Source organism: Sorex araneus, chromosome 3 (assembly GCF_027595985.1).
Source record: "Sorex araneus isolate mSorAra2 chromosome 3, mSorAra2.pri, whole genome shotgun sequence".
NCBI lineage: Eukaryota > Metazoa > Chordata > Mammalia > Eulipotyphla > Soricidae > Sorex > Sorex araneus.
Genome location: NC_073304.1, coordinates 120,202,033 through 120,270,483, shown reverse-complemented (window position 1 = coordinate 120,270,483; position 68,451 = coordinate 120,202,033). Strand labels below are relative to the sequence as shown.

General features: G+C 59.5%; 1 protein-coding gene across 7 annotated transcripts; it reads left to right on the top strand.

Moving 5' to 3' along the window:
- Nucleotides 1-9,007: 9,007 nt before the first annotated feature.
- Nucleotides 9,008-57,327, top strand: PALD1 (phosphatase domain containing paladin 1). Of its 7 annotated transcripts, none has more exons than XM_055132342.1 (20): nucleotides 9,008-9,145; nucleotides 35,490-35,703; nucleotides 38,462-38,564; nucleotides 39,905-40,084; nucleotides 41,006-41,173; nucleotides 42,046-42,206; nucleotides 42,313-42,388; nucleotides 43,356-43,507; nucleotides 43,717-43,816; nucleotides 43,900-44,004; nucleotides 45,181-45,276; nucleotides 45,618-45,746; nucleotides 45,914-46,030; nucleotides 46,103-46,258; nucleotides 46,433-46,615; nucleotides 48,070-48,210; nucleotides 48,287-48,358; nucleotides 50,237-50,377; nucleotides 54,864-55,019; nucleotides 56,073-57,327. In XM_055132342.1, exons 2-20 carry the CDS (start codon nucleotides 35,519-35,521, stop codon nucleotides 56,223-56,225), a joined length of 2,574 nt encoding a protein of 857 aa, XP_054988317.1. In that variant the 5' UTR covers nucleotides 9,008-9,145; nucleotides 35,490-35,518; the 3' UTR covers nucleotides 56,226-57,327. The 7 variants fall into 7 exon arrangements, 6 of the variants coding, with proteins under 6 accessions (XP_054988317.1, XP_004615483.2, XP_054988316.1 ...); XM_004615426.2 differs by lacking the exon at nucleotides 9,008-9,145 and adding an exon at nucleotides 9,240-9,395 and having other exon boundaries at nucleotides 41,009-41,173; XM_055132341.1 differs by lacking the exon at nucleotides 9,008-9,145 and adding an exon at nucleotides 9,240-9,395.
- The last annotated feature ends 11,124 nt before the right edge of the window (nucleotides 57,328-68,451 follow it).

The following is a 68,451-nucleotide window of genomic DNA, read 5'->3' as shown; positions in this document are numbered from 1 at the left end:
AGGTCCCGTCTCAGTGCTGGATGACCATCACCCCTCAGTCTTTCCTCCTTTGCCAGTGGAGTTCATTCAAGATTGTTCTGCTTTCCCTGCCTGAAGAAGTGGAGAGAGGAGGCAAGAGAATGGAATCTGTGTGAGAGACGGGTTCTCTGGACAGGACGAGGAGGGGAAGAGAGGGGATGGCCTCCTCCCTCCCCAGGCCTGCCTCTGCCACCTCTCTGAACAGCCCCCATTCCCGGCCCCACCTTCTGCCCTCTCCTCTCACCCACTTCAGGACAGTGGGCCCCTCTCAGAGTCCTGCCAGCTCAGGGCTGCACCCCCCTCAGAGATAAGAAAGCAGGCAGCAGCGGGGGGCCTCACAAACATGCTTGTCCACAGGTGTCAAGCTGGGTGTGAAGTCAGGCCAAGACCCACATCCTGGGGAGACAGAGCCCACCGAATGGGGAAGGAAGGAGGGTTTGCTCTCTTCTCCAGCACCCCCGAGGTGTGGGGCCAGAGACCCCCACCCCTCAGTCTTGGAGGTTCCCACCAGCCTGTCCCACTGGGGCCCTGAGGAGGCGGCAAGGTGGCATTTCCCATGTGTGGGAAGGTGCAGACACCCCAAGCCAGGAGGAGAGGGGAGGGACAGTACCCTGGTGGTCTCGGGATGTGGGGGAGGGGAGTGAGTCTGAGATCCGAGAGCCCCTCACCCAGAGCACAAGGCGAGGGAGGCAACTGCAGCTGTGAACTCTGGCCTGCCTCAGCCTCAGTCCGCACCCAGGAGAGGAGGGTCCTGAGGGTTCTCCCCACCGAGAGCCGTCCCATGCTGATCTTCTGGGGTCTCAATTCTGATGGCACCCGGGGGCCGACTGATCCCATTCTGCAGACCAGGAGGTGGGTCGGAGGGACAGCACACCTTGTCTCGTACACGGCTGAACCGGGTTCGATCTCCAGCACCACAAGATCCCCAGAGCATGCCTGGAGTGATCCCTGAGGGAGTCCTGAGCACTGCCAGGTGAGGCCTCCAAAATGAACAAAACAAACAAAACACTCAAAAAGCACGAGGGCTGAAGCTCAGGGCGGTGTCCTGCCAGGCGCTGTGTAGACAGGATGAGGCAGGAAGTGGATCAGGACTTGGGTCTCTGGGCGTCAATTTGCTTTTTTTTTTCTTTTTGGGTCACACCCGGCGATGCTCAGGGGTTACTCCTGGCTCTGCACTCAGGAATTCCTCCTGGTGGTGCTTGGGGGACCATATGAGATGCCGGGGATCGAACCCGGGTTGGCCGCATGGAAGGCAAATGCCCTACCCACTGTGCTATCGCTCCAGCCCCCAGTTTGCTTTTTCTTGCCTGGCGTTTCCCCTCTAAATGTCTTACATGCTCACTTGGCTCGGGCCCTGCCTCCCGGAGGGTTGGAGTGGGATGTGGCTGAAAGGGATGTGAGAAGTGTATGGGGCACCCAGTTACCCCAGGCAGAGACTGCTGGCCACATGGGGGGCAGCGCAGGGGGCAGCGTGTGGATGCTTCGCTCTTGCCCGTGCCTGGGGCAGCTAAGCCCGGTGCGGGGGAAGCTGAGCTCGGAAGTCAGGCTCCGGGCAGGGACTGGAATCCTCCCGCCCTGCTGCTTACACTTCACCCCACCTGCTAACGGAGCATGGAAGAAACGCTCCTTAGTTGAGCTGGCCACCGGGGGTGGTCCTGGTCAGTCCCAGACCTGGCAGGGTGGCCCCTACAAAAATCATGGAAAAGGGATTGGAGCGGTAACACAGCGGGGAGGATGTTTACCCTTGCTTATGGCCAGCTCGGGTTCGATCCCCGGCACCCCATATAGTCCCCCAAATCCTGCCAGGAGTAATTCCTGAGTGCAGAGCCAGTAGTAAGCCCAGACCTCTCCTCGGTATGGCCCCAAAACCAACCCCCTCCTCCCAAAAAAGAACAAAAAAGGAAGTTTATGGTGGAACAAGGAGACTCCGAGCAAGTAAATGAACTAAGACTCCACCCCATGTGAGTGCTCAGTGCTTAGTCCCTGGGGAACAGCCAAGTGAGCGTCCAAGTGTGTCTCTGGGATTGTTCCTCCCTCTTGGCCTCTCCCTTCACTGTAGGGTGGATGCCCCAGCAGTGTCAAGGCCAGATGCCCTCTCTCCACCCCAGGCTCTGCACCAGACAGGACCCTGGGTGGCTGGGCGTCCTCAGGGCCTGGCAAGCACCCTCTTCTTGGTGGGGCCCCCACATCCAGCACCCGTGCCTGCTGCACTGGGAGCCTGTGCTCTGTGGGTGTCCGTGCCCGCCCATCTCTCCCTGTTGTTGTTTTTGTGATGAGAGGCATTGCCTGTACTTGGTTTTGTTATGTACTAGGGGGCAAATCTCTTACTTTGGCACTGGTGCCCGCGAGCACTTTGTGTGATGTGTCCCAAGTGGCAGTGCCGCCAGGACTGCACTTGGTGTGGGGCGCGGTGCCAGGGATCAAGCTAGGGCCCAGCTCTCCCCCACAGTGCCATCCCAGGACACCCCCAGCCCACCCTCCAGCACTCTTTTTGTGTTTTGTGTTTGCTTGTTTTTATTTTGTCTTGAGGTCACATCAGTGGTGTTCAGGGTTTACTCCTGGCTCTGTGCTCGGGGATCGTTTCTGGGGGTGCCCGGGGGGAGCCCTGTGCAAGTGCTGGGGGTAGAACCCAGCTCAGCTGAGAGCAAGACAAGTGCCTGATCGGCTATACTATCTGAGTCCTTCTTTGTTCACCTAATAACAATTTTTTGCCTAATAAAAAAAATGGTCATCTTGAGCTACAAAGTAGCATGTAGATTACCCTGCAAAGATCATATCACATGCCTGATGGAATTTTTGAGCCACACCTGGAAGTGCTTTGGGGACCAAGCAGAGCTGGAAACTGAACCTGTCTTGCATGCGGGGCATGCACACGAGCCCTCTGCATCCTCTGTCCCAGCTCTGGGTACACTCTGACGAGGGATTGGGGGCCTGAGAGGGAGCACTGGAGGGGGGCAGTGTACAAGGGTGAGGTGCTGGCGGCAGACTGACCCGTGCCTGCAGAAGGGGCCTTGAGTCTGGAGGGGAGGGGGCACTCGTGAGCTTCCCAAACACAGACCCTCCATGACCTGCCTGAGAAGCACCCACGGGCTGCCCCAGGCTCCCGCCCTGGACATTCTCCTTCAGAGGCTTGGAGGGAAGCCAGGGAAGCTGTCTGGAGCCCGTCCCCCTGGCAATACCAACACATGTGGGCAGGGGGAGGGCTGGGGGGCAGGAACAAATGCCCAGACTTGGCCGGTCCTTTACCCCAATACCAGGACAGTGAATGCCTGTGTGAGGTGGCTGGGGGCGGGGGTCCCTGGACGGGCTGTCCAAGCAAACAGAGCTTCGCGGCTCTCTTTGTGTGACTGTGTTTTCCTGCTAGGGAGTTTGCTTTGCAGAGGGACAGTGCTGGTGAGCCGCCCCCACCCCAGCCTCATCCACTGCTGGGACACAGACGGCCTCGAAAGGGGCCTGTGTGTCTCCCGTGGCAGCTGCTGGGGAGAAAGCGCAGGGGTCAAGACACTTGCCTTGCACTCTGGTTGTGCAAAGGCCCCCAGCACGGCAAGGAAGGATCCCTAAGCACCACCAGGTGTGGCCCCAAAGCCCTTCCAAAGCAGAGGATAATAAAGCGGCTGCACAGTGCTCCCTAGTTTAAGCAGCCAGTGCTCTCTCTCTCACTCTCTCACGTCTGCCAACCTCATGAGCCCGGCAGGATCTGTGCTTGGTACAACTGCTCCAGGCCACAGTGCTATAAGTGGGCCGAAAGTGTCTGTCTGTCTGTCTGCTTCTCGTGTGGCTGGAGACTGCGCCAAGAGTGGGCAGTCTTTCCAGCCCTCATCAAAGCCTTCCTCTATCACTCTCCAGGCTGCAGAGGGTGGGTGGGGGGAGGGTGACCTGGCAGGGAATCACAGGGCCTGTGAGTGCTGACACCGAGACTAGGACTCAGGAGGCTGGGCCTGGACCCAGTGACCTTTCCCAGGCACTGACCGATTCCCACTTTCTCACGCTGCAGGGCCCCTGCTGGAATGTTCCAGGGCAGCACGTGCGCACCGTGCGCGGCTGCCTGGAGAGGGCGCTCTGCTCCCGGGGACCCCGAGCTCCCTATGGACCGCTCCAGAGCTGGGGTCGGAAGAAGGCGCCCGGACCTTCCCGCCCCCTGCCCTCTGCCCGCTGCCCCCTGCCCTGCCCCCAGCTCCCAGCCGCATCTTCAACCGCGCGGCGGCGCGGGGCGCAGAGAGACAGCCTCGCGCGCCAGAGTGGGGTTGCTTGGAGACTGAGGGGCGACAGATCCGGGCGATTTAAAAGCGAGAAAGGGAAAGAGGGGAGGGACGACAGCTGCCTGTTCAGGGATCAGGGACGGCTTGGGTGGGGGGCGCCGACACCCCCGCCCCTCCCCCACTCGCTGGTTCCCAGGAAGGGGGAAGGGCGGAGATTCTGCAGTGAGAGGACAGAGGGTGGCTGTGTGGTGACAGCAGGACAGTGGGTAGAGGGGCTCTGGGAGCACTGTGAGGGCCCTGAGAAAGGGAGCTCAGAGAAGGGGCCCTTGGAGGGTGCCCAGAAGGCTCCGGGTTAAGGTGCTCTGCTTCCTGCAGACCCAGGTTCCATCCCTGGTACCACGGGTGACTCCCTGAGCCAGGAATAGCCCCTGAGCAGGCTAGTGGCCCACCCTCCCCTGCAAGCACACACACAACACACCACACACAACACACACACATACACATACACATGCACACACACAACACACCACACACATACATATACACACCACACAAACACCACCCACACCCGCACACATATACATATACACACACACACACCACACATACACACACACGCACAACACACACCACACCAGACACATACACAACAAAAATACATACACACACAAACACACCACACACACATACCACACACACAAAAGCTCATACACACACAGAGGACATCTTTGATTATTCTTTGTTGTTTTGGGGCCTGGGACGGATTCCTCCGAGCCACACCTCTACACACATGTGGCCCACCATGGACCATGGAGCCAGCCCCGTGGAGGGGACCTGATGGGACGCATCTCCACACTGGATGACCTGCTCAGTGTCCCCACCCTCCCCTCATGCCCTTCCCCCAACACCTGCCTGTCAAGAGCTTGACATTCCTTTATTCCTTTATCTCAGAGGACAGGCTCTCACAAGGGTGAGACGGCCAGGCGGAGAGGAGGCACAAACAGTGAGTGCTCACTCTGTCTGCTGCCCGAGCAGGAAGCAGACATCAGGCTTGTCACAGAGCTGCACACCCCTCCCCACTCCCAGGCCTGGATCCTCTCTCTGCAGTGCTCAGTCTGTGAGCACCAAGGGCCACTGGCTCGGGTCTTGCTCACCTCCACACCCTCCTTGCACCCAGGGTCAGGCGGTGCCCCTTGAAGTGTTTTCTTTTCTTTTGGTTTTGGGGTCACACCCAGAGATGCTCAGAGGTTACCCCTGGGTCTGCACTCGGAAATTACTCCTGGCGGTGCTTGGGGGCCCCATGCGGTGCTGGGATTCAAACCTGGGTCAGCATCGTGCAAGACAAGAGCCCTACCCTTTGCCTATCTCTGCAGCCCCTGATTGATAGATCAAGGTTTTTTGTTTTGTTTTGTTTTGGGGACACACCTGGTAATACTCGGGAGCAACACCCAACACAGTGCTTAGGAGAGGGTTTTTTGGGGGCTGTGCAGTTCCGGGTATTAAACCCAGGGTTCCTGCATGCAAAGCCTGAGCTCAGCCTTCTGAGTCATCTCCCCACCCAGCCCTTCGTCTTTTCCCTGGGACAGATGTTGCATCACCTGCTGGCTGGGAGTCAGTGCCTGGACCCCTGCGCAGGGATGTCCTACCAGCTGAGAGTCCACCGAGGGGCACTGAGTGGGTGGGCCGGGAAGGGCCGCAAGGTGAGGAGGCTGGAGGTTTCTGACCTCATGGAGTCTGGGATGCCCCTAGGAGGAAGGTGAATCTTGGGTACTTTGTTTTGTTTTGTTTGGGGGTCACATCTGGCAGTGCTCGGGACTTACTCTTGGCTCTGTGCACAGGGATCACTCCTGCACACAGAGCAAGTGCTGTGCCTGCTGTACTAGGTCTCGGGCCAGTGTCTTTAAGCCCTGCATTGAACTCCAGGCACCTCACTGAGAGGGGACTGGATCATGGGGGTGGGGTGGGGGGAAGGGCAGCAGGACCTACGCGGCAGGTCAGAGGTCGTGTGGCTTGGGAGAGACGACCTCTGACTGACTCCCAGAGACCCTCTCAGGAGGGGCCATGTCCACGGCAGCTCTACGGCCATCAGAGAAAGGCCAGGCTGCGCTCCTGTCCTGATGTCCATTGCTTAGACCTAGGGTCCCTGGCCTGTGGGTGGCACAGAGCAAGGAGCAGAGAAGAACGTGAGGCCTGTTTTTTGGCTTTTTTCTCAAGAATTTTTTTTCTTGGTTTTTGTTTTTGGGCCACACCTAGCAATGTTGAGTTTACTCCTGGCTCAGAAGTTATTCCTAGTGGTTCAGGGGACCATAGGGAATGCCAGGGATTGAACCTAGGTCGACTGTATGCAAGGCAAATGCCCTACCCACTGAACCACCTCTCCGGCCCCTCAAATGATCTGAACCCGCATTTCTGCCTCATGTATGCCTGCTGGGAACTGATTCTTGGCCTGAGCATCCCAGGAGGGCTTGGGGCTTCCCTCTGCTCCTGAACTTGGAGTTCTTGCCCAAGAGCACCAGCATTGCTGCTCTGGCAGAGGGGGCAAGGGACAGTCTCGGGTCATTATTTCGGAAGTGCACAGTGGGGCTTTTAGGAGCGCTGGTGGTAGCTGCTTGTCTGGCATGGTGCCGTGGCTGGTTGTGTGTGTGCCACATAGATACACACCGTCCCCCGTGCTGACTCACACACACGCTCTGGTGTTCTCAGCAAACACGAGCTCACACACACTGCACACATGTGGGCATCAGGCCCTGGCATTCTCTTTTTTTTTCTTTTTGGGTCACACCCAGTGATGCTCAGGGGTTACTCCTGGCTTTGCACTCAGGAATCACCCCTGGCAGTGCTCAGGGGACTGTGTAGGATGCTGGGATTTGAACCCGGGTCCGCCACGTGCAAGGCAAACGTCCTACCTGCTGTGCTATCACTCCAGCCCAGCCCTGGCATTCTTGAGAAGAGAAGGTGGTGTCTTGGGTGCTTGTGTGTCGGGGATATGGAGCGGCAGTGGTGGTGCTGGTGTGGGTATGGGGGAAAAGGGCTGGTCTGAACCCTCTAGATTCTGTGGTTCTGGATCATGGGTCCTGTCTTCGGCGGCTTCTGTAAGGCATTCTTTCATCCTTTTAAATGTATTCCCCCTACAGGGATGCTGGGATTGGTGTTGAACTATTGAATGCCTGTAACAAATTATCACGAACAACTTTGTAAACCACAGATTTTAAGTAAAGAAGGGGGAAAGAAAATATATTCCCCTTCCCTTTTTTTTTTTTTGAAGGGGAGGGTCTGGGCCCATTTGGCAGTGCTCAGAGCTTACTCCTGGCACTTTGCCCAGGGGTCACTCCAGGCAGTGCTCGGGGAACCATTTGTGGTGCTGAAGACCGACCTATGTGGAAGGCAAGCATCCTACCTGCTGTACTATCTCTCGGCTGTTTTCTCCCTTGCTATTGTTTTTGGATCACACCTGTCGGCACTTGGGAGCCATCTCCAGCTCCCTGCTTGGGGATTGCTCGAAGACGTCTGGTGGTATCTGGGGGACCGTGCAGGGTGGGATGGAACACGGACCTCTCTTGTATGCAGCCCCAAACTCTCCAGCCCCAAACTCTCTCTCTCTCTCTCTCTGTCTCTCTACCTTTTGTCATTGCTGTCACTGGCACAGTGCTGCTGGTGGTTATGGAGCCGCCTTGGAGCAGTGCTGGGTACTGAACCTGAGGTGGCACACTTGGAAAGCCAGGGCTGTGCCCCTGAAGAAGTCCCTGGAAGGTATTTTGTGTTTGGCGGGGAACCCAAGCCCTGGGCCTGCAGACAGCCGGAAATGCAGGCCTTGCTGTGAGTTAGATGGCCCCCACGGTGCTGGTGGTGGACGGGTGATGTTCAGGACAGGTGGGCTGCTGGGGATGGACAGGTGAGGTGCTGGGCAGGTGGGGCTTGGTCTGGATGTCGTCAGTGGCCTGTCCCGAGACATCATCAAGCCCAGATGACACGGCTGGTGGCTAGAGCCTCTGTCCAGTGCCACCCAAGACCTGGTGGGCCTTGTCCTTCCTCAAAAGGGTTGGGTGCAGGGGGGAGCCTGCTGTTCTGGGCCAGTTCCTCATCCAGGAACCGGGATGTGTCAAATCATCCAGGGACACCCTGGAGGCCTCTTGTCGTTGTTCTTGGGGATCAGGAGGGGTGTGTGGGGAGGGTGCCGGCTCACTCTGGACAGAGGAGGCTGCTCACTCCCGCTGAAGCCTGGCCTGCCGGTTGGTGGTAACAGGTGAGGGAGAAGGATTTCCCCAGGGTGGAAGGAAGTGACTCACTAGACTCAGCAAAGCGAGGAAGCCGTCCGTGGCGGGGGCCCCTGGATATACGCACGTGTGTGCTGGGGTGCGAGCCATGTGGTTCAGGGGCCACCTCTCGGGGGCCAGCGCAGCTCAGCGACTGGACAGGAGCGGGGCAGAGGGATCCCTCCCCTTTCGAACTTTCTACTGTTCGCTTCCCGGGCTGAGAAGCGCGTTTCGGGGCGTGTGGGGCCCAGTGTGCGCACGCATGCACGCACGCATGCACGCAGCCCTGCTGGGGGCCCCTCGTGCGAGAAGACCCTTGCCCAGGCCAGGTGGCTCAGCAGCTTTTTGCAACCTGAGCCCGATTCTGGTTCGGGTCCCGCCGAGCCCAGGCCAGGCTTTAAAAAGCAGAAGGGCCAGGGAGTTGGGACTGGGGGGCGGGCATGGGCGGCGCTGGACTCACTTCTCCCGTGTTGGAGGCCGGCTGTAGGGTTTGGGTGGCTTCCAGGAGGCGCCGGGCTCCAGACCAGGGAAGAGGAACTGGCTTCCCAGGCGGTCTCTCCCGCCCCAGAGTTTTCCTCCTCGCGGAGGGCGGAAACAAGCCGGGGAAGGTGGGGCCAGCCCGTCCCTCCCGCTCCGCAACTCCGGTTCGGGGGTGCCCATCGGGGCGCGGCTGGGGTGAGTGCGTGTGCCTTTAAATCCGAGCCCCCCGCCCCCCAGTGCGGCCCGGGCCGGGGCTCGGGCGGGCCGGGCGGGGCCTGGCGCGGTGATTGGCGGCTCGGTGGGGTCCGCCCCTCGGGTGGGGTACGCGGGGCGCGGCGGGCGCGGGCTCCTGCTGCCGTGGCCTCGCTGCGCCGTCTGCCCGGCCCCCGGATGGGCCGCGGAGTGGGGAGGAGCGCGGATGCCCCTCGGAGCCGCGGGCTGCCAGGTACCGGGGCTGGCGAGGGGAGGGCGGAGCCGGGGTCCCCGCAGCTCCCACCAGCCACTCTCCTCGGCTCCCGGAGTGGGCCGTGGCGGTGGTACCCGGGAGAGGAGCGGGGCCTCACGCCTGCAGCCGGGGGAGGTCACCCGTGGCTCCGTGTCCCCTCGGGCTGCAGGACGCCGCACTGGCCACAGACCCTTCTTCGTGGCGGGGCCTGGGGCGCGGCTTCCTGCGAAGCTGGAGGGGGGTGAAAGGCGCAGCTTCAGCGCACAGGGGCCACCTCCGAGCTCATCTTTCAGGGATTTGAGGCCCCTTGATCGATCCGTCGGTGGCGGAAGAGCGCAAAGATCCCAGCGTGCGCAAACTTTGTGCGCGCGCCGGGTTCCCTCCCGCGCTAGGTTGGGGGCCCCCAGGAGAAACTCCTTTCCAGCTTCTGAGGGTCGGTGACCCATCAGAAAGCAAACTGGTGGGAGACAGGATGCTCCCCCATCCCCTCCGCGCGCTTATTTGGGGTGTTTATTTGGGCTGCATGAAGTGTGCCACTCCTGGTGCGTGGCTAGCTAGGGGTGTCGTTCCCCGCCTGCCTGGGATCTAAGAGGCAGGCCGCTGGATGCAAAGCATGTCTACTAGCTGGGCCACCTCCCACGCCCGCAGCTCAGTCTTTAAAATGGCCAGGGCGGTCGAACCATTTTCTTTCTTTTTTGTTCTGTGGGCTACAGCCAGCCGTTACTCCTGGCTCTGTGCTCAGGAATCACTCCTGGGGGGGCTGGCTCGAAGGATTGATGAGATGCAGGGATCAAACCCAGGTCAGCCACATGCAAGACAAGCATCTTAACCCCTGTACTCTATCTCTGCCACCCATGATGAACCATTTTCTTATCTTTGGGGGGAGTCAGAGGTGGAAGCAAAGCTTCCTGCCTTCACATAGCTTCCAGGCTTCTTTGTGCTTGCTTCCACCCAGCTTCCAGCCCCGGGGCAAACACCTCTTCAAAGCCAGGCACTGGACCTTGGTGGGAGGGTTCTCTCCTAAGGTAGCTGTCCTGGGGGTAAAGACAAGACATAAGCACCTAGAAAGTTTGCAGGTGAGTCCTGAACTAGTTGGTAGTAGTGACAGAGATGCTCGGAGGAGACACATTGCCAGAGGCTTCCCTTGCTGGGATTTCAGACCCAGTTCTTCAGTGACTGTGTTTAAAACATCTCCTCCCAGGGCCTAAGGATCACTCCTACCTCTGCCAAAAGCAAGCATCAGGGGCTGAGTCAGACGTGTGTGTGTGTGTGTGTGTGTGTGTGTGTGTGTGTGTGTGTGTGTGTGTGTGTGTGTGTGTGTGTGGGCTCTTGAAGAGGTGTTTGCCCCGGGGCTGGAAGCACTCCTACCTCTGCCAAAAGCAAGCATCAGGGGCTGAGTCAGACGTGTGTGTGTGTGTGTGTGTGTGTGTGTGTGTGTGTGTGTGTGTGTGTGTGTGGGCTCTTGAAGAGGTGTTTGCCCCGGGGCTGGAAGTCAAGGCACGGCTGGACGCTGGGTGGAAGCAAGCGCACACACACACACACACACACCAGTCCCAGTGCAGTGGCTTGTTCCAGCTGCTGTATTTCAGGAGGAACCCTTCTGTCTGGGTCAGGCAGATCACAGACCTCTCCCAGCAGCCCCAGGACTCCTGAGGTTTGGGGGCTCCTTTCAGCCTTTCAGAGGAAGCTGCTACTTCCTTTCCGGAGAGCCTGTCACTGAGGGTGGGGGGAATTGGGGAGGCTGGAGGCCGCAGGCCTGGCAGTTTCCTGTCTGCCCAGTGCTGTCCCCTTTGCTGGACCCGGGTGTTGATGGTGCATGTGCAGGGCAGAACAGGGTGGTCAGAGGTGGGTGGTACCTGGGGCAGAACAGGGTGGTCAGAGGTGGGTGGTACCTGGGCAGGCCTGACCTCTGCTCTGTGGTTCTGAGGTGCTGGGGACTCTGCCTGTCCCCTGCCACCTCCACCAGCTTTACTTATCTGGCACACTTTGTGGAGGTAGCCCAGTGCTTGGAGCCACCCTGGGAGGGGTGGACAGTGCTGAGCTCAGTCCTCAGCCCTTGACCAGCTCTGTGAGTGGTGGACACCCCCACCCGCTGGCCAGGTGTCTCGCACTGGGCCACCCAGGTGCAGAGGGGGAGGTGGTGTGGACAGACACGCCCACTGGTGGGTACCCCCCCACTGCCAGCCAAGAGGAAGCGGGTATAGCCGTGGGAGGACAGACAGAGGAACCCGCAGCCACATAGGAACCTGCCCATGGGGATTCCAGCTCGGGTCACCCCCGAGACAGCCACACCGCCCCGGGGTCTGACACTCACACAGATAGGGCACACGTGGCAGTGGTCAGACATGGGCCCCGCAGTCTAAACACAGATGGGGAATGGTTCTCATGGCCCCGAGACCTGGAGCCCCTCGGATGTGGCTTGTGTACCCAAGAGGCCACAAAGTGGATGGAGTGGGGAGGGGAGGGGGTCCTGGGGACACAGGCCACATCATGCCCCCAAGTGTGCTGGGTGCTGTGTGCTGTGTGAGTGAGGGGGCCACCGCTCGCTCTCCCTGCTCCTCGGGCCTCCCAGTGGCTCTCCTGCTTGCGAGGAGGGTGCAGTCCTTCATTTCTCCTACTCTGGAGGTGAAGACCCCAGGGCCCAGGGTCCTGTTACTTACTCAGAGATGAACCCTCTGACCACCCGCTACCTGGAATCTTGGGGTCTCCGGAGCTGCCTCAGTGAGGGGGTCAGGGGAAGGGAGTTACTGGGGTGCATTCTCACAGGCAGGGCCCAGCCCAGGGGTAGAGAAGGAGTTGTTGCACAGCGGGGTCTTTTTTTTTTTTTTCAGTGTTACAACTCTTATTTGCAGCTTGCAAGAGCTCCACAGCAGTGTATGTTTAGAACAGGAACCCAGCAGTAACTTTCCAGCAATCTCCTCCTGCAGATTTCTTTTTTTAATCGAACCACCGTGAGATAGAACCTTACAAGGCTGTTTGTGATTGGATTCCAGTCATGCAGTGTTCCAACACCCATCCCTCCACCAGTGCACATTTCCCAGCACCAGTGTCCCCAGTTTCCCTCCCCCATCTCCTCCCCCCAGCTTGCCTCTATGGCAGGTATGCTTCTCGCTCTCTCTCTCTCTCTCTCCCCCCCCCCCTTTTGGGCATTGTGGTTTGCAGTACAGATACTGAGCACTTATCATGTATTTGCCTTTACCTTCTTTCAACACTCTGGACAGTGTGGGTTTTTTTTTTCTTTTTGGGTCACACCCAACAATGCACAGGGGTTACTCCAGGCTCTGCACTCAGGAGTTACCCCTGGCAGTGCTCGGGACCATATGGAATGCTGGGAATCAAACCTGGGTCGGCCGAGTGCAAGACAAACTCCCTACCTGCTGTGCTATCACTCCAGCCCCCAGTGTGGGATCTTGACATGACTGTTATTCCTCACCCCAAATCCTGGGCCTTAGAACAAGAAGAACTTCTGGTTGTTATTGATTTGGCGTGACACACAGTGATGCTCAGGGATTTCTTCTGGCCTGCGCTCAAGAATCACTCCGGGTGGTGCACAGGGGACCTTATGGGGTACAGGGGATTGAACCCGGGTCAGCTTCTTGTTTTATTTATTTATTTATTTTTTGGTTTTTGGGTCACACTCGGCGATGCACATGGGTTACTACTGGCTCTTCACTCAGGAATTACCCCTGGTGGTGCTCAGGGGACCATATGGGATGCTGGGATTAGAGCCTGGGTCGGCTGCGTGCAAGGCAAATGCCCTACCTTGCAAATGCCCTACCACTGTGCTATCCCTCCAGCCCCAGCCCCCCCCCCGCCCCTCCCCCTCAGCTTCTTGCAAGACAAACAACCTCCCTGCTGTGCCATGACTCCGGCCACTGGTCCATTCTCTTTTTTTCTCTTTTTCCCTGGTGCCCGGGGCCTTTTCCTGACTCTGCTCAGAAGTGACCCCTGGCCGTGCTTTGGGCCCTATGGGGTGCTGGGGATCAATCTGAGTAGCCAGGTGCGAGTCCGGTGCCTTGAGCCTTGCCCTCACTCTCTGACTCCTGAGCAATCTGCCTGCTCCCAAAACTCATCTTTAAAACAGGGCTAGTAATGTTGAGCCCGTTGGGGTGTCATGGGGGGTAAGGGTGAGGCCTGCAGGGCCAGCTGCCTTGGCTCCGAGGGGGACTGTCCCACGTCCAGCCCTCCAGCTCTCTGTAGCTGCCTTCATAGCCAGGCAGGCTCCTCTAGTTTGAGAGCTGGGGGGCTCTTTGTCCTCACCCCCGACTCACCAGTCACCCCTTAGTCTCCGGGGGCCTCCACACACAGGGCCGGGAGTGGCGGGCAGGCGGTGGAGGCCAGGCCGGCTGTCCGGAGGGCCTCTGGGAGGGGAGCCAGTGATTTGCTAAGAATAACCCCAAATCATGGCTCTGCTTCCCCCCTGGACCGCGTCTCTTCCCCGCCAAGCCCAGGCACTTGCTGAGGGGCCTTTTATGTGTCCCGCAACTGGCACTCCGCAGGGCTGGGCCCGGGCGCTGCAGGCTGGGCTGGGATGGGAGGTCGCCCCGCCTCCTGGCCTCTGGTCCTGGCAGAGCCCTGGGGAGCCAGCAGGCCCGGAAGCCTGGCCCTGGGGTCTTTGAGTTCCTCTTTTGCTTAGAGCAGCTTTTGACAGCTGCCCCCTTGCCCACCTCTCCCCCATGGACCTGCAGATTGGGAAACCAGAGAGGGAGGACAGAGGGCAGAACGTAGGCCTGGCACGCAGCGGTTCTGGTTAGATCCCTGGCACTGTATATGGTTCTCTGAGCCTTGCCAGGAGTAAGATTTGAGCACTGCCGGGTATGGACCCAAACCCCAAACAAACAAAATAAACCAACCCCTCCAAGCCACCTCACCCCACCCCAACCAAAGTCGCTCGGCTAGGGTCTGCAGAGCTCATTCTTGGCTGAGCACATGTTTTATGTGCAGGTGGCCCAGGTTCTGTTCTGGCACCGTCTGGTTCCTTGAGCATCACCAGGAGGCTACCTAGTGCCGTGGCCACCAAACCACCACACTGCAACACCCCCCCCCCCCCAACTAGAAACTGAATCGCAGCTCTGGCTTCACTAGCTCCGTGCCTCTGTGAGTCCCCTGGCTTCCTGTCCCCAGAGTCATGTGGTCGATCAGTCTCTCCTTAGAGGGCTGTGGCGAGGATGGAAGGTGGGGAGTGTGAGTGCCTGTGTGTTTGGGAGGCAGTTGGCACCCTGCTTGGCACTCCCTGGCAGAGAGGTAGTGTGGGCACAGGATCTCGTGATCTGAAGGCACCCGAGGCATGTGGATTTTGTCCTGGGCCTTCCGTGGCCCAGGGTTCAGTAGGAGGTGCAGGCACCACAGACTCACTCGGGTCCCAGACCCACGTGTACAGTCCACATGAGCCCCGGTACCCTCTGAAGTCTGTGCCTGCAGGGGCTGGAGTTGCAGGGGTGGACTTGGAGGGAGACCAGGAGTTTGCAAGGATGGGCTTCCCGGGCAGAAGGACCCCACGTGGAGGTCTGGCTGAATCCACAAGATCTGGCGGGGGGTCGGGGCATGCATGGCATTCCCGGCTTATGGAGAAAGTCTCAGACCTCCTGTCCATCCCAGCTGGGGTCCTGAGAGCCCTGGCTGCACACACGTGAAGCTTCAAGAAATCAGGGCCCCTCACTCTGCTTTTTAGAGACTCATTCTCTGTGCCCCATTGCCTGTGCTGCCTGGATTTTCCTGTTTTTCTCTTTTTCAGTTTGGAGGCCCCGCCCAGTGATGCTCTGGGCTTGCTCCTGGCCCTGTGTTTAGGAATCACTCCTAGGGAGACTCAGGGTGCTGGGGGATTGAACCTGGGCTGACCGTGTGCAAGGCCAACTCCTTAGCCCTTGTACTATCTCTCTGTCTCTCTACTCACATTTCTTTGTGTGTGTGTGTGTGTGTGTGTGTGTGTGTGTGTGTGTGTGTGTGTGTGTGTGTGTGTGTGTGTGTGTAGCGCCTGGGACTCCAGACTGCTTTTTTGTTTGTTTGTTTTTGGTTTTCTGGGTCACACCCAGGGATGCTCACTAGTTACTCCTGGCTCTGCACTCAGGAATTAACTCCTGCGGTGCTCGGGGGACCATGTGGGATTCTCGGGAATCGAACCTGGGTCAGCCAGGTGCAAGGCAAGTGGGGACACTGCTGTCGCTCCAGCCCCTCCAACCTGCTCTGTCCAGGCTGTTCCTGGTGCTTCCAGATGCTCTTTGAGTTCTTGCCTGTCCTTGTTCTCAGGGTTCCCCTCAGGAGAAACCTTTCCTAAGGAGTGGGGAAGGGGTCGCCCTGGGCTGGAAGGTGTCTTCTTTAGCCCCTGTAATGGAGGGTCGACTGGCTTCAGCTCCCAGGGGAGACCCCGCTGGAGGGTGCTGGGGACTTTGCCTGGTGAGGTTGGGGCACCCGTTCACCTGCATGCCTGGGGCCTGCATGTGTCAGCCAGCCCTAAGGCTCTCATCGGAAATGCCAGAAGGGGGTGTGGTGCCAGTGGGCTGAGTGTTTATGGGGCCGCTTCCTGGCCCAGGCCCGCTCGGGGGTATGGGAGAGAGGTGGGCGTCCTTAGGTGACCTTGAACCTTGCCAGCCTGCAGGCTTCCTGGTTCTGTCCGGGTTTTGGGGCTTTCTGTTCAGAAAACAGAGGGGGAAATCCCCCTTCCCTTTTACTTTTCCTGGATCCCTGGGCCCCCTGGAGGAGTTAACTCCTTTCCTGCTGGTCAGAGTCGCCAGTGGACGTGTCCCCTTTGACTGCGACCCGTAGTCACTAAGTGCTTCCTCCTGGGTTCCCAAGGTTGGTGCTGTCCCCCCTGCCCCCCCAGGGTCCTGCTCGGGAGGGACCTTATCCCACCTGGCTCTGACCCTTCCCGTCTGCCTCCCTGTCCAGTGGGACATTGGCTTTTGGCTGACCCCTTTTCCTGGGTGCCCAGTCTCTGACCCCCAAGACTGCCCATCCTGACAGAGCTTGTGGCGGGCTCCCTGGAGACTTATTGGGAAGCTCTGGTTTTCTGATGGCTGAGAGAAGGGTCCAGTGCCCTGCCTGGCCCTGGCCTGCCTGCTGCTCTCCTCCACCGGCCCCAGTCAGGCTGGAGCTGTGCAGCCTGGCCAAAGCAGCATTTTTTTTTTTCTTTTTGGGTCACAACAGGCGATGATGCACAGGGGTTATTCCTGGCTCTGCACTCAGGAATTACTCCTGGCGGTGCTTGGGGGACCATATGGGATGCTGAGGATCGAACCCGGGCCGGCCGCATGCAAGGCAAACGCCCTACCCGCTGTGCTATTGCTCCAGCCCCCCACAGCAGCATTATTTTTTGGGGGGAGGGGGCGCATGTTACACCTGGCGGTGCTCAGGGATCACTTGTAATGATGTGCCAGGGACCATGTGTAATGCTGGGGATCAAACTGGGGTCAGCTGCGTGTAAGGCCAGTGCCTTACCCCCTGTGCTATCTCTCTGGCCCTTTGGTAGGTGTCTTTGGGTTGAGTTTCCTCATCTGCAAAATGGGTGCGATGATTTTCCAAACATTCTTTAACAAAATTAAAAAAAAATTGGGAATCTGGGGGTTAGAGTCATAGCACAGTGGGTAGGATGTTTGTTTTCCTTGCACACGGCCAACTGGGTTTGATTCCTGCTATGGTCCCCAGCATTGCCAGGAGTAATTCCTGAGCGCAGAGCCAGGAGTATCACTGGGTGTGACCCAAACCAAAAACTGGGTGTCCAGAGCTCTAGCTGAAAGCGCAGAGCATGGGCTTTTGCAGGCAGGAGGCTCAGGTTTGCTCCCCAGCACTGCATGGTCCCCTGAGCACTGCCAGGAGCAACCCCAGGCTCAGAGCCAAAAGTAGACTTGAGCACTGCTGGGCGTGCCCTGGTGGTGCCGAGCACTGCAGGGCTGAGCATTACTGCCTTGCCCATATTGCAGGCCCAAATGTGCTTTCCAGGCCTGTACCCCTGGGTCCAGAGTCACGGGGACGCACTGGAGCTCCTGAGCACTGCTGAGGATGCCCAAAGGAGAAATAAAAACTGTTTTCTTTTTCTTCTATTTTTGGGCCACCCCTTGTGAGGCTTGAGGCTACTCCTGGTTCTGAGGACTCAGGGGATCATGTGGGGTGTCAGGGATCGAACCTGGGTCGGCCACATGCAAGGAAAGCGCCCTCCCTGCTGTACTATCTCTCTGGCCCACAGAAAGTGCTTTTTTTTTTCCCTTTTATTCCCCTTCCCTAACTTTTGTTATTGTAGGGCTGGTGGTCACTTGGCCAGAGTGCTGGCGTGTGCTCACAAGGACACCTGCATTAGCTGTGGTGCTGTGTGCCCGCTGGGGCCCGAGTGTGACTCGACGGTTGTGGCTTGGGGATTCCCAGGTGGCAGGACTGCCAGATCAGACTCGAGGGAGGTGATGCCGGAACTGAACTCAGGGCCTCAAACTTTGCAAGGCAGGCGCTTTACCACTGAGCTAGCTTGTTCCCTGCCGCCTCCAATTCTTTACCAAAAAATTGTATATATACACGTATATATTTGTATAGGTTTTGTGGGTCACACCCAGTATCCATATTCGTACATATATATTTGGGTGCTATGGGTCACACCCAGTGCCACTCAGGGCTTACTCCTGGCTCTGTGCTGTGACATCACTCCTGACAAAGTTTGGGAGACCATATGGGGTCAGCTGCATGCCAGGCGAGATCCTCCCCCACTATCCTATCTCTCCAGTCCCCCCCCACTCCCCATCCATTTGTTTTTCTTTTTGGGTCACATCCGGCGATGCACAGAGGTTACTCCTGGCTCTGCACTCAGGAATTACTCCTGGCGGTGCTCGGGGGACCATATGGGATGCTGGGAATCAAACCCAGGCTGGATGCTTGCAAGGCAAATGCCCTACCCTCTGTGCTATTGCTCCAGCCCCTCCCCATTTAAATATTCTTCCATGCCAAGTGTCCAGCTGCTCTCTCCCAGGCATGTTGGCAGACTCGTCCTCGGGCTCTGGCTCTGGCACTCAGTGCCCTCCCACGCCTGGCCCCGCCTGGTCCTGGCCCTTTCGCTGCTGCTCGCTATCAGCGTGGCTTTTGTCTTCCTCCATTTCCCCAGGGGTGGACACGCAGAGGGCTGAGGCTGGCGGCTCTCCTGGGTAGCTGCAGTGCTCGGCCCAGTGATGTGGAAGCGTGTGGAAAGCCTTCAGCTCACTCTGAGTTCCCACACGGTTCCACAGTGTGGCTCTGGGAAATGCTTCTAATGTAACAGCAACAATAAAAGTACGGGTCCAGAGACATGACAGCGGATAATGTGCTTGCCTTGCACGTGGCTGACCCAGGCTCAGTCCCCAGAACCCCTGTGGGCCCCTAAAAACCAGCAAAAAAAAAAACGTACCCAACTTTTAGGAAAGAATGGCATTGAAGCGTCATTGCTGGCCCCTCCCTTTCATGTCTGTCCTTCTCTCCTTCCCAGAGCTGGTGCTGCCCGCAGGCCCACTGACCTTGTGTGACTGTGATGCGGGGATGCCCAGGGGCTCAGGCATGCCTGGTGACTCAGGGACCAGCTTTCCCCTTCGCCTTGGTTCTGGGGCGCTGTCTCCCGAGAGGTGGGGGGGAAGCCTGGGCTCGGGCTGGGGCTCAGGGAGGCTTCAGGAGAGACTGGGGGTGTTCCGTTCAGAGCAGGTGTCAGGAGGAGAGGCACAGAGGGGCCTGTCTCTCTGAGGGGTGGTGCACACTTAAGTTCGGGGGTCTGGGTGCACCCCACTTGCCTGTCTCCCCAGCCTGGGCTTCCTCCTGTCTGCAGAGGGACGCGTGAGCCAACCCTCCCTGTGATGGTGCCACTGCCCCGTCCAGGCTGTGGGGCCGGGCGCTCGGGGTGGTTTTGTCTCTGAGGTGGGGGTGGGGGGGCCCGCCACGTCCTGAGGAAGGGTCTGTCCTGCTCTGAGTTTCCTGCGTCCACCTCCGATGGCTGTGGTCAGCGTCTTTCCCGGCCAGTGAGTCACTTCCCCACAGGCGTGCTGACGTGCTCTCGGTCGAGCGGTTCAGCCTCTTTTCTCTTCCTGCGGCCCAGAGGGCCTTTGCGGCGCTCCGCATCTTGGACACACACCTGTCCCCCCCCATGGGGTAGGCTGGAGACAGATGGGTTCATTTCTCGTTTGCTGTGGGTCACGTCTGTGGTCCTTGGAGGCTAATCATGGTACTGTACTTGGACGTTCTGACGACCATGGGGATCAGACCCAGACTTCTTGCATACTAAATAGGTGCTCCAGCATTCAGCGGGCAAGTAGCCCCCTGAGCACTGTGGGAATGACCCCCAGATAGACCCACCCACACCACAGATAAGCACCACAGTCCTTTGAGTTGGCTCTTCGGGCTCCTCTCAGCTGCTCTCTGATCCCTTGACGGACAGCTCAGGGGAGACCGAGGACAGAGGTCTGGCGGGGAGCTTCCTGCAGCCGGCCTGGGTCATCAGAGGCCTCTGGTTATAGTCCGTTGAGCTGGAATTCATATGAGTGCACACGGACCACCCGTTTAAAGCCAGCGACTCGGAAGTGTTTCCATGCTCGCCGCCATGCAGACTAACGTATGTTTCCATCAGCCTAAAGCGGGGTGTGGGCAGTGCCGGCCACCACCCACTCCAGCCCTTCATCTGCTTCTGTCCCTGAAGCTCTGCTTGTGTGCGCTGGTGGATGGAACCGTGCTGTGTCTTTTTAAAGGGGCCACATTCCACATTCAGGGGGATGGGACTAGTGTTGGCAGAGCTCTGTCCACACGCCCAGCGGTGGTCAGGATGCCGGTCTTTGGAGTCCAGTAGGGCCATGCCCTTCGATACTTTGGGATACACTTACGGATCCCCAGGGCTACCTCTGTAGGTGCTTAGAGGACCACTCGGGGCCAGGGATCGAAGTTGGATTCTTGCACGTGGTAGGCATGTGTTCTGCACTCGGCTATCTTCCTGCCCCCGGAACTTCCTCTTTATTTATTTAGTCTTTACTGTCCAGCCGAATCTCAGACTCTGAACTTCCTTCTAGCACAGTGACACTGGCACTACCACCTGTGGCTCACCTTTGACTATGGTTTAATTAACACATGTTGCAGTGCCAGTGTCAGTGTGTCAAAGGAAAACAGAACCCACTGTCAGTGCTCATGGAATGTGAGGGACCCTGAGTTTGGTCCCCAGCACCCTCCCAGGACCCCAGAGGAACCCCATCTCCACCATGTAAAATGGTTTGCATTTTCTCAGTGGAAGTTTACCTTCATTTTATTTATGGTTTTGGTTTTGGGGCCACACCTGGCTGTGCTCACAGCTTACTCCTGGCTCTGTGCTCAGGAATTACTTCTGGCCAGTTCAGGGGACCATAGCAGGTTCTGGGCATCAAACCCAGATCAGTTGCATGTGGGTCAAGTGCTTTCCCCATTGTACTAGCTCTCTCAGAAGATTTTTTTTTTTTTTTGGGTTTTTGGGTCACACCTGGCGATGCACAGGGGTTATTCCTGGCTCTGCACTCAGGAACCACTCCTGGCGGTGCTCAGGGGACCATATGGGATGCTGGGATTTGAACCCGGGTCGGCCGCGTGCAAGGCAAACGCCCTACCCGCTATGCTATCATTTCAGCCCCTCTCAGAAGATTTAATTCTAAATTCTTTCATGGTTCTGGGGAATTGGACTCAGGTCCTCCACCTGTCAGGCCAGTGCTCTGCCACTGAGCCCACATCCTGGGTCCCTGAAGGAAATTTAAAGGTGCATAAACGTGAACTGGGTCAGCATGCGTCAGTGTGCGTCATGCATGCATCATTGTGCATGGCAGTGAAGCACCCATGGAAAGCCACAAAAGCAGAACAACGACCCCTGCCCAGTGACAGTGACATCTTGTTTGCAGCAGGGGGTGGGGGAGGCTGCAGGGAAATTGCCCATGGTGGGTGTATTGTGCCCTGTCGCAGACCCTGGACCTCCCAAAATGATGCTGGGATGGGTGGATGATTTGGGGGTAAGGCCAATGACTCACATTAGGGTCCTGAATGCCAAACATCTGTTTTAGTAGAGCGTCTTTATCTTTTTGTTTGTTTGGGGTGGGGGGGCGGGCACACTGGGCAGTGCTCAGGACTGCTGCTGGCTCTGCACTCAGCAATCACTCCTGGCGGTGTCAGGGTACCAGGGATGGCATCCAGATGTGCAGCATTAAAGGCAAGAGCCGTGCCTGCTGGACAATGGCTCTGACCCCTAGGGAGAACTTGGGGGAAACCAGGCCACTTCAAGAGTTCTGGTTGTACAAAGTGTTGCGACTTTTTGGAAAAGTAACATGGCAGCATTTGGTATATGTTGCCACATGGTTGTAGTTTTTATGACTATGCCTTTTCTCCTTTGAAAAATGAGCTGGTAGGAGGGATGATACAGGGGTTAAGGCACTTGGCTTTCACACAGCTGATCTAGCTTTGATCCACAGCACTGCATACGGTCCCTAGAGCAGCGCCCGGAGTGATCCCTGGACACATAACCAGGTGTGGCCCCCTAAAAAATAGGGCCTTCCATGGTGTGACCTGGGTTGCTCCCAGCAGTGCTCAGGGGACCATGTGGTGCTGGCTCGCAGAGGTGTAAGGAACGCGCTCCCGCTCCTGAGCTCTCTCTCCTTGGCCCCCACACACTCGTCAGTGGCGGCTTACTGGGGTCGCACCCGCTTAGTGGCACTTGTTTGTAGACACTGAGCTGAGCACAGCCAGAAATGGCTGCAGTGCTGAGAGCTGCAGACAGCACAGCTGCTAGGGTCAAGCTGGGGGCAGGTGGAGCACTGGAGTTTGAGCAGCTGCTCCCAGCCAATGCACACTTCCCCCTGCACCCCAAAGAAACTTGGACTTGGGGCTACATTCAGCAGTGCTGCGGGCTACTCTGGTTTTTGGGGTCAAGAGTCACTCCTGGTGATTCTTGGGGGACCATGTGGTGCGAGGGATTGAACTCAGAGCTGCTTTTTTGAAAGACATGCACTGCAGTCGACTGAGCCACTTCCTGGCCCCTGAGCATTTTTAAAATTATTTTTTTAATGTAGGAGGACTGCTATTTATTCAGCCACTGATTAAGCTGATTGAAGCAGGCATGAACTCCGCATTACTTTTCTTTTGAATTTTTAAATTTTCATAAAGTTGTTCACAATAATTGTTTACATTCAGTATTTCAACACCAGTCACCACCATTGCACCTTCCCACCGCCACTATTTGGAATCTTTCCACCACCACCCAGCCTGCCCCTTAGGCAGATGCTAAATCGTTTATTTTGTATTGCTTGCCATGACTAGTATAGGTGTCACGCAGCTGTGAAAGTGGCTGCATGTTCCTGGAATTCTAAAATATTTAAATATTTGGGATCTGGAAGCATCTCTGTGGCGTGCTGCTCTGCCCTGAGATTCATTTGTGAGTCTCGGAATCATGGCCAGTGATGCGCTTAAGTGGCGCCCAGAGGCCCCTGAGCATCTTTCAGTGGTACTGAGCAGTGGCAGTTAAGTGCGTTCACATTGTTACATTGTTACCTACCGGTGACCACTTACATCTCCAGACACTGTTCATCCTCCCAGATGGAAACACTGTCCATTAAGTGCTAACTCGCCCCAGGCAGCAGACACTTTCCCTTTCTCCCCCCTTTCTTTCTCTTTTCCTTTCTTTTTCTCATTTTTTCTTCTTTCTGTTTTTTTTCTTTTACTTGCTCTCACCTCTATTTTTCTCTTTCTCCTTTTTTGGGGGGCCACACCCAACAGTGCTCAGTAATGCCTGGCTCTTGACTCGGAAATTACTCTTGATGGTGTGTGGGGGACTATATGGTGTGTCGGAGATTGAACCTAGGTTGGCTTCATGTAAGGCAAGAGCCATCCACTGTTCCATCACTCCCGCCCCTCTCTTTCTCCTCCCTTTCGCTCCAGTCCTCCCTTCCTTCCTTCTTTCCTTCCTTCCTTCCTTCCTTCCTTCCTTCCTTCCTTCCTTCCTTCCTTCCTTCCTTCCTTCCTTCCTTCCTTCCTTCCTTCCTTCCTTCCCTCCCTCCCTCCCTCTCTTCCTCCTTCCTTCCTTCCCTCCCTCCTTCCTTCCTTTCCTTCCTTCCTTCTTCCCTTCCTCATTCCTTACCTCCTTCTCTCCCTCCCTCCCTTCCCCTCCTCCTTCCTCGAAGGATCATAGCCTGTGTGGGAAAGCAAACAGGGTCTCCGGGATGCAGTGCAGGCACTCAGTGTCTGCTCTCTCTGCCCCCACCCTTCTGCCTCATCTCCCTGAGTCTGACTATTCTGGGGACCTCACATAGGGCAGTCACATAGCATCTGTCATCTGGCTGACTTCAACACTGAGCATTGCTCCAGGCTCTGTGCTCAGGGATCACTCCTGGCAGGACCCGGGGACCACGTGTGATGCCAGGGATGGAACCCCGGTCGGCCGTGTGGATACACAGTGCTCCGAGTTCACTCAGCCCCTGTGCTGTCTCAGCTAACCCCACCACACCCTGCCCCTCTTACGACGACAGCAGCAGCAGCTCAGAGACGCCCCATCACCAGGTCCAAGCCACACAGCAGCTCTGACCCACTGAGCAGCCCGAGCACCCAGTCCCGCCCCCAGCGCAGCTTGGCCCAGGCTTTGAGCCATTTCCTCGAATCCTCATTCCTCCTGCGGTCGGGCAGAGCCGAGTGGGGTGTTGGCCGGTGCCAGCTGGTGTGGTCGAGGAGCTGGCAGCAGCCCCTCCGGCCTGCCTGGGGCCACCCTTCCTGACCTCCTGTGGAGAGCCTGGGTGAGCAGGAGCCTGCCCAGGCAGAGCCTGCAGTGACAGGGGCCTCAGTGCCCAGCCCAGGGCTGGCAGCGGTGACGGGGTTCATGTGGCCAGAGGCATGATGTCACACTTGGCAGAACTTCCCCTGAATAAACAGCTAGCAGGAGCTTCGGGATCAAGAGGATAGATAAACAGGAAGAGAGGAACTTAAAAATATTTTTCTTCCCCTACTGTGCCCTGATGTTTATGCCCTGCCCTTCCCTTTGCCACCGGAGGCTCGGGAAGATGGAGCCTTTGGTCTGCTGGAAGCCGCCCTGAAGGCTGGAATGCCCAGCCTGGCGGGTTCAGGCCCCGAGGGTTAGATTTTGTTTTGCCTGCTGGACGGGGAGAAGCCTGCACCTTGCCTGGGTCATCTAAGGCTATGCGTGTGCGTGCGTGCTTGTGTGTGTGTGTGTGTGTGTGTGTGTGTGTAGGCACAGCCATGGTATGTGGCCCACAGGACTGTTTGGAGAAAGGACACAACAGGGAATGGTTGTTTGGTTGTTGCACTTTGTCGTGGGTGCCGGGTGTGGGTGTAGGAACATGGCTTCAGAGAAGGGGTGTAGAGACACAGCGGGCGAGGTGCTGGCCCTGTGTGCAGTGGCCGACCCTGGTTCTGTCCCCAGCATCCCGGAGGGTCCCCTGAGCACTTGGAGGAGTGATTACTGAGTGCAGAGGCAGGAGTTAAGCACTGAGTATCGCCAGGTGTGGTCCCCAAACTAGAAACAAAAAAAGCAGCTGCTGGGGCCGAGCCCCAGGGGGGTGGGGGCAGCCCTAGTCCTTGTCATGCCCTGTGATTTGTGGGTCTGCGGTCATTCCTTGCACCTGGCACCCTCACCCCTAAGTTTCTTTTTCTTCTCTGCCATGAAGAAACCAGGTTCAGTGGGCTTGGCGGGGAGAGACTGTGGACTCCCTGGCCTGGAGGCCCCTGAGTGATAGATAGTTGGCGCGTGGCGCCTACACAGCAGCACCCTGCTCTCCGGGGGAGTCGCCAGGGGAGCCCACCCCATGCTGTGTCCTGGCCCCAGAGCTCTGCCTCTGCCTCCCGGAGCTGTTCACTCCTGTTCCTCCCTTCTGTGGCTCCTACTTGCTGTGCCTCAGGGGCTGCTCCTGCTGGATCGAAACTGGGCCTCAGGCTAGAGAGACAGTACGATACTGAGGCTTGCCCTGCTCAGGGCTGGCCGTGGCTCCATCCCTGCCGCCCCATATGGTGCTCCCAGCCCCTCCAGGATCTCTGAGCACAGGGCCAGGAGTAAGCCCTGAGCACCACTGGGTGTGGACCACCTCCCCCACCCTAAGGGGGAAAAAAAAAAGCACAACAAAACAAAACTGGGCCACTTGCATGCCCAGCATATGCTGAGCCCTTTGAGCAGTCTGTGCCTTTCTTGTCTGTCAGACGTGGCTCATCTTTCAAGGCTCCGTGTCCTCCTCTTCCAGGAAGTCATCCTTGGTTTCCTAGCCTTGATTTCATATCGCCTTCGTCTGTACAGCTCATGGTAGGAGGGAAGGGTCTTGCCTGTTGTCAGCCTCTCGGAGCCGTTTCCTGCGGCCTGGGGGTAACAGGCGGGGGATGCCAGCAAAAAACCAGAGTCTGGCCCCTCTGTGTGCAGTTCCTGTGAAGTCTGGGCCTCCTGGGGTTAAGGCCTGGCTTTGCCAGGGCCGGAAGCACGGAGGACACAGTGTGAAATGAAGTCATTTCCCTGCATGGGGCTGCCATGAGCCTGCCTTCCCCGGTCTCTCGGTTTCCTCCTTGGCCCCTGCGTGCACCGCTCCCATGACCCCAGGGGTGCCCAGCAGGGGGGCCCGTGTGGAATGTCGGCCTGCGCGTCATCTGGCCCAGCTCACGTCCTGTCCGGAGAGCTGGGCTGGATGGGGCTCCCCCAGGTGAGGTCTGTGTGGCCGCCTCCGTGCTGGGGGTGCCCAGAGGCCCAGGAAGGACCCGTGTCCCCACAGCAAGGCCTCCGACCACAGTGCACTGGTGGGGACTCTGGGTGGGTCACTGGCTTGCAGTGTGGGATGGGGCGAGGACTTCCCTGGACCCCACTTCCCTGTCATTCTTGTTTGTCCTGAGTCCTGAACAGGTCAGATGGGACTTGTTTGCTTGTTTTGGGGTCACACCTGCTGGCCCTCTATGCTTGCCCCTAGCTCTCCACTCACTGCCTCTAGATCATGCTCACGAGAACCTGTGTGATATGGGAAATCAGACTCAGGTCAACCAGTTGCAAGGCAGGCGCCCTGCCCACTGTACTATCTCTTTGGCTCTCATTTTCTTCATTTTGGGCCACACCTGGTGATGTTCAGGGCTTATTCCTGGCTCTGCACTCAGGAATTACTCCTGGCAGTGCTCAGGGAACCATATGGGTGATCAAACCCAGGATGTCCATATGCAAGGCAAACGCCCTACCCAGTGTACTATCACTCTGGCCCCACATTTTCTTTTTCTTAATATGCGGTAGACACTTCCCTTTGTCGGTCAACAAACATGGTTTCTTCCAGCGCTGCAAGGGCTTGGCACGCATAGGCAGTGTAAGGGGACGTGATCGCAGCCTCCAAGGTCACTCGGGTCCGAGGGACTCTGGACCCCGTCTCTCCTTCCTGCTCCCTCGTGTGTGCTCAGCCCCAGTGACCAGCACGGCCCACGTTTGGAGTTTCACCTGAAGAATCCTGCAGTGTTGTTGCCTTTTGCACTCTATGCCCTTCGTGACGTTCTTAAGCTCTGCTGCAGGATGCGTCCTGGACTCGGTCCCTGAGGATTGGTGGCACCTACCTCTGACGCGTCAGGAGAAGCAGTGCTGGGCTCCACGCCTTTCTGGCTGTGGGGTACGGTCCCCCTAGCACGTGCTGCTTGCCACACGCTTGGTGATGGCGTGTCCTGTTGCCCGAGAGAGACTGTCGAGGCCGGACCGCGTGGCAGGTGCTCTGGCCCTCGTGGCCACACAGGATTTTCAAAGCCACGGTGATGACTGTTGGAATAGCCGCACCTGCCCAGCCCCACCCCCGCCCCCCGGGCCCCCAGATGTCCCTCCACTTTCTTGTTGCTGCCGCTGTGGTGTTCATTGCTTCTTTGCAAAGGGCTATGAGTCGACGTCTGCTCCGGACACAGCACTGGCTGGGACTGAGTGCAGAGGTTGGGAGCACAAGGGAGCACAAGGAAGATGGGGACCCAAGGGGCCACTGGTGCCAGGTGGCTCGTGCGCCCAGGAACCACATCTTTTAGGCTAGAATTCATTCTCTGGGGCAGGCAAGAGCGTCCTGCCTGGGCCCCCTCTTGTGCAGGGGGGTGGGGGGTGCCTCCAGGCTGCTTGGCCTGGCCACTGCCTCTGTAGCCTTGCGCACATGCTCGTCTTTCCTCTTCGCACGGTGAGAGGGGGCTCAGTTCTCTGGCTCTAGCTTGGACATACCTGCTGGTGACCAGAGAGGGCTCAGGCTCTGTCGTGTGTGTGTGTGTGTGTGTGTGTGTGTGTGTGTGTGTGTGTGCGTGCGTGAGTGTTTGTGTGAGCGTATGAGAGTGTGAGAATGTGTATGTGACTGAGAGTGTGCAAATGTGAGAGTGTGTTGTGTGAGTGAAAGAGGGTGTGAGAGTGTGCTTGAGGGCTGGAGTGATACTACAGCAGGTAGCGCATTTGCACACAGCTGATCGGGGTTAGATTGTCGGCATCCCATACGGTCCCCCAACCGTCACCAGGAGTGATTCCTGAGTGCAGAGCCAGGAGTAACCCCTGAAACATCGCTTTTGGGTGTGACCCAAAGTGCAAAAAAAAAAAAAAAGAGTGACAGTGTGTGTGTGTGTGTCTGTGTGTGTGACTGTGAGAGTGTGAATGTGTATGTGTGTGTGTGACTGTGTGCCTGAGTGTGTATGAGTGTGAGTGTGTGACTATGACTTTGTGAATGTGTGTATGAGTGTGTGAGTGTGTAGGTGTGTGACAGTGCATGTGTGAGTGTGAGTGGTGTGGAGCGTTGGGGGGATGAGACTGAGGGCAGGTCTGGGTGGGCCTGGGCCCAGCAGGGGTCTGCTGTAGCCGGGACTTCCTCGCTGTTTGTTCCGAGCCAGGCAGATGCTTCCTGCAGCTGGTCACTCATCCCTCTGCTATTTTTAGCTCCATTGTTGCGCTCTGCAGGCATCTGGCGGCCAGGCCCTGGTGTGAGGCTGTGGGCCTGGAGAGCGCCCTTCCCTCCCTCCCTCCCTCCCTCCCTCCCCCACCCGCGTGCCCCTGGCTCTCTGCAGTGCATCCTTCCCTCCCTCCCTGCCGGTCTCCCGGTGTCCGTCTCGGGAAGGTGGTGCTGACCGGACACCCAGCAGGAACTGGGGTCACCTCCGTAGTCCTTTGAAGTGCTGATGTACCGGCAGCCCCCCCTCGTCTGAGGGAGTTCCAAGGTCACTTAGCAGAGCCCCATTTGGAGCAATTTCGGGGGCCCTGCAGTGGAGCGTCATTTTCAGAGGGGGCTCCAGACACAGGCAGGGCACGGTGGGTTGGGTGGCGGGAGTCAGCCCACAGGATGCTGGAGGATGCGATGAGGCTGGGCGGTTCCCTGGGGCATTCCTGATCCTGGGCCCTGAGGGGGAGAGGGAGTGGAGCTGCAGTGTCGAGGGGAGGAAGTGGAACAAGGGGCTGCCCCTCCTCCCCAGGAGGGATGGTGGGGGGCAGGGTAGGGGCCCTGAGCCCTTCCCCCACGCCTCTGCTTCTGGCTGTTTCCCACATTGGACAAGGATGGAAGGTTGACTGGGCACGAGGGCCAACCTGGAGGGTCCTGGAGGACAGGCTGAGGTCGGGGGGCTGCCGGGGTCTCAGCTCAGGGCGCCCCCACTTCTGCCCATCACTGCCACCTCCCGTGCTACTCAGCGTGACAGCGGAGACATCTGCCAGGAATCAGACCCTCCGAGGACAAATGGACACCAGACCTGAGCCACAGTGGCAGCTGCCCACCAAATGCCCCCAGAAACCCCCCTCCACCTGGTTCCCCAGCTGAACTCTTTCTCTGCTCAGAATCCGTAAAAACTGGTTCAAAAGTAGATGATTTCGGTTTGTTTGGGGGCCACACCCCGTGGTGCTCAGAGCTCACTCCTGGCTCTGCGCTCAGGGGAGCTCAGGGATCACTCCTGTTAGGGCTGGGGGGACCCTGTGGGGTGCTGGGGATGGAACCTGGGTCAGCCGTGTGCCAGCAAGTGCCCTGCTCGCTGTGCTGTGCATCCATACCAGAAACAGCAGGTTCAGTGGAGGAAGGGCTTCTGCGGGCCTGGACCCCGCTGGCTTTGCTTTATTCAAGATGTTGATCTCACCCCAGGTTTACGTTTTGCTTTAGGGGCCACTCCCAGTGGTGCTTGGAAAAGCAGATGTGGTGCCGGGAGCCACCACAGCTGCTGCCCGTGAGTGCGTGCTCTCTCTTCAGCCCACAGCGCATCCTAATGTTGAGGGGGGGGGTGCAGGGGGACCAAGTATACACCTGGCGATGCTCAGGCGTTACGCTCTGCACACAGGAATTACTCCTGACGGTGCTCGGGAACTGTATGGGGTGCCGGGGATCGAACCCGGGTCAACGGAGTGTAAAGCAAGCGCCCTCCCTGCTGTCTGTCCCCCACAGTGTAATATTAATCTCCCCCTCCCCTTTTGCTTTTCAATAGAGGCAGCTCTCACTCCTGGTGCCCTCCGCATATGTCTGGGATTTGCCTCTGACACCTGGTCATGCGGTGCTTGGGGACCTCTGGGGCTGTGTCGGGCGTGTCTGGGCCAGGGGACCTTTATTCCTGGGATGGAACTCAGGGCCTCAGACACCCAGATGTGTGCCTTGCTCAGCCAGCTTCCCTCAGTTCACAGTGGAAGCATTTTCCTTTCACTCTAGATGGAGTGATTCCGAGTGCAGAGCCAGGAGTAACCCCTGAGCGTCACCAGGTGTGGCCCTCCAAAAAACCAAAGCAGTGTCCTGACTGGTTGATTGATTGACTGATTGAGCCTGGAGCTCACACCAGGAGACACCCTCTCACAGGGCCACATCTAGGGCCTTTTAGCCTAATTTTATTCATCTTACATTTAAAAATTATTATTTTCGGGGCTGGAGTGGTAGCACAGCGGGTAGGGCGTTTGCCTTGCACACCGTCAACATGGGTTCGATTCCCAGCATCCCATATGGTCCCCTGAGCACCGCAGGGGTAATTCCTGAGTGCAGAGCCAGGAGTAACCCCTGTGCATCGCTTGGTGTGACCCAAAAAGCAAAAAAAAAAAAAATATTATTTTCTTGTGGCTTCCCGAGCCATCCCGGGTGTGCAGGGCCCCTGCAGTGCTGAGTCTCACCCCCAGGGTTCCTGCAGGCCACGTGTGCACCCGGCCTCTTGAGCCACACCCACAGTCTTAAACAGGAAGGAAATGGAGGGACACAGCTGTGAGGGGTGGGCCTGGCAGCCCTTGGGAGACACGAAGCTTCAGGGCAGGAGCCCGAGGACCTGCTGAGCTGTGGGAGATGAACATATCGGCCCTGCTTAGCAGTTCTGTCTAGTGGAAAGTGGGTCGGAAACCCACGTCCCCTCCCTGAAGGACAATGGTCAATAGCACAGGCTGAAAACCCACAAAGCCACGCCCCCTCCCGCCCCCTCGCACTCGCCTGCTGAGCCCCGGGAATGAAGGTCATAGGGACTGGGGGAGGGGCATGGGTGGGGCAGAGGCATGCCCGCTGGAGGGTCCTGCCGGCAGGCCCCCCCCCCGCCCCCCCCCCCCCCCCGCGAGGAAGTCTGGCCTTCACTGTGGAAGGGATGCGTTAGCCAGAAAGAGGGAAGTGCATCCCCGGGGGCGCCCCGCTCTAACGGGGGCTCTAACGGGGCTCGAGGTCCTTCCTGCCTTCCCCACCTGATTGTGGCCGGGGGGCTGACCGTGGGTGGGTGGGCAGAGAAAGTGACCGTGTCAGCCTGTTCCCTCTGCAGACGTGTGCCCAGCTTTCCCCCCCAGCCAGGCAGGGTGCGGGCTGGCCCAAGCCGGGAGCAGCCTGCGATGATGACGGAAGAGAGTGGAATGTCCCATCCGAGATGCCTTACCACGGGCTCTGGGAGTGGAGGTGGGGTGTAAGCAGGGAGGGCCTCCTGTCCGAGCTGGGCTTTAACCTGCGAGGGCGGGTAGAATGTGGGAGGATCGGGGGCTGAGGGCAGCAGTCTGGGTGGGAGCTGAGGGAGGGGAGGCAGCTTTCCACCTGCCTGTGACGCCTGCACCATGGAGAGAGACTCAGGTTGGTCTTCGGTGTTTATTTTTATTTATTTTTTACGGATATTTTTGGTTTTGGGGTCACACCCTGTGATGCTCAGGGGTTACTCCCGACTCTGCTCTCGGAAACCACTCCTGGTGGTGCTGGGGGATGGAACCTGGGCTGGTCACGTGCAGGCCAGCGCCCTCCCCCTGGAGACAGAGTTCTAACCCCATGTCTTTGGGGGTTTAAAGTGTCTCGGGCCGGGGGCTGTCATCCTGCCGGGACCACAGGGCGTGGGGAGAGCTGAACACTGCGCCTGACCCTGTGTGAGGGGCAAGGAGGCTTTAGGAGCCCCCACAAAGCTGAGGGTCTTGGGGCCCCAGCACTGCCAGTGGCTCCAGTGGACTCTGTGAAGGGTGGTGGAACCAGGGGGCAGAAGGGGCAGCTACACTCTGTCCCCGGGGCAGGAAGCAGGGCTGGGGCGCTGGAAAGGTTCTTCCTTCCACCCACCGTGGGCAGAGGTGCTCCTGGACATCCTGGGTGACACTGCCCGGCTGCTGTGATCTCTGAGGGCGGGGCTGGGCAGGAGGGAAGAAGCCTCACATCCAGACCCCAAGGGGGTGTGGCTGGGGAAGGGTCTGAAGGGGCAGCTGAGTAGGGGTTCCGGGACACGGCTGCTGGGGAGGGAGGCCTGGGGAGTGCTGCCTCGGCCCTCGAGCTCACCCAGGCCGGGGGAGCCAGTCCACAGTGGACACATGTTATGTCCAGGCCCCGGCTACTTGCTGGAGGGCCCGCTGTAGCACTGCCACCGGGGGTGGCCGGGGTTGGGGCGCGTGAGGACCAGCCCAGCCCTCTCACCCGTGCCCTTTGAAGGCGGCGAGGGAGGGTGCACTGTCGGGACTGTTGTCCCTTCTCTTGGATGCGCCCTTGGCGCGTGCGTGCAGGCTGCCCACTGCCGCCGGTCGTCGCTCCCAGGACCTCTGGGTACAGGTGGGGTTGCAGGGGGCCGGGCGCTGCCCCCTCTCCCACCTGAACCCAAGAGTCAGGGCTCTCTGGGGCTGGTGGCTGCTAAGCTCTCCGGAAGTTCTGGTGCCCTTGGCATGTGGTCCCACCCCTTCCCTTCCCAGCAGCCCTATACTTGGAGGCCTGGTTCCGTCCTCCCTGCTGCCAGCTCCGGGCGGCCCCAAGATGGTCCGTTACTTGTTTAAGTAGGTTTTATTTATTTATTTTAAAATAATTTTTTGCTTTTTGGATCACACCTGGCTCTGCACTCAGGAATTACTCCTGGTGGTGCTCAAAGGACCATATGGGATGCTGGGAATTGAACTTGGGTCGGCTGCGTGCAAGGCAAATGCCCTACCCGCTGTGCTATCGCTCCAGCCCCTGTTTAAGGTTTTACTTTTGGGGATTCTCCCAAGCAGGCTCAGGTAGTCCTAGCCCGGTCCTGGTGATATTCTGCCAGCTGGGCTCAGAGTCCAGTGCTCAGGCAGGGGAGAAGATGCTCAGATCCTTCCATCCTGTCTGTGCTCAGGGCTTTTAACTTTATATTTTAATTTTGTTTTTAGTTTTCTTCGGGGCCACGGCTGGTGGATACTAAGGGCTTACTCCTGGCTCTGTGCTCAGGGGACCATATAGGGTGCTGGGAGTCACACTTGGGTCGGCCACGTGCAAAGCAAGTGCTACCCACTCTACTGCCCTCCGGCCCAAGACTTTCGACTTAGATATTCTGAGTTCTGAGAAGAGCGTCATCACAGGAGACATGGAAGTGAGCAGCAGGGAGTGTGGTTTGTGACCTTGTTGCTCGAGCTGACACATGGGAACACTTAGGAGTTTCGAGGACTGTAGGACAGGTCAAGGTGTCTGTGCACAAACCCGTGGTTTCTTTGGTGCCGTGGCCAGGATGTGCTGTGCCTTGGATGCCTTCTCTTTCTCTTTCTAGTTTTTCTTTTTTGGCTTTTTGGGTCATACCCGGCGATGCTCAGGGGTTACTCCTGGCTCTGCACTCAGGAATTACTCCTGGCAGTGCTTGGGGGACCATATGGGATGCTGGGAATAAAACCCAGGTCGGCTGCGTGAAAGGCAAACACCCTCCCTGCTCCAGCCCTCTTCCCCTTTCTGGAGGCTGTTCCATGCCATCCAGACATTCTGAGTCTTTAGCATCCCGCCTTGGAGGTGACCGGTGACTCAGTCGACAGTTCTTCCTGTTTCCAGTGCTTGGTTGTTATAGATCATGCTGAAGTCAGCAGAAGATCCTTCACTTTGGGGGCCCAGCTGGTTGAGTGAAGGCTTTGCGTGCAGGAGCCTGGGTTCAATCCGTGACTCTGCAGGGTCCCCTAAGCACTGCCCTGGGAGTAGCAGGTGTTGCCCGCCCCCCCCACCCAGGAAAAAGGATTCAGCCCTTCCCCCCCTTTTTTTATTTTTGGGACATACATGTTAGTACTCAGATTGACTCCTGACTCTGTGCTCAGGGATCACTCCTGGCGGGTCCGGGGATACCATACTAGGTGCCAGGGATTGAACCTAGGTTGGTTGTGTACCAGGCAAGCACTCTCTCCGCTGTACTGTCTCTTCGGCCCCAAGGCTTGGCACTTTCTCTGTGCCCCCGTGAGCGCGGGAGCCGCGGGAGGAATGGCGAGGCAGTGACTGTGAGGCCTGTGACTGCGGGGGCGCTGATGTTGAGTTCGGACCCTGCTTCTGCCTTAAACCTTGTGAACCCCCAAGCCTGCACTGCGCTGGCCTCGTTTGGTGACACCCACCACTAATGCCCTACTGTGGCTCGCTCCCGCCCCACCATCCGCCCCAGCTTGAGGACCCCCGCCACACCCCCAGGCTCCCTTGGGTGATGCCTCCCGCTTCTCCCTGTCTGAATTTTCATAACATTATATAAAATTCTCCCTGTCTGAGTAGGAGACTAACACCCAAGAATAGTAGAAATAAGTACCAGGAGGTTGACTCCATGGCTTGGAAGCTGGCGTCACATGCTGGGGAGAGGGCAACTCAGATAGAAAAGGGAACACCACGCGGGGGAAGGGTGATGCAGGCTGAATGTAGACTAGAGACTGAACACAATGGCCACTCAGCATCTCTATTGCAAACCACAACACCTAATTAGAGAGAGAGAACAAAAGGAATACCCTGCCACAGAGGCGGGGTGGAGTTGGGGGGGGAACGGATTGGAGGGTGGAGGGATACTGGGTTCATTGGTGGTGGAGAATGGACACTGGTGGAGGGATCGGTTCTCGAACATTGTATGAGGGAAACATGAGCACGAAAATGTATAAATCTGTAACTGTACCCTCACAGTGATTCACTAATTAAAAAATAAATAAATTAAGAAAAAAAAAGAAAAAAATTCTCCCTGTCTGAATTTTATGTACCTAAGTGTACATAAATCTCCTTTGAAGATGGTCAAAAAACATTTTTAAAAGTTTTTATTTCATCATTCATTTATTTATAGGGGAGGGGGTGGTTTACACTGAGCTGTACTCAGAGGTTATTCCTGGCTCTGTGCTCAGGAGTGAGCCCTGGTGTGCTCATAGAATTTTCATAAAATTCATAAAATTTCATAAAACACATAAAATTTTTACCAGTCCTGGCCTTCTGGGGTGGCCTCCCCCACTTTGGACCCTGGACCCTAAACTGGAGGGTTAACCCCCTTCCTAATTAATAAGATTTTGGGGGGGATGGGGCTTGTTTTTTTGGGTTACACCTGGCGATGCTCAGGGTCACTCCTTGCTCATGTACTCAGGAATTCCTCCTGGCAGTGCTCGGGGGACCATATAGGATGCTGAGAATCGAATCCAGGTCAGCCGCGTGCAAGGCAAACACTCTCGCCACTGTGCTATCGCTCCAGCTCTGGGGGGAGGGAATGGGCTTCTCCTGGAGGTGCCCTCCTGGCTCTGCTCGGACCTTATGCAGTGCTGGGGTCGGACTGGGCTTAGCTGATGCAGGGCAGCGCCCGAGCCCCCAGACTCTCTGTGCGTCCGTCTCTGTCTTCGCTAGTTGGGAGTGGTCTTTATGTCTCTCTGTCCCCACCATTTCCCCAAAGCACTGGGTGGCTTCTCGGCCATCTGTACCTGGACCCCCTCTGGCCCCAGCAGCTAGGCCCTCTCCGGCCTCTGACAGCTAGCCGGGGTGGGCACAGGGCCAGCGCCTTCCCCACCCTCCTTGACTGCTCGCCTCTCGCCCACAGGTCTCAGGTCCTGAGGCCGCTGGCAAACTATGGGGACGACGGCCAGCACCGCCCAGCATGCAGGGTCAGCGGGAGCTCCCTTCCATGGCCTGCAGGGCGGCGGCACGATGGACGGCCGGCACACGCTCAGTGTCCACTCCTTCCAGACCGCAGGCTTGCACAACAGTAAGGCCAAGTCTATCATCCCCAACAAAGTGGCCCCCGTCGTGATCACGTGAGTGGACAGGGAGCGTGGACCTTCCTGAAGGCAGGGCTGGGGGTCCCCAAAAGGGTGATGGCAGACAGCACGGGTGGGGATGCTGAGCCCAGAGAGGGGGAGTGTTTTGTCTGGAGTCACACAGCAAGCAGGTCGCAGAGCAGAGCTGGTGTGTGAGTGTGTGTGTGTGTGTGTGTGTGTGTGTGTGTGTGTGTGTGTCTGTGTCTGTGTCTGTGTCTGTGTGTGCCCATGTTACTTAATCACGCCCACAGTGCCAGGATCTTGGAGAGGGAATCATGGCAGTGCAGATGCTCTTTGAAAAGCAATTTTGGGGGCTCCAGAGATAAAGCATGGAAGTTAAGGCTCTTCCTTGTCCTAGCTGTGAATCCTCAACACCATGAATATTTCCCTGAGCCCACCAGGGCTCATTCCTGAGCAAAGAAGAGCCAGGAATAGCTCCTGGCTGGGTGTGACCCACCTTCACCTCCATCACTGTAGCACTGTAGCACTGTCATCCCATTGCTCATCGATTTGCTCGAGCGGGCACCAATAATGTCTCCATTGTGAGACTTGTTACTGTTTTTAGCATACCGAATATGCCACGTGTAGCTTGCCAGGCTCTGCCGTGCAGGCGGGATACTCTTGGTAGCTTGCCAGGCTCTCTGAGAGGGACAGAGGAATCATACCCGGGTCGGCCGTGTGCAAGCCAAACACCCTACCTGCTGTGCTATCGCTCCAGCCCACCTCCACCTCCATAAATAAATTAATAAACTAAAAGTTGTTGAAAAATATTTTTTTCGGTTGACCATCTTCAAAGGAGGTTCACGCACTTAGACACATCAAATTTAGATTTATTTATTTATTACTATTGCAATTTTAAATTGAAAACCCCAGATTGTGAAAGTTAAAAAGCTGGAGGCTGCTGTCTGGTTCTCCAAATTACATTCAGGGACGTTCCTGGAGGAGGAGGAGGGTTTATTCTGACCCGGCATCTGGAGGGGTTTGGAAGCAGGTCAGGAAGGAGACTCTGGAACCCTGTCATTTTGTGGGGGGCCTGATGAAGGCGCAGGGGCTTCGGAGCCCACGGCCTGGGTGGAGGGAGGGGCAGGGCATCTCCTGGCGCATCTGTGCCTTGGCCTGCATCTCGCTGCCCACTGGGGCTCTCTGCAGCACAGGAGGCGGGGCACAGAAGGAAACAGGCCCCGTGTGGGAGCCTGGCCGCCAGCTGGCCGCCTGGCGCAGGGGAACTCGAGGGAGAGGGTGACAAGCCGCCAGCAGGCACAGGGGCTGGCGGGAGCTGTGCTGGTGGCCCAGAGCGGGTCTGTGAAGACACTCGGCACAAATCAGACCCAGGTTTTGGCAGTGGTGGAGCGTGTCCTGGTCTGACTCTGCCTCTTCTGGACTCCACTCTGGGCAAACCCCACGTATCTGGGCAAATCTTAATTTTATGTATCTAAGTGTGCCCTCCCAGGCCTCAGGACGTGTGGGGGTGGCATTCGGAATGTTCTCGCAGAGGGCTCAGAACCATTGCGGGTGCTGTGAACATGTACCCAGCGGACTTGGACTTCAGAGCATGCCTCCCCAGCCCGCCCGGAGCCTGCCCGAGGCAGCTCTCCCCTGGCAGCTCTCCGTGAAGCGGAAAGGACCTTTTTGCGAGGTCCCCTGCTTGCGTTGGTTTTTCTTTTTGTTCTTGTGCCCCACACCTGGCGGTGCTCAGGGCTGACTCCTAGCTTTGTGCCCAGGGATCACTCCATATGTGGTGCTGGGGATCAAACTCTGGTCAGCTGTCTGCGAGGCGAGTGCCCTGTCCACTGTACTATCTCTCTGGCTGGAGTCAGAGTCACGCCCAGCCAAAAGCCTGTCCGAGGAACCTCCCCGGTGCACTGTGAGACTGGAGATGATCCTCCATAATTCGGAACAGAGAATGTATTTTCTTTCTTTCTTTTTTTTTGCTTTTTGGGTCGCACCTGGCGATGCACAGGGATTACTCCTGGCTGTGCACTCAGGAACCACCCCTGGCAGTGCTCAGGGGACCATATGGGATGCTGGGATTCAAACCCAGGTTGGCCGCGTGCAAGGCAAACGCCCTACCCGCTGTGCTATCACTCCAGCCCCAGAGAATGCATTTTTTTGGTTTGTCTTTCGTTTTTATTTTTATTTATTTTGTTGGTTTTGGAGCCACATCCAGCGATGCAGGGGATACTCCTGGCTCTGCAGTCAGGAATTACTCCTGATAGTGCTCAGGGGACCATAGGAGATGCCAAGGATCCAACCCCGGGTCGATGGTACTCAAGAAGGCAAGAGCCCACCCCGGTGCACTATCACTCAGGCCCGGAAAAGGCTAGAAAGGAAGACTTAAAAAAGATCGAAGGTCTCTGTCTGTTGAAAGAAGAGGCAATGCTTCAGGATGGCTCGACCTGTCTATTCTGCACATTGCCCAGAGATAGAAGCACTCGCCTTTCCTTGGAGGGAGCGGCCGGAATTGGCGCTAGGAGCGCCTCCTTACTTCTCATTGGCCAGTACGCAAATCACATGACTAGACTAGCTGCAAGGGATGCTGGGAAATGTAGTTTTCAGCTCGACGACCCAGTTAGATTTCAAGGGTTCTATTACTGAAGCAGAAAGAGGAGCATGGATATGGGAGACAACAAGAAGGCGTTGCTACAAATGGGTTGCGGAGTCGGGGTGGGGTGGTGCAGCTGCGGGGTCTGGCGAGGTGGAGGGGACTGCCTGTCCACGGAGGGGCCTGATTTAGTCTTCGTTCTGGCCCCGGCAGGTACAACTGCAAGGAAGAGTTCCAGATTCACGACGAGCTGCTCAAGGCGCACTACACGCGGGGCCGGCTCTCCGACGCCAGCCCCGAGCACTACCTGGTGCAGGTGGGCCGGCGCCCTGCCCCGCCTCTCCCCTCCCTGTCCTCCTCCTCCACTGCCCATCTCCCCGGATGCTGCCAGTCCTCACCCCACCTTCTGGGGGCCTGATCCCACTTGCTCAGGTACCCCTGCCCCTTCTCTGTCTCCTGGGGTCTCATCTTCTCTCTCCGTGATGCTCTGTGCCGTTTGCCCTCACTGTTCCCTGTCTGCCCAGTCAGCCCCCAGCCACTGCGTCAGAGCATCAGAGAGAGCAGGGCAGGGCCGGGGTCTGAAAGCCCCTCCCCTCCACTGCTACCCTCACGCTGACACTATCACAGCCTCTCCTGAAGGTGTGCAGTGTCTCTGACTTAGCTTCATTTTGTTTCATTTAGTTTTGTTTGGGGGCCACACCTGGCCATGCTCAGGGCTTCCTCCTGGCTCTGCACGCAGGAATCACTCCTGGCAATGCTCAGGGCACCATACGGGGTGCTGGGGATTGAACCCTGGTCAGCTGTGTGCAAGGCAAATGCCCTCCCCGCTGCACTGTCGCTCCAGCCCCTTATTTTAATTTGTTGCCTTCAATGTCCCCACAAGAGCAAAGGCCTGGAGGACAGAGGACGTGTCCTCTTCCCCCTCACTGTGGTGGTCCAGACCCCGCCCAGCCGTGCCAGGGGTGCTGCTGCTGCTCAGGAGGGCTGCGCGCGGGGATGACCAGTTGAGTTGCTGGAGGAGCAGTTGGGCTTTTCTGGCGTCCAGGAGGACCATCCCCCTTCTTTGCGGCCGGGTGATGAGGTGTGGGGCCCACTGGAGCATGGGGTGGACAAGGAGACCTGGTGGTCCCCCGGCCCCGATGGAGTCCTGCTCTGCACCCTCTCTTGGGCACCGTGTTGGTTCACCCGGGGGGAGGGGAGTGGCTCCAGGAGTGCCTCACTCTGCAGGGCTGGGGAAATGGCTCGCCCCCTCCCCGCTGAGTCCTGCTGTGTCTCTTCCTCATGCCCTTCCTTGGTGTGAGAGTGTTTGCCTTCCTTCCCAGAGGGCGCCAGTCAAGAGCCAGCTTGTTTCCTACCAGGTCATGCCTTTCTCTGCTCCTCCCCCTCAGAGCCTGGCTCACATGCCCCCTCTTCCAGGAAGCCTTCTTTGATATCCCCACAGGAAGAGTGGCCTTTCTTTTCTTATGTTCAGTGACACACTTGGTTGGGGTGTGTGTGGGGGTATTCTCGATGGTCACATGACTCCCCACTTTCTATTTCCCACATGGAGTCTCCTTGCCCCTCTGTGCCCCAGGGCTCGGGACAGACAGACCCCCACAGGTTGGAGATGTCCCTGTGTCACCTGACTCTCTCGCTCTCTGCTTCTCCCCCTGCCAGGGACGCTACTTCCTCGTGCGGGATGTCGCCGAGAAGATGGACGTGCTGGGCACCAGGCAGAGCTGTGGGGCCCCCAACTTCCGGCAGGCGCGGGGCGGGCTGGCCGTGTTCGGCATGGGCCAGCCCAGCGCCTCGGGCTTCAGGCGGGTGCTGCAGAGACTGCAGAGGGATGGGCACAGGGTGAGAGTGGCCGGCATGGGCCTGGGAGGGGCGTGGCCGGGGGGCTGGGTGGCCCCATGCTACCTGGGGACAGTTGGGAAGTTCTGGGCCACTGCGGTTCACGTCCCCGAGGGACACGGGGCTCCATGGTCAGAAGCCCCTGGACGTGTCCTGTGTGCGAGGCAGAGGGGAGTGGGGCGGGTCCTCGCGGGGGCTGGTGAGCTGCTGCTTCCACCCTCACCTCACCTCGCCTGGGGTGACGGGGTCAGCTTCTGGTCCACAGGGGGCCGTTGGGGCCAGTGAGGAGCCACCGGCTCATGAGTGGTGTCTGTGGCCCCAGGTGCAGGCTGGCCCCAACCCCGACTGCAGCCTGACCTGACCCAGCCCGCCTGCAGGCCCAGCACTCTCTGAGGGCTCGGGGACAGAGGTTCTGGCCCAGACTCGCCTGGGTGTGGCAGCACCGGTTCTGGTGCCGAGGCCTCACTGCACCAGGGCCAGTGCCCGGTCAGCCCCACACGTCTGTTTCCCCAGCTTCACTGCTGAGACTTGAGGCCTGGGGTCTGCCCCGCGCCCCGCTGTGCCTGTGCAGTGCCTGGGGAGTGGACGATGGCATCTCTGGTGCCTGAACCCTGTACTGTCTGGCTCTGAGCCCCTGATGCCTCGGGGACACCGTTTCATATGCAGAATTTGAGCAGAGGCACCGCATGGTCCCCTGGGCACCCCTGGGTGTGAACCCTGAGCACAGGGCTGGCGGTCACTCCAGATCACCACTAGCTGTGACCCTAAGGACCCCAACCAAACCCCCAAAGCCGGATAGGTGCCCTGGGATTCCGTGGCAGGGCTGGTGGAGGCAGTGTTGGGGGTGCCCTCTGTTTGGGGGGAGGGGCTGTGTGAGGTGGTGCTGGCTGGTGCTGACGGCCTCTCCCCGTGGGCGGCGGGCAGCAGGACTGCCTCGTCTTCTGCGTGCGTGAGGAGCCTGTGCTGTTCCTTCGTGCTGAGGAGGACTTCGTGCCCTACACGCCGCGGGACAGGCAGAGCCTGCATGAGAACCTGCAGGGCCTGGGGCCCGGGAGCTGCACTGAGAGCTTGGAGCTGGCCATCCGGAAGGAGGTGGGCGAGGTCTGGGTGGGACCCCCGCACCCCCCCCCCCCGCCCCGCACCCCTGCGGGGCCTCGGGCAGGCTCTTCCCCGGTCTCTGCCCTCTGGCCTTTCCGCCCTGCCTGGGCCGTGCCTGGCTGCACAGGCAGTTGCTGGCAGCCCGTGGAAGAACTTCCTGTGCCCCTGTTGGCACCCTCTGTCCCCCACTGTTTTCCCTCCTACCCTGCATCCTTACTGCACCTCAATCTCAATCATCACACCCCTGTTTCTCATTTGGCATCACTGGAAAAAGCAACAAAAATAACTTCATGTAACATTTGCAGCCCCGGTTGGCCCAGAGATGTGGCCTCAAGCCTGTGAAATTAGGCAGCGAGTCGGGTATTTAGAAAGCGGCCTGGCGGGGTGAGAGAGTGGCAGAGGCAGATGAGGTCCAGCCCCAGGGGGACAGTTCTGGAACTCCTCTCCTTCTCTCCCACAGGATGAAGGCTCCTCCTGGGCAGGGGGGTGCAGACACAGCAGGACACTGTAACTTTCATGTGGGCACCCCCAGACTCCCACGGGTGGGAACGGAGGCCAGCTTGGTGCTCTCAACCCCCGAAGTCCCAGCTGAGCCAGCCTCACTCGCCGCGGTGGCGGCCCCAGTGTAAGCCGCACGGGCCGTGCTAGGAGGGCGCCTGCACCAGTGGCTGCCCCTCCCTTTAGGACTCCGGACCATTGGCCACGCTGCTGAGGCAGAACTGCACATCCCTGGGGGCTACGTGGCCAGCTAAAGGCAGAGCGACCTGTCCATGGTCACTGTGTGGCCACCTGGAGGCAGAGCGGCCTGGCCACCCAGCACTCAGCCAGAAGCAGCCTTGGGCCCCTGACCCCAGACCTCCCTCCAGATCCACGACTTTGCCCAGCTGAGCGAGAACACGTACCATGTGTACCACAACCCTGATGACCTGCGCGGGGAGCCGCACGTGGTGACCGTCCGGGGCGAGGACGATGTGCTGGTGACCGGGGAGGTGTTCCAGAGGCCGCTCTTCCTGCAGCCCACCTGCAGGTACTGCCCGGGGCTCGGTGGCCCCCACTCGGCCACCTGCAGTGTGGGTAGGGCTTTCCCGGGGCCCCTGGGTGCGGGCCTCATGGGCTTCTCCCCTCTCCTGCAGGTACCACCGCCTGCCCCTGCCTGAGCAGGGCGCCCCCCTGGAGGCCCAGTTTGATGCGTTTGTCAGTGTCCTCCGGGTGAGTGGGAGGGACAGCTGTCTGCAGGGCCCGGCTGTGTCTGCACCCTGTGGGCAGGAGGGACTGGGAAGGAGTCTGGCTTTCTCTGAGGGCCTCTACTGAGTTGTGGATGGGGCCGTGTGTGTATGCACATGTGTATATGTGTGTGGGTATGTGCGTGTATGTATATATGTATAGATGTGTGCATGTGTGTGGTGTGTGTGTGTGTGAATGAGTGTGTGAATGTGAGTGTAAATGAGTGTGTGTGTACGTGTGTGAGTGTATGAGTGTAAATGAGTGTGTGTGAGTGTGAGTGTGTGTGTGTAAATGTGAGTGTGTGTGAGGGAATGTGAGGGAGTGTGTGAGTGTGTGTAAATGTGTGTGAGTGTGTATGTGTGTGTGAGTGTGAGTATGTGTGAGTGTGAGTGTCAGTGTCAGTGTGAGTGTATATGTGTGTGAGTGTGTGTATGTAAGTGTGAGTGTATGAGTGTGTCAGTGAGTGAATGTCTGTGCAAGTGTGAGGTGTGGGCCCTGCGTGACAGCTCAGCGCTGGCCGCCCACAGACAGGAGTGGCCCTGCCGGCTGCTGTCTCTGTGTCCACCTGTGGAGCCCTCACTCTCTCCCAGGGTCGAGCCTCTGGCCTGGGGCCACCCAGCTGCTCCTCAGACTCCAGGGGTCACCTTAGATTTGCATCTCACTGGGAGCCAGGGCCATTCTCAGGTTCCCACACCTCGGGAGAGCAGGGTCTGTGTCCCACCCCCCACCTGTCCCCTCCCTCCCCTCCCACCTCTCCCTTCCAGCCTGCACTCAGGGATCGCTCCTGGGGGGCTCCAGGGGCCCTCATGGATGCGGGGGTCAGCCTGGCTCGGCTGCTAGCAAGCCTAGCCGTGCTCTCCTGCGTCGTCTCCCCGTCCCAGGCCCGCCGTCTCTGCGGCCTGTGGGGTAGCCAGGGCCCGAAGGCTGTGGCTGACGCCTGTGTTTCCCTCAGGAGACCCCCAGCCTGTTGCCGCTCCGGGACGCCCACGGCCCACCCCCTGCTCTCCTCTTTAGCTGCCAGACGGGCGTGGGCAGGACCAACCTGGGCATGACCCTGGGCACCCTCATCCTGTCTCACCACGGAGGGATGGCCTCCAGGCCGGAGTGAGTGGCCGGGCCCAGTGGCTGAGCGGGTGGGCTGCCCAGGGTGGGCGTGGGGATCTGGAGAGGGTCTCCGGGCCTCTCCGGGCCTCGGTCGCCTCGTGGGTGCACGGCTGCTGCCTCGACTCTGCCTCTCAGAGCCGAGAGGCTGGGAGGGGCTGCGGGGGGCCGTCCCCGGGGCCTTGGGAGACACTGCTGACCCTTGCTGTCAGGGCGGTCACCGCGCAGGGTAAGCCGCTGCCCGTGGAGCGGCTGCAGGTGATCCAGGACTTCATGCACATGGTGCCCCAGGGAAGGAGGATGGTGGAGGAGGTGAGTGGGTGTGGGCTCGAGGGGGTGCGGCCCCTCCGCGGTGGCCTCCCCCGCTCCTCTGACCCTGCCTCCCCCTGCCCTAGGTGGACAGAGCCGTGGCCGCTTGTGCGGAGCTGCAGGACCTGAGGGACGTCGTCCTGGAAACCCCGAGGGTGGCAGAGGGCGCCCGGCCGGGGAGCCCAGCGCGGGTGAGAAGCGGGCGTGCAGCCTGCTGGGGGCCCTGCTCCTGCTTCTCCTCCTCGGGGAGGGGCCGGGTCGGGAGGAAGGGGAGCGAGGAGCTGGGCCTTCGGGAAGGGTGATGGGGAGGAGCAGACGTCTGCTTCCTTCAGCCGGTTTTCCCACCCCCGACACCCTGGGGGTGCTTTGGGGAGGCCGGGCTTTCATCCCCGCACCCTGGGGGAGGGCATCTGTGCACCCGGGCAGCCCGCAGAGACCCTAAACCCACAGAGCCCTTTCCTTCTTTGGCATGTAAAGAATGTCTTTTGTTTTATTGATGTGTTTGCGGGCCACTCCCAGCAGTGCTCAGGGCTTACTCCTGCTAAGGACTGAACCCGGGTCAGCTGCATGCAGGGCGGCTGTTGGACTGTTGCTCCGATTGGACCTTGCAGTAAAGCCCTTGCAGCCAGTGTTGGCCAGCTGGTCTCTCTTAGAGAGAGGTTGGCCGCCTCCTGTCTCCCGAAGAGGGACATGGGCTCAGCAGAGGTGCTGGGGCCTTCCTCTCCGCCCCCACTCTCTCACCTGGCACAGGGCAGTACGTTGGCAGGGAGCCCAGGTCTCGAGCCTCGGGCACCTGTCTGACACCTGGGCACTCAGTCGCGGTGCTTGTTTGCCGCCGGCCGCGTGGCCCCTTGCAGCCCTTTGTTCATTGCTCAGACCCCGTTTCTGCCTGGGACAAAGAGGCCACAGGAGAGCCTGGAGCACTGTTCTGGGGGCCCTCCTGTTTCCTGGTGGGGGGCTTTTTTCCCTGTGCTGTTCAGAGGCTACTCCTGAGCCAGGGCTTGGGCCCAGCTGCCTGCAGTGCTCAGGGGACAAGCCCAGGCAGCTGGGCAAAGCCTGCACGCGGGGGCTCCGGGCTCTGGGCTCTGTCACGGTGTGTGTACACTCGCACAGCCCTTTGCAAGGACCGGACAGCCTCACCTCCTGCTCTGACCAGCTCCGGGCTCTCTGCGAGCGGGCGGGGCTGGGGGGCGCATTCTCTGCACCCAGATGGCAGCGCCCCTGCACCCAGGGTGAGCCGCAGCCAGTGCGGTGCTGAGGAGGGAGGCAGCTTGTCTGAGTCGCCCCTTTTCTCCCCGCTACCCCTCCGCCCGCCCCGCCCCCTCGCCCCACCCGCCCCGCCCTCTCTCACTGCCCGGTCCTCGCAGGGAGGCAGCGAGCAGCCCGGAGTCCGGCAGAAGGCGCTGTGGAGCCTGGAGCGCTATCTTTACCTGATCCTGTTTAACTATTACCTCCATGAGCAGGTGAGGCCGGGGGTGAGCCAGGCCAGGCACCTTCTCCTCCTCCTGGGCACCCCGAGAGGTTCCCCACCAGTACAGACCCCCCACAGCAGCGGGGATGGGGGTTGTTAGTTCCAGAGGCTGGTGTGGGGTGGGGGCAGATAGTCCTGGGAGAGAACGGGGTCCCGAGCCCGTGAGAGCACGTCTGTCCCCAGCCCTCTCCCCGGGGCCCCTCCTCTGAGCCCTAGCCAGGGCATCGTCCCCCTCAGTCCTCTCCCCAGGCCAGGAAGGGCCTGTGGGGACAGCGGGGGTCTCGGGGGTGGTGCTGTGCCCTCAACCGCGTCTCTCTCTGCCTCGGGCCCCAGTACCCGCTGGCCTTTGCCCTCAGTTTCAGCCGCTGGCTGTGTGCCCACCCCGAGCTGTACCGCCTGCCCGTGACGCTAAGCCCGGCCACGCCCCCGGCCCCCCAGGACCTCATTGCCCAGGGTGCCCTGGTGAGTGGGCATGGGCAGGCCCCCGGCTGGGTACATGCCCGCCACCCCTTGGGAAGCAGGGGGGGTGTGGGTTGTGGGCCAGCCTGTGTGAGCGCGCTGTCGGGGGCTCCTGTGTGCAGCCACAGACCCCAGGGCTGTCCGTCCCAGGCTCGCCTCTCTCCCCACAGGGGCCCGATGATCTCATCTCCCCAGACGCCCTGGGCACCCTCCGAGAGATGGACGTGGCCAACTTCCGGCGGGTCCCCCGCATGCCCATCTACGGCACAGCCCAGCCCAGCACCAAGGTGAAGGCCCAGGTCGGGGTCCCCCGGGGGTGGCGGGGAGCGAGCCCCCTGCTGACCGCCGCCCGCCCCCAGGCCCTGGCCCGCATCCTGGCCTACCTGACGGATGCCAAGAGGAAGCTGCCGCAGGTGGTGTGGGTGAACCTGAGGGAGGAGCCGGTGCTGGAGTGTGACGGGCACCCCCACAGCCTGCTCTGGCCCGGGCCCGCCCTGGCCCCCGACCAGCTGGAGGTGAGCCCCGCGCCCCGCGCCTCCCTCCCGGCCGCCTCCCCGCCTTCCCTCTGCACACACAGAGGCACCGGGACTGAGAAGGGGCTGCAGGATGCGCTGACCGCCCCCACACACACAGCCGGGGGCACGGGCTGGGCTCTGCTCTGCCTCACAGCCCGTCCTCTCTGCCCCCAGAGCCTGGAGAGCCAGCTGAAGGCCCACCTGAGCGTGCCTCCCTCGGGGGCGCAGGGCCCTCCCACCCCCAGGTTCCAGACGTGCCTCACCTCGCAGGAGGCCTTCAGCCAGCTCCAGGCGACCTGCCCCGGCCTCACCTACCACCGCGTGCCCCTGCCGGACTTGTGCGCCCCCCGAGAGGAGGTGTGGTGGGGGGGGGTGGGGGGCACGGCCTTTCCCGGGGAGGGCACCTCCTCCAGGCCTTCCTCCTGCTGGGTTCCTCCCACCCCAACAGGCGTGTTCACTGCGTGTGCACACGAGGCGCCATGTCTGGGGCGCTGGTGGGAGGGGGTGGGTGTGGCCACAGGGTGTGGGCACGCGGAGGGTTGTGCCATGCACACTTGGGGGAGAGTGGAGGGTGTCTTTGGGGGAGTGGCGGGTGTGTGCAGTTTGCCTATGCCTGAGGGTGCCTGTGTGCACGTGTGGGTCTGCAGTGTTGTCTTTGCGGGTGACCACAGAGGGACGTGGGTGCGACTGTGACGGTGGTGGTGTGTGGGGGGGATATGTGTGTTTGAGGCTGTGTGTGTGTATCTGGGGGTTGTGGGCGTGTGTGTGGGGTGTGTCTGGTGATGTGTCAGGTGTGTTTGGGGTGTGTCTGGGGGGGTGTGTGGTGGTGTGTGGTGGTGTATCTGGGGTATATGTATGTGGTGGTGTGTGGTGGTGTGTCTGGGGTGTGTGTCAACTTTGTGTCTAGTGGTGTGTCTGAGGTGTGTGGTGGTGTGTGGTAGTGTGTCTGAGGTGTGTTTGGGACATGTGTGTGTGGTGATGTGTGTGGGGTGTATGTGGGGGTGTGTGTGTGGTGGTGTGTCTGGTTGGTGTGTGTGGTGGTAGTCTGAGGTAGTGTGTGTGGTGGTGTGTCTGCGATGTATGTGTGGTGTGTGGTGTGTGTGTGTGTGGTAGTAGTCTGAGATGTGTATGTGTGGTGTGTGTGTGTGGTGTGTCTGGTTGGTGAGTGTGGTAGTGTGTCTGAGGTGTGTCTGGGGTGTGTGTGTGGGGTTGTTGGCCGTGTGGTGTGTATGATTGCGGGTGTCTGGGTTTGTGGCTGACGGGGCCTGGGAAGCAGGGGCCAGGGGCCGTGAGTCTTGGTTGCCGTGGGTGGGCCCGGAGCCTTGCGCTCCAGTGAGTGTCTGAGGTGGGGCCTCCTCCCTCAGGCGGGATCCTGGGCTGGTTCAGAGCAGATGAGGGGCAGCGCTGGGGCCCAGTGTGTGGGGTGTGGTTAGGGGCACAAGTCATGCCTGACAGCATCGTGAGGCCCCGGCGGATGTGTGCTTGCATGTGTGTTTGCATGCAAGTGTATGCGTGAACATGTGTAGACATACATGTGTGAGTGTGCATGCATTGTATGCTGAATGTGTGCATAAGTATAGACACGTGTGTGAGTATGCATGTGTGTCTGAATGTGTGTATGTGCACAGTGTAGACACATGTGCCGCAAGTGTGTGCATGTGTGTATGAATGCGTGCATGTACATGCACACAGACACATGTGCGAGTATGTGCATGCGTGCATATGTGTGTGTGGTCCCGTGTCCGTGCCCAGAGGGGCGTGTGGGGCTGTTAGGAGGCCCGAGCAGAGCCCCCCTGTCCACCGGCCCCCAGGACTTTGACCGACTGCTGGAGGCGCTGCGGGCTGCCCTCGCCAAGGAGCCGGGCACGGGCTTCGTGTTCAGCTGCCTCAGCGGCCGGGGCAGGACCACCACAGCCATGGTGCTGGCCGTGCTGGCCTTGTGGCACATCCAGGTACTCGGGCGGCCGGGCGGGCAGGCACGTGGGTGGCAGGGCTGGTGCTCCCCACCCGGCCGCTGTCCTCCCCCAGGGTTTCCCCGAGGTGGACGAGGAGGAGCTGGTGAGCGTGCCTGACGCCAAGTTCACCAAGGGCGAGTTCGAGGTGAGCAGGGGCAGCCGAGGGGGTTGCAGGGGTGTGGAAGGGAGGGGGGCCCTGCCAGTGGGGCTGGGGGCTCCGGAGCTCTCCCCCAGGTGCCCTGTCCAGTCTCAGACACGCCAGCCACGGGTGGGTGCCTGCAGAGGTGCCCTCGGGTGGGAGGCCACATGCTCCTCCCTGCCCTGCTGGGCCCCGAGAGGCCAGGGGAAACGTGGGCTGTGGCCGTGTAGGACCCGGCGGTGGTGTGACCTTGGTGCCGGGCCCGCACCCATTTTAGCTCAGGGCCCCCTGGAACTGCTTGTTTGGAGGTGAGGAGGGAGGGTTGAGGAGAGAGGGCCGAGGAGGGAGGGTCGAGGAGAGAGGGCCGAGGAGGGAGGGTCGAGGAGAGAGTGCCGAGGAGGGAGGGTAGAGGAGGGAGGGCTGAGGAGGGAGGGCTGAGGAGGGAGGGTAGAGGAGGGAGGGCTGAGGAGGGAGGGTAGAGGAGGAAGGGCTGAGGAGGGAGGGTCGAGGAGGGAGGGCTGAGGAGGGAGGGCCGAGGAGGGAGGGCCGAGGAGGGAGGGTCGGCCTTTCTGCAGGGCCCGGAGGGAGGAGGGAGCAGAGGCAGCCTCTGTCCCTGCCCAGTTCTCTGTCAGGATCCTGCACTGGGGCCCAACAAAAGTTGTCAGTGGACTTTTCTTCCGGGTCATCCTTGGTGGGAACACTGAGGACACCAGGCTCTTGCCGAAACGGCTCATGGTCCAACGGAGGAGGGAGCACTCGGCAACTAACTTCCCTCCCTCCCTCCCTCCCTCCCTCCCTCCCTCCCTCCCTCCCTCCCTCCCTCCCTCCTTCCCTTCCTTCCTTCCTTCCTTCCTTCCTTCCTTCCTTCCTTCCTTCCTTCCTTCCTTCCTTCCTTCCTTCCTTCCTTCCTTCCTTCTTCTTCCTCCTTCCCTTTGCTCCCTCCCTCGCTCCCTCTTTCCTTTCTTCCTTCCGTTTCAGTGGGATCTCACCGTATATTTGGAGAAATGTCTGTAAAGTTCTTGGCCACTTTGTTTCTGTTGTGAGTCGTAGGGATTTTATTGAGGAGCCTCCATTGGCTCGGAGGGTCCATAGGTGCGTGGTTGGTCCCAGGGCCCCACATTCTGGGGCCGGGGGTGTGTCGAGCATGGGGGGGAGGGGGCCGTGGTCGCTGGCTCTGAGAGGACCGTGCAGGGCTCAGGGCAGGACCAAGGGACAGGCAGGCCAGGGAGCACAAGGGCCTGTTTCTGGGGGCTCCTAAGCCCTTTCCCGGGCTCCAGGTGCTGGGACTGTGCCATGCAGTGCTGCTGGGGCCCCCAGGGACACACCCTACAGTGTTAGGGACTCATGTGGTGCTGGGGCTCCAACTCAGGGCTTTGGGCTTTCCCCGGCCCCCAGCGCTCAGTCTCTATTAAGGGGTGGGGGTCCCGGGACCACACAGCGGCCCAGCTCACACACAGACTTTCGTGAGCCCACCTGGGGGCACCCAGAGGAGGAGGGGTTGAAGGATGCGGTCCACCGCGCACACAGATCTGGGGAGGAGCCTCAGAGCAAGGGGAGGGGAGGCTGGGCAGGAGCGTGCTGCCTATCACGGGCCTCAGTTTCCCCAGAAGCAAAGGGGCTCCCTCCATCAGCCGAGCTGCTGTCCCGGAGGGGTTGCAGGGGGAGACAGGAGATCCAGCCGGGGTCTGGGGGTAAAGGGGGTGTCCAGTCATACCGCACAGCACATCCTGCAGGTGCCAGACCAGGGTTTGAGGGGGACAAAGTTTCCGCCGCCTCAAACAATCAGCGCTGAAATGCCCAGCCCCCCTCTGCCCCCACAACCCTCGGAGGCCGGGCTGAGCCTGGCCCGGGGCTGGAGGCCTCCCTGACACTTGGCATCACCAGGTGGTGATGAAGGTTGTGCAGCTGCTGCCCGACGGGCACCGCGTGAAGCGGGAGGTGGACGCGGCGCTGGACACGGTCAGCGAGACGATGACGCCGATGCATTACCACCTGCGGGAGATTATCATCTGCTCCTACCGCCAGGTGCGCCCCGGGTGGGCGGGGCAGGGCCGGCTGGTGTCAGGGGTGGGGGTCGGACAGCCCTGCGGAGCCACGCCCAGTCCTGGCCCCTCTGCGCTGCGCAGGTGGTGCGCCTGCGCGGAGCCCTGGGCTGGGCCCGCTTAGTAAATGCCGGGAGGGAGGCGGCACTCAGGATTTTGGGGGGATTCGCTCCCCGGCAGTGCTGGGGCCTCTGCTGGGGTCAGACTCAGCTGGGACAGAGCATAGGGGCCTTTGCTGGAGGCAGGTCAGATTTGGAAAGCAGCAATTTAGAACCTTCCGGATGTGGCGTGGGTAAGATGGGTAAGGAGTTTGGCGAGAAGGACCTCTCTGAGCCCCGTACCTGGGACCCCGCGCGCTGTGCTCCGGCAGGCTGCCACCAGGTGGCAGCAGTGAGCCGAGTCCCACTTGGTCCAAAGGCGTTGCCAAAACCCGCTTCGAAGCATCCCCGGCAGAGGCCCACAGCCGCCTCCTTCCACACCTGCTGGTTCCTCACCAGCAGCAGCCGTTTCTCTTATTCCAGGCATCACCCTCCACTCCGTCTTCTGCCCTGCAGTAGGGGAGGTCCCCTGTGGGCACAGAGAGATGTGGGTGGGGCCAGAATGATAGCACAGCCAGGAGGGGGCTTGCCTTGCATGCAGCAGACCGGGTTTGATCTCCGGCACCCCATATGGTCCCTCAGGCACCACCAGGAGTGATTCCTGAGTGCAGAGTCAGGAGTAAGCTCCGAGCAGCATTGCCGGGTGTGACTCATAAACAAAAAAAATCCCCAAACAGAGAGTGGTGCAGAGGTGAGATTTCATGGAGGGGGTGGTGCATAGAGCAGGCCAGACAGTTTGGATATGGGGGTGGGGGCCACAGCGAGGGGTGCCCCGTGGGAGGGGCTGCCTCCTGCAGTGAAGGTGCTCAGGAGTCCTCAGGAGGGAGAGTGATGTGTTTGGTGAAGCTTGTTCTGGGTGCCTTTGGGTTGTGGGGTGTCAGGATGGTCCTCTGCAGTGGGGGGGTGGGGTGGAGGTGGTGGGGAGTGGTGGGGGATGGGGATTCCTGAGCTCCCGCCTTGGGGCGGGGGGGAGGGGGGAGAGAACACACAAACACACACACACACACACACACACACGCACGCACGCACGCACGCACACAGAGTCATTGTCATTCCCTAACATGGCCACCAGGTGGCCCCATCGAGCTGAGCATGAACCAAACTCCTAGGGGACCTAGGTGCCAAGTGGCCTGAGCTTGGGCTGCAGTGCCCATAAACTCCTCGACAGTGCGGAGAATGGCAGCACGGGCACACCCAGACCACCCCAGCCCCCCAGCCAAAGGAATGGCTGGAGGGTGGACCAGAAGCCCGGTTCTTCCACCTTCCTGGAGAAGGCGCTGGAGACGGTTTCCCACCCCTGCACTCTGACCCCCGCCTCGGGCAGGGTGCTTGCCCTGAGGGAGGGCATCGGGCGGGGTCAGTGGGCTCCGGAGAGCTGGACCTTGTATGTGGGGCTGAATCCAGAGCTGGCGGGGGACAGGGCGGGGGGGAGGGGACAGCAGCCATGATGTGGACAGAACCCAGCTGTCATTTTTTTGCTTTTTTAAAAAATTTAAAATCATTTTGTTTATTTATTTTTTTGTTTTTGGGTCACACCCGGCGATGCACAGGGGTTACTCCTGGCTCTGCACTCGGGAATTACTCCTGGCGGTCTCAGGGACCATATGGGATGCCGGGGATTGAACCCGGGTCGGCCGCGTGCAAGGCAAACGCCCTCCCCGCTGTGCTATCGCTCTGGCCCCCATTTTCCCGCTTCTTCAGGTTGAAAGCACGAACCAAATACGATTCCTTTGCAAGCCCAGTGAGCTGAGACTGGGCCGAGGGCACATCCCCTTGCGGGCTGGCGTAGGGCCGGGCCTGGACGTGCCGGGAGCACTGGTCGTGGGGCCTGGCTTGGTGCTGGCCCTGCGACCTGCGTGGATGTGGGCCCCCTCGCCCTGTCCCTCCTTTGTCCGCTTGGGGCCCGTGTCCCTGGGCCTGTGCCATCCCTGGCGCTCCAGGTGAGCCCTCTGGGTCTGGCCCTGTCTGGAAGCCAGGGGGCTGGTCGGCGGGAGCCCAGGCCGTCTGGGTGTGGGTGAAAGTGTGGGGCGCGTGCGCTGGCGGGTCACAGGCTGGGGCAGGGCACACCTCATGGCGCTTGGCGCTGCGCCAGGTGCTAGAGCTGTTCGTGGCTAGAACTCAGCAGGAACTGCTCTCCACTGCCTGGCTGCAGGGAAGGGAAGCTCAGAGATCAGTGCTCAGGTCCACATCGGGGTTGGAGCCTGTCTGGGGGCTGGGATGGCAGTTTTACTCCCTCTGTCTGCTGAGGGTCTGTGAAAAGGTGGCATCGGAGCCAGCTCTAAAGGTGGGAAGGAAGGGAGCAAAGGAAGGAAGCAAAGTAGGGTGTGTTTGGCCCCGAGAAGGTCATGCAAAGGCCCTGGGGCAGTGCTAAAGAGAGGGCGGGAGGATAGGAAAGGGCAGATTGGAGGGAGGCTGGTCTGGGACTGTCTGGCCTTTGGCTGCTCCTCTGGGTGCCACTAGGCAGAGCCTTGTGTTGACTAAAGGGGGCCACGGAACATTCCGGCAGTCTCCGGTGCTGGGCAAGGACAGTGAGCAGGTGTTGTGAACAGCTGACTCAGATGCTTTCACAGGACCCGGTGTCTTAAGCTCCTGGTGACTTTGGAGGGGCCTCTCCAGGGGTGACGCGGGCTCAGGGTCACTCCCCCAGCAGCCAATCTGGCCGGCCGTGCTGGGCCCTGGGGTGGTGGGGAAGCCCCATGGTGGTCTGCAGACATCTGCGAGCCCCCCAGTCTGGTCCGGAATCTGATCTGTGGGAGCCCAAAGCAGGGCTGATGAGCTGGCCTGGCCTGGCGGGGTCTCGCTGGCCCTCCAGGCCTGCAGCCAGCCGAGTTCCAGGACACCTGAGGGGGGCCTGTGGGGGTCATAAACCTGGGCTTCTCCCGGCCGCACACAGGGTTAGTGCCCCAGGCCGGAGCACCCAGACTTCCGGGACACGGGGGGCTTGTTGTGGGCCTGCAGGGGCAAGGAGGCCGGCAGGTGGAGGGAGAGTCCGGGGCGGGGGCAGCGGGCACCGTGCAGAGGCCAGCGCGGGCTGGGGGGGCAGTGTTGGTGTCTCAGGGCACGTGCAGCTCCGTGGATCGGCAGGTCTCTGCGGTGGGGGCGTGTCAGAACCCACATGGCAGTGGCCGTGGGCTGGGGTCCCTGGGGCACACGGCCTGCTGTGGCTCCGGAACCCGCCGTGAGTGCTGCCCCAGGCCCGTCACCCGGTCACCTTCTCGGACCCTTCTGTTCCGGGTCTCAGGCCCTGTGGGTGAGGACGCGTGTCTGGCGTGACCGCGGCTAATGACAGCCCGGCATGCCAGCCCCGGAAAGCAGCTGTCCGAGTCCTCCCCGCCGGGCCGCTCCAGGCCGGAACCTTCCCGAGTGCTCCAGTGCCCGGGAGTCCCCGCGCAGGGCCAGGGAGGGAGGCTGTGTGGGCAGCAGCTCGGGGCTCCTGCTGGGGCTCTGGACACTGCCCTCCCTCTGCTCGCAGCCAAGGGCCATGGACCAGGGGTTTGCATGGTGGGGGGCGGGCACAGGGGTGGGGCGGGGGGGCGGCGCGGGGGCAGAGCTGTGGAGAGTCGCGGTCCTCAGGGACGGGCAGTCGGGGCACTCGCCAGGGCTGCTTTAGGTCATCACCCTTTTGGCCTCCGCCTGGTTTCTAAACAAAATTCTTTCCTTTTTAGATTTGTTTTCGGTGTTGGGCCCAAACCTGGTGGTGCTCAGGGTTTACTCGTGGCTCTGAGCTCAGGGGTCACATACAGTGCGGGGGGCGGGGAGCGCTGTCCTACTGCCGGCAGTGAGTGTGCATGTGTAAGTTCACGTGTGTGTACGAGTACACACATGTGCATGTATGAGTTCACGTGTATGTGAGTGTATGTGTGTGCGTGTGCACGTATCTGTGTGTGGGAGTGTTCATATGTATGACTGCATGTGTGTGAGTGTACACGGGTGCATGTGTGAGTGCCTTTGTGCATGTGAGTATGTGTGTGTACATGTGTGTGTGAGTGTGCAAGTGTGGTGTATGTGTGTGAGTGCCAGGGAGTGTGTGTATTTGAACACATGTATGTGTGAGTGCATGTGTCTACATGTTTGGGGGTAGATTGCACATGTGTGTGCATATGGGTGAGTGTGTGTGAATGCACGTATAATGAGGGTGTGTTCATGTGTGTGTGGTGGAAAGTGTAGGTGCTCATGCATTTGTGTGGGAGTGTGTGTGTGTGTGTGTGTGTGGGTGTGTGTGCACATGAGACTGTGTGTGTGGGTGAGCATGAGCGGTCTGTTATAGGGACAGGATGAGTGTGAGCTGTGTGTCACAGGGTGGGGGTGAGTGTGTCACGGGGCGGGGTGTGAGCCGTGAGCCACGGGGCTGACGCCTCGCGTCCCTCTCAGGCCAAGGCGGCCCGGGGCGAGCGGGAGGCCCAGCGCCTGCGCCTGCGGAGCCTGCAGTTCCTGGAGCGCTACATCTACCTGGTGCTCGTCAACGCCTACCTGCACCTGGAGAAGGCGGGCGGCTGGGTGCGGCCCTTCAGCACCTGGATGCGGGAGGTGAGAGGCGGCCGTGCCCCCCAGTGGGCAGCGCCCGTCGTGTGGTGGTAGGGGGCCTCTGGGCACCAGGGTGCGTCTTGTCTGTCTCGGGTGCCGTCCAGACAGCTGCAGGGCTGGCCAGTGCAGGACAAATGGACCCAGGAGGACGTGGGCCGCATGGACCCCCTGCACATACCTGCAGCACAGCTTGGGCGGTTCGTGGCCATTGCTGTGTCCAGCCCTCCCTGGGGCCTGCCGGAGGGCTGTGGGGACAGTGGCCCAGCCCTGAGCATGGACACGCAGGTGACCCGTCCAACCCACCTAACCCGCGGGCCCACATTCAGAGGGCTGGAGCCCTGGGCGCCCTCAGAGGGTGGGTAGGAGCCCCGAGACACCCTGAGGGTGGGGACTAAGCTGGGGGGTGGGTTCCTTCTTGGCAGGGGGCAACAGGCTGGCTTCCAGGGTGGCACCTGTCTCACGTACCCCCTGGCCCCGTCTGGCCCTCCGGTCTAGGGGAGCTGAGGCCTCTGGGTCACCAAGTGGCCAGTGAGGCGGCCTGTAATTACCCTCCGCCTGCCTGCTGCTGGCCATCCACTCCCAACTCCAGGCTGGAAATAGCGCCCAGGGCCAGGTGGTAGGAAGCAGTGACCCCAGGGAGACGGGGCAGTGGTCAGGGCGAGGCCAGCTGTGCCGCAGACTCGCCTTCAGGGGGTCCTGGTGAGCGACAGGGGCTGCATGGGGGAGTGGCCTCGGGTAGTGCAGCTCTGCTCAGAGCGGAGAAGCCCGGGCGGCCGGGGGCTGGGCAGTGGGCCTGGGGGCCGCCGGGGAGGGGCAGCTGTGGCACGGCTCGGCCCTGTGTCCGAGGGACCTGCTGTCCAGAGGAGGCTGGTGGCCGGCTGGGCCCGCCCTGCACGGCACCACGGCCACCAGCGGCCCCGACCCTCCACACTGGCCTTGGAGGCTGCAGCGGGCGGGCCGTGCTCCTCTGCAGTGCTCCGTGTTGCCCCTGTGTGGGCTGCAGTGTCCGGGGTGGGGGGCATGCCGGGACACCGCCTCACCCCACTCTCCCCCCAGGTGGCGTCCAAGGCCGGCGTCTACGAGATCCTCAACCGTCTGGGCTTCCCCGAGCTGGAGAGCGCCGAGCCGCCACCCTGCTCCCGGCTGCGCCTCCGGTGGCAGGAGCAGACACGCAGCCCCGAGTCTCCTGTGGCCGGGGACTTTCTGTAGCGCCCCACGCCCCGCCCGCCACCGCAGCTGCCCCAGGACGGCCCCGGGTGCGTGGGGCTGGGGGCCCCTTCCTGAGAGCGCTTCTGTCGGGCTCTTCACTCACCCTTGCCCTGGGAAGGCCACTGTCCACCCCCGGCTCAGCCCCAGCCTGGGCCACCTGCCACGTGGGGCCTGGGACCCCCGGTGTGGAGCGGGCTCCCCCGTCCCCCAGTCCTTTCCTTTCACTGTCTGTGGAGCTGCCCGCAGGGATGAGGGGTGGGGGTGGGATGGCGACTCTCGTGTCCCAGCTCATGGACAGCAGGAGGGACACACGCCCCGGCCTCCCCCCTGCTACCCCCCCACTCTAGGTGCTGGCAGGAAGGCGCCCCCGGGGAGGGAGGCAGCCCCATGGGAGCGCCTGGGCCATGCACCTCCCTGTCCACCGCCCGGGCTCCTCCTGGACCCCCTGAGGGAGTGGGGTGGCCGTCCCAGGCCCTGTCGGTGCTGAGCCCCGCCCCGGAGCTGCATTCCTTGGGGCTGTCAGCAGGGGGAGCTGCTGCGTGGCAGGCGGGCCGGTCTGGAGCCCTGCACACGGCAGCTCTGGGCGCTGCGCTTCTGCAGAGCGCCAGGTGGGGGCGCCACAGTCAGGTGTTTGGGGAAGCTGCAGAGGGTGGGGGATGCTGAGTGCAGGAGACGGGGTTGGGCTCCCCCAGCACCCTGGGAGTGGACCGTGAGCGGCGTTACTAGGTTTGCCTCTCTCCTGCCCCCAATAAAAGGGTTTGTAGGAGGCCGGAGCGAGACTGAAGCTCACGTCTTCCCAGGAAAATATTTGACTTCCAGGGCGAAATCCTTTGCAGAACTACTGTATGTCCGTTCACTACCTTTCTGGATTGGGCCTTGGTTTTATTTTCATTTTCCCGTGTCCAAACAGTGTTCATTTCCCTGCCCACAAGCCCGAGGCGAAGGCCGGTGGCGGCCCGCGGGATCCTTCGTGACTGATGGGCCTGGGTTTCCGCTGGGCTGGGCTCCCGCGGGTCCTTTCACCGCAGCCCCATTGTTGTCATCTGAAAAGTAGGAGAATAATACTTGCCTACCTACCTCACAGGGGTGTTGTGAGGACTCATTTGTGTGTGTGTCTTTGTACAGAGCTTTTGAGTATTAAAACAGCACTGTGGTGTGCACCTGGCCGCGGCTGGCTCAGCGGGCCCGTGGGTGGGACATGCAGAGCCGATGCTTCAGATAAGGGCTGAGTCAGGAGCACTGAGAGGCCCTGCTCCCCACCCTCGCCCCCTCCCCGTTCCTCGGGGCAGCCCCAGGGCCACCGGGTCTGCCGAGGGATGCCTCTCAGCCCCCGGCTTCCTCCTCGCACCCCTGGGGCTCCACCTGTCATCACCCTGCATCCTGAGCACTGCAGGGGTGGTGCAGAGTGAGCCCAGGCTCCCCCCGCAGCGCTTGCAGGATAGGGGGCCAGGCTCTGGGGGGCTCAGTGCTGATGTCAGCTCCGTCCCCCCCGGCTGGGAGGGGTGCCTCAGGGGTTATTACCCAGAACAGCAGGCTCTGAGGTTCTGAGCAGGAGCACGGGCAGGTGTGTACAGGGCTGGGTGTGTGCCCATGTGCATGAGTGCGTATGCGTGTGTGCATGCGGATGCCTGTAGCACACGTGGGTGTGAGTGTATGAAAGGTCTGTGTGCTTGTGAATATGTGTGGATGTGCACCAGTGCAGGAATATATACACAAATATGTGCACGTGTGTATGCATGTGTGTGAATATGCGTATACGCTCTGCAGTGCCTGTGCACACACAGATGCATACACACATGGATATATGAATGTGCATATATGTGGCTGCATGCATGTATGAATGGGCATATATGTGAATACACATGCACATGTACAGAAATGCCTGTGCAAATGCACGTCTGTGTATGTGTGCAAAGACCACTGTGTGTGCATGTGCATGAATGCGTTTGTGGATGTGTGCACACTTGTAGCATGTGTGGGTGTGAGTCGACCTTTTGCCCTCCCTGGGATGAGGGTGGTGGGGAGGGAGACACGTGGGAGATGGGGTGCTCACGCGTGCGTCCCCCAGGCCCCCCTGCTCCAGCCCCACTGTGGGAGCATCTGCTCCGGCCTCCGTGTCTCGCTCCTCAGGTCAGTGGTACCGGGCCTCTGGGAGCCGTCTCCGTGCTGTCCTTCAGAGCCACAGGCGGCAGCATTGCAGTCTGCATGGCCTTCAGGGCGCCCGGGGCGGCCCCCGCTCTCCTGAGCATGGACTCCAAGATGCCCAGCGCTGTCCCGGCTGCCAGGGCCGCCTGGGGGGAGCCTGACTCGGGCTGCTTCTAGCCCAGGCTCCCGGCAGGCCCTTGGCCGACCAGCTCCACTCCAACACCACCATGAGGGGCTGCCGAGCCCGTACCCTGGAGCCTGAGCCCAGGCCCAGCGGGTGCTGGTTCTTAGGCCCGGCCCATTCCTGAGGCAGGGAGCCAGATCGGGTGCTGGGATTCTCCGATAGTTTCAGTGATGGGAAGGAAATGTCAGTGTCCTGGAAGGCTCTGTGTGTGTGTGTGTGTGTGTGTGTGTGTGTGTGTGTGTGTGTGTGTGGTGTGATGTGATGTGTTTATGAGTATTTGTGTGAATGTGTGTGTGTGTAAATGTGAATATATGTGTGTATTTGAATGTGAATGTGAGTGTGCATGTGTGTGTGAATGTGAGTGTGTGAATGTGTATGTGTGTGAGAGAAAGAGACAGAGAGAGACAGAGGGAGAGAGAGAGAGACAGAGAGACAGAGGGAGAAACTACATGAGGAGGGGGCTGTGGGGAAAGATTGAGTACTTTGAAGTTCCTCCCACAAGCGTTTGTGGTTCTCAGACTGGAGGTTATTCAAACTCCCGTGTCCTCTCAAGAGGTTTCCCTCTACTGCCCACCAGAAATGCTCTTTCCGATGAGTCACACAGAGAATTCATATCCGGGTCTTTTCCGTTCCGATGGGATTTTCCTCTCTCCAGGTCGTTCCTCGCCAGCCCGTCTGCCTCTCCCATCAACATACCCAGACCCCGTGTGGCTGTGGACCTACTCCTGGAAAATCATTTTCATTCTCTCTCTGAGCCAGTGAGGTCCTCTTTTGGGCTGAGTGAAGCAGCAGCTGTTTATGAAAACGCTGTTTCCCCGTCCCCACTCCAGTCCGTGAGGTCACACACACAGTGTTTTTAATTTTTGCCAATCTGATAAACTAAGAACAGTCTTTGATTTCAATCTTCATCATACTTTCCCAGATTACTAATGAAGCAGAACATCTTTTGTGTTTATTGACCCTTGCATTTTTCCCTCTTCTCTATCTGCCCATACATGGTTGTCTTTCTAAATTAATCGGCGTACAAAAAAAATAAAATATTCTCTCCACAGGCACTTCATACAGCTGGCACTTTCTCCAAGTTTGTCAGATGTAATATCTTTTTCTCTGACTTCTTTTTTGATGTTAAGTGCTCTCCCGAGGTCCTGGGGGACAGTGACCATTGTTGGAGGTGCCCCAGTGGGGGTGTGGGGCGTGGGGGATGGGACCTAGGGTCTCACATGCCATGTGAGGTGTGTGATCTGGCCCTTGAGCCACATCCTTGGCCTTGATTTTGTGACTTTGGGGATATGTATCTTGTCGCTTAGAAGGCGTGAGTTACCATGTGATCAAATGTCTGCATTTTGTATTTTATGCCACAAGAAGGCGGACACTCCCTACCCCAAGGAATACATCCATCTCCTATGGTTTACTTGGCTTTCTTTTTAAACTAATAGTATTGAATTCAGCTTTCAGCACACTTGGCTGTGCTCATGGATCACTCCAGATGGTATCGGCAGCATCACCTGCAGTGCCAGGGATCAGACCAGGGCTAGCCACACGAGACACGTGCCTTACCCGTGTTATTTCTTTTCACTATTTCCTATGGTTTAAGAAAATGCTTGTATAGTGTTGTCTTTTATGTTTGGTTCTTAAGTTGCCTGGATAATGTTTTGTGAATGGCATGAGGTAGTGAATATAACTATTTTTTTCCCCAATTGGGAATACAGTTCGCCCCACATTTTTTATCGAGGCACCAACTTACTCTTTAAAGGAAGAGCTTCCTTAGACATAGGTCCCCTGTATCTGTAGGTCCATAAGGCAGACATGTGGCTGTCATCCACAGCATGCGTCTGGTTCACCCCTGCGGCTGTCCATCCTCAGAGACCAGTGGGGATCAATGCTGAGCAACTGGCTTTCTCTCCCCAAGCCCTGCCATTGGCCCAGGCCTGGCCAGTTACACCCAATCAGAGCTGGCTCTCTCTCCCCAAGCCCTGCCATTGGCCCAGGCCTGGCCAGTTACATCCAATCAGAGCTCAGCCAGGGCTTTGGCCTGAGCGACACAGATCCTTCACTCTTGGCTGAATTACAGGAGAGACCGGAGACAGCTATGTTGTCACACAGCTCTGGGCTGGAAATAAACGGAAAATGGGGTCCGGAGCGGACGTGCAGACGGGAGCGTTTCCGCCTTGCCTGTGGCTGGCTCAGTTTCAGTTTCGACCACCCAGCACCCCAGGAGTGCTCCCCTAGGAGAGATCCCTGAACTCGGAGCCAGTAGCAAACCCTGAGCACAGCCGGATGTGGCCCCCAAACAAAACAAAACAACTGAAAGTGAAAGCAGCACCGGAAAGAAGCTGACTCTGAGCTTCAGTCCGGACTGATGAGCCCAGTCTCTGCTCACGTGACCCGGGGTGCTTCTTCCCACTGCATCGTCCTGCATTCTTTTCCACTGGTGTTTTTTTTTCCTCTTTCCTGGCTTTTTGGGTCATACTCGGCGATGCACAGGGGTTACTCCTGGCTCTGCACTCAGGAATTACTCCTGGCGGTGCTCGGGGGACCATATGGCATGCTGGGAATCGAACCCGGGTGGGCTGGTCACATGCAAGGCAAACGCCCTACCCGCTGTGCTCTTGCTCCAGCACCCCCCACTGGTGTCTTTGTCTTTTCAAGTTTCTCCAATTTCCTTCCTTCCTTTTTCTCCCCTTCCCCCCTCTCTCTTCATTCACTAATGTTTTCCTGTTGGGTTTTGAGCACAGCCAGTTGTGATCAGGACTTACTCTGGGTCTGTGCTAGGGAAAAGTCAGCAATGCTTTGGGCACTATATATGATGCCGGAGATTCAAACGAGAAGCATGAATTTTTTTGGGGAGGCAAAGTCATTAAAAATTAACCACAACCACAATGCAATTATATCATAAAAGTACCTTTTTTAGGGTCTGGTGAGATAGTACAGAGGACAAGGAACTTGCCTTGCATGAGGCTGACCCTGGTTCTATCCCCAGCATTGATTAAGGTCCCCTGAGCACTGCTGTGGCTAACCCGCCCCCCACCCCCCAAGACTGTTTGTTTGGGGGCCATATCCAGTGATTCTCAGGGCTTTCTCCTGGCTCTGTGCTCAGAAGTGAGCCCTAGAGGGGCTGGAGCGATAGCACAGCTGGTAGGGCGTTTGCTTTGCATGTGGCCAACCCAGGTTTGATTTCCAGCATCCCATATGGTCCCCTGAGCTCCGCCAGGGGTAATTCCTGAGTGCAGAGCCAGGAGTAACCCCTGTGCATTGCCGGGTGTGACCCAAAAAGCAAAAAAAAAAAAAAAAAAAGAAAAAGAAAAAAGAAGAAATGAAGTGAGCCCTGGGGGGTGCTAAGGAGACCGTATGTAGTGCTAGGAATTGAATTGGGCTTGGTACCCTCAAGGCAAGCACCTTAACCCCTGTACTATCTCTTTGGACCTTCCAAAGACCTTTTTCAATCTCTCCAAATCTAGGCGGAAGGATGAATTCTCTGTGAGGGAAGGTGACAGGCCTTTCAATTAGATGCAGCAGAGTCACAGTCCCGTTTTGCTCACCCCCTTCCCCTTCGACTGAGAAGGCCAATGAGGACCGGTCTGCAGAGGACTCTGGGCTCAGTGCTCTCCTGGAGCTGCCGACAAGCACCCCACGGGTACCTCCCAGATCCACCTGGGTGGGTGCTGCTGCCCCCTGGGGGTTCCTGGAGTAGGCTGTTCCATGGGCTCGAGAGAGGGGAGCGAGCACGGGGCTGCCATGTGCCAAAGGGACTCATGCCAATGTCCGCTGATTTTCGTTTCCTCCCTGGGCGTGGGAGCAGATCTGAAGACTGATTAACCTCCAGCCCCTGCAAAGGGGTGTGGGGGCACGGTGTGGGAAGGCCCGGCCGTGTCACTCCGTGTCTAGGTGTGAAGGTTCTAGCTGGTGTGAGGAGGGTGGGAGCACAAGAGTCCTCTCTGGGGAGGAGCCGCAGCCTTCTCAGAGGTCTCCCTCCCTTTGCCCTGCCGAGGTCCCTCCACACTCCCTGCTGCACTGGGGACCGACCCTTGTCCCCGTTGGTGTACTCTGGCTAGGTCGCTCGCTTCTTGGTAGAAATAGAGGCTGGGTCGTGGCTTTATTGTTTCAGGCTTGTTTTTTTCTTTTTTCCAAACTGGGCTGTACTCAGGGCTTACTTCCCTGGGCGCTGGGACCATATGGGGTGCCGGGGATTGAACCTGGGCGACCGCGTGCATGCAAGGCAAGCGCCCTACCTGCTGTGCTATCGCTCTGGGCTCCGGATTGTGGTGCCTTACAAAGGTTTTTCAGGAGGAAAGGTGGCCTGGGCAGGAATGTGTCTTCTGTGAAGGCAGGTGTGTGTGTGTGTGTGGGGGGGGGGGTTGGCAACTGCTCAGGACAGAAGGTGAGCAGCGGGGGTCTTGGAGCCCCTGGCTGCCACCTCCCTGTTGCTTAAGTAAATGGGTCTACTGAGCATCTAACGTGTTCAACCCCCCTAGCCTGCCTCTTCAACTTTAAAATAAAGCCGACAGTGTCCCTCATTGAGGAAGGGCTTGGACCTGGGTCAGGATGCCGGCAGGACAGCAAGGCCACTGTGAATGTTGGTAGGGGCTCTGCGTGGGGGCCGGTCCAGCAGACACCGAGGGAACACTCTGGGGATGCAGAGGGGTGCCCTGGCTGAGCAAGTGGGGGCGAGCCTACCTCGCTCCATGGGGGAGGGGCCCAGGAGAGCTGTATTCTCCCATGGAGACAATGAAGGGACCGGCGATTTTTGGAGATAGTTGGGCACTTAGTGAGAGAAGAAGTTACCAGACTGTCGAAGGCGGCGAACCTTGAACAAGGAAAGCACCGTGTTGCACTCAGAGACGCAGCGGGCTCCCTGCACACGCCGAGAGGACCAGAGAGAAGCTGCCCAGTGTTCCTGCCGCCTGCGCGGGCCGTCCACATGCTCTGCTCCCTAAGCGCATCCGCGTGGTCTGTGTGATCTTCGACGGGCTCGGAAGCAGATGGGGCTCTTGGCACTGGGTCACCTAATTCCCTGCCATTGCTTTTCCCTGTGAATTGGTTCCGCAAATCACATTTTTGTTTTGTTTTTGAAATCACGAGCAGATGTTTGTGTTTACACGGCTGGCTCTGGCTTCAACACAGCCGTGTTCTCTCTCCTCTGCCCAGCTTGCTCTGGAAGGGGTGAGGAAGGAGGTTGCAGCCTAACCCCACCCCAGGTGCCTCTGCAACTGGTGGCTCCCTGGGCAGGGCAGGGAGTGGCCGCTCACCATGGCATTGGGCAGCTACCTCCTGTCTACCCGGGAGAGGGCCGGTGACTGAGGCAAGGGTGTGAGTGGGCCAGCGTGATGCCCGGCACGGAGAGACGCTCCGTCAGCCCTTCTGCCTCTTGTCCTCCAAGCTTCCGACATCTCCAGCCCAGCAGGTCTGAGTGTAGGGTGGGCGCTGCGGAGTGTGTCCCAGGGATGGGGTCAGCTGAGCCCCTTGGTCTACCCCCTAGAGTGCTCTGTACAGCGCAGGGTCGTTCCCCAAGGCTGAGGGGACAGAGCGTGAGAATGCCACAGGCTAAGAACCTTCCAGGGAAGGTGGGTGAGAGAGAAGGGGCTCCCCTGAGCCTCCTCTGTCCTGGCCGGGAGGAGAAGGGAGATTTAGGGCAATGGGGCAGGCCAAGGGAAGGCCGACTGGGGGCCTGGGATCAGGAGGGGAGCAGGAGGACCCATACCTGGCCACTGGCAGCAGGACCCTTGGCTAGCATCTCTCCCATTACTAAGCCATGGCAACACGGGATCTCTTGCAGCATTCCTGTCCATAAAATGGGGTCGTAGGAAAAGCAAAGGAAGGAATGCCTGCTGACGTGGCGCCTAGGAGAGGCAGGTGGTGGGGAAACACCCCCATGTCCGCCCGCCTTGGGCGTCCTCTGCGTGTCTGGGCCAGCACTGAGGGCAGCAGGGCTGAGTCGGCCCCGCTGAAGCCCTTCCTCCAAACGTCCGGCTCCCATGCAGTGGGTCTCACTCTGGAGGTGAGGAGGGAGGGTCGCCTTTCTGTAGGGGCAGGCGGCTCCCCTGCAGGGCCTGGAGGGAGGAGGGAGCAGAGGCAGCCTCTGTCCCTGCCCAGTTCTCTGTCAGGATCCTGCACTGGGGCCCAACAAAAGTTGTCAGTGGACTTTTCTTCCGGGTCATCCTTGGTGGGAACACTGAAGACACCAGGTTCTTGCCACAACGGCTCATGGTCCGACGGAGGAGGGAGCACTCGGCAACTAACTTCCTTCCCTCAATCCTTCCTTCCTTCCTTCCTTCCTTCCTTCCTTCCTTCCTTCCTTCCTTCCTTCCTTCCTTCCTTCCTTCCTTCCTTCCTTCCTTCCTTCCTTCCTAACTCCCTCCCTCCTTCCCTCCATCCCTCTCTTCCTCCCTCCCTCCCTCCCTCCCTTTCTCCCTTCCTTCCTTCCTCCCTCCCTCCCTCCCTCCTTCCTTCCCTTCCTCCTTCCTTCCTTCCTTCCTTCCTTCCTTCCTTCCTTCCTTCCTTCCTTCCTTCCTTCCTTCCTTCCTTCCTTCCTTCCTTCCTTCCCTCCTTCCTTCCTTCCTTCCCTCCTTGCCTCCCTCTTTCCCTCCTTCCTTCCTCCCTTCTTTCCTAACTTCCTTCCTTCCCTCTTTTCTTCCCTCCTTCCCTCCATCCTCCCTCTCTCCCGCCTCAATCTTTGGTCATCTCTGTGCTATGTTCTGTCTCAACTAGTTTGTCTGTTCTGGGGACTTCACGACATTGGTATCCGACAGGATCCGTCTTTGGTGACCAACTGCTCTCACTAATGCTTAGGGTGCTCAGTGCTGCCGGAGCCCCGTCCTTTCCTGGCTGATACTCCATGGGATGCACATGTGGGCCTGCTTGCCAGTTACTCCCCTGTGGCCTCCGTGTACTGTGTGAGCACTGGGCACTCGGTCTGTCTGAGCCGCCTGCCCTTAGACACGCCCCGCAGTGCAAGTGCCAGGTTCTGCGCTAGCCCCACGTCCAAGTCTAAACACAGCCTTGCTGTGCCCATAGCTCGCCGCTGGCTCTGGGCCCACTGTGCCTGGACGTTCCTGTGCCCTGTCAGACCCAAGCAGCTCTCCGGCATCAGGACACAACCCTCATGCTCTTGACCCGGCATCTCCTCGTGCTCCCAGGCTCTGAGGGCCCCGCCCTGCCCAGCCCTGACCCTCGCCCGGGACCCCGTGGAGCTCTGGCCCCTTGCCTGCTCTGCTGCACAGGTCACTGCACTGCCCCGTCCCCAGGGCCCTGAGACTAGGCCCAGCACACAAGGCAGGGCGGGGCGGAGAGAAAAGAAAGCAACGGGGGGCCCAATGCTGGCCCTGGACAGTGGTTCCAAAGTAACTATTGATCCAAGCGATTGACCTGGGGGGGTGTCGGGGTCCTTGGGAGAGGGAGGTGGGTACACGGTGGTGGATGTGGTGCTAGGTTATATGCCGGAGGAAGTGTTATTAACAGTATCGTAAGCCACAGTATCTCAGTCAGTTGAAACACGGTAAGAGCCACTTCAGGGGGCCTGTCTTATTATTTGTTGAGGCAGGTGGCATGGGAGACAGGCCCCCGAGAGCAGCCCTCTACAGTGGGTGCCCTGGGCCCGTGGGGGCACCCACATCAGGAGTGACACTGGAGAGACATTGGCACTCTGGCAGAGGGTGCAGGCCCAGGGGAGAGCTAGGGGTGAGTGCACCCACCTGAGAGGGCACGTGGGCGCCTTTACACACGGCTGTCCGGGGGGAGAGGGCGCGAGGCCATAAGTGGGCGAGAAAAGGTATTCGTGATCCCCTGCATGTGGAGGCGAAGAGCGGGTGTGGCGGTGGGTCGCCCTCCGGCACGCCTGCTTGGAAAGATCTTGGCATGCTGTGGTCACGTGTGTGCCACATGCCGTGGGAGCGGGACAGACGTGGTGGCAACTGTGACCCCCACTGAGTCACAGCCTCCTGCGTGGCAGGCCCGAGGGCCAAGTCCCCAGGCCTACCCGTCCCAGCTACTGGAACAGAGCGTGGAGGAAGACAGGGCTCTTTCCCAGCCTCGCGCCTGACCCTCCGGCCACACACTCTGGGTGTCCCGGGAGAGAGGCTTGTGTCCTGCCTGCTGGCTGACGCCATTGTCATCCTCAGAGGACGACAGCTGCCTCACGCTCTCACGGGGAGTGGCCGCAGTGGGGACCCTCCCGTTCTCCCCCGAAGCTCAGCTGCTCTGTCAGCGCCTCTGGGTGGGCGTCTGGCCCCGCAGGAGACACGGACCATGGTGCAGGATTGCTCCCCAGCATGGGGAAGGCTCATGGCCACGCACACTGGGTAGACCTGGGGTGCGGGCCTGTGGGTCCCGGCCTTGCTCCCGGAGTGCCAGGAAGCAGACAGTGCAATCAGGGCCCAGGTCGGGGAGCAGAAGTCATGGTGGCACCACCTGCGTTACAAGCAGGGACCCTGGCTGGCGAGGTGCGTGTGGGACTGCCACATGCTAGCGAGGGGACAGCAAGAGGTGTCTGGCAGGTGTGTGTCGAGTGCGGCCGTCACTTCCTTGATCTGCCCGCCTGTCCCTCTGCTTAGCTGTGTGTGTGTGTGTGTGTGTGCACGCACATGTGTGTATATGCATGCACATGCATGTATGGGTATTGTGCATGCCTGTATATGTATGTGTGTGTGTGTGTGTGTGTGTGTGTGTGTGTGTGTGTGTGTGTGAGACTTCCCCAGAGGTGTGCCTTGAGGTGGGGATTTGCGAATAGATCATTTACTTGGGGGATGACTCCAGAAACTTCCGGCAGAGGTGCGGGGAGTTGAGCCGGGAGCACTGTCTGGCTCCTGGAACTACCGTGGCTGACGGGAGTCTGGGAGCCGAGCTCAGGGCTCCCGTCTTGTTCCTCCAAAGCTGGACTGTTGCCACCCCCTGGGTCTGATCTCAGAGCCGGGCCCCCAGACCCAGCGTGTCTGCGTGAGGCAGCGAGGGTGAGTGGGTCCAGCTGAGTCCCCTGGGCCGAATGTCACCCACTCCCTGTCTCTTCCGCCACGTCCCCCTCCATCCTCACATCAGAAGCACGGGCTCTGCTGGGCTCTGGCCAGGGACCTGGCTCACAGGAGGTTCCCAGGAACCAGCTGTCAGTGGGCGGCGGGGGGTGGGGGGAAGGATCCTGCCTTTCTGTGCCCCGTGCCTTGCAGGGGACGGAGGAGGGAGAGCCAAGGAGAGCCGAGAGCTGGCTCCAAGGACAGGGCCGGTTGTGGTGGGACGGCCAGCTGGAGAGGCCGGGGGAGCACGGTGGAAGCCGTCAGGGGGATGAGACAGTGCCACCAATCAGGGCTGTCGTTGCTGGCGGTATGTGCACATCTGGATGAAATCAGTGGGACAAGAATTCACGTCCATGGGGCTGGAGCGATGGCACAGTGGGTAGGGCGTTTGCCTTGCATGTGGCCAACCCGGGTTCGATTCCCAGCATCCCATATGGTCACCCAAGCACCACTAGGAGTAATTCCTGAGTGCAGAGCCAGGAGTGACCCCTGTGCATCGCCGGGTGTGACCCAAAAAGGAAAAAAAAAAAGAACTCACGCCCACAGGGTGCTGATGGGCGGGCCCAGACCCACCCACAGCTGTGATGGCTCAGGTCTGTGTGGGGCACTGACCGCAGAGCCTGGGGGTGCCTGATAAGCACCTTCTGTGGCACCTCCTCCTCCAGTCACCCATCTGCACTAAGTCCCTAAGCGCCAATCCTGCTGTTGGCCTCAGCTTCTGAAGGGCCCCTGAGCCTGGGGGCGGGGGCGCCCGGGGGCAGACCCAGCCTCACTGCTTCCTAGTTACAGGGGACGCGGGGACGTCAGAACCGGGCATGGCAGCTTCTGGGGTAGGTGGTATCACTCCCATGAGCGGCAGAGCGGGGTGGTGCCCTCCGGCTCCTCGAGGGCGGCTCTG

What these genes read in the sequence shown, in the direction of transcription:
- PALD1 (XM_055132342.1), top strand. Translation starts at nt 35,519, where the DNA reads ATGGGGACGACGGCCAGCACCGCCCAGCATGCAGGGTCAGCGGGAGCT. An exon ending in TGGCCCCCGACCAGCTGGAG is followed by an intron (nt 46,259 to 46,432) that starts GTGAGCCCCGCG and finishes CTCTGCCCCCAG; the next exon opens with AGCCTGGAGAGCCAGCTGAA. An exon ending in TGGCCTTGTGGCACATCCAG is followed by an intron (nt 48,211 to 48,286) that starts GTACTCGGGCGG and finishes GTCCTCCCCCAG; the next exon opens with GGTTTCCCCGAGGTGGACGA.